Source organism: Triticum aestivum, chromosome 2A (genome assembly GCF_018294505.1).
Source record: "Triticum aestivum cultivar Chinese Spring chromosome 2A, IWGSC CS RefSeq v2.1, whole genome shotgun sequence".
In the NCBI taxonomy this organism is placed as follows: Eukaryota; Viridiplantae; Streptophyta; class Magnoliopsida; order Poales; family Poaceae; genus Triticum; species Triticum aestivum.
In genome coordinates, this window is record NC_057797.1 from 290,033,280 (window position 1) to 290,105,368 (window position 72,089).

General features: G+C 44.3%; 1 protein-coding gene across 1 annotated transcript; it reads right to left on the reverse strand.

The window, feature by feature from the left end:
• Positions 1 to 27,379: 27,379 nt before the first annotated feature.
• Positions 27,380 to 53,274, reverse strand: LOC123188554 (protein GRIP). Its single transcript, XM_044600717.1, has 21 exons — positions 52,557 to 53,274; positions 51,514 to 51,629; positions 51,039 to 51,208; positions 43,313 to 43,406; positions 42,782 to 42,868; positions 42,605 to 42,685; positions 42,245 to 42,370; positions 41,616 to 41,724; positions 41,464 to 41,543; positions 40,066 to 40,194; positions 39,881 to 39,981; positions 38,740 to 38,873; positions 38,554 to 38,651; positions 38,350 to 38,469; positions 34,511 to 34,538; positions 34,325 to 34,377; positions 32,432 to 32,503; positions 32,300 to 32,347; positions 28,612 to 28,717; positions 28,474 to 28,532; positions 27,380 to 27,735 (listed from the first exon to the last, which is right to left on the reverse strand). The coding sequence occupies exons 1-21, from the start codon at positions 53,068 to 53,070 to the stop codon at positions 27,625 to 27,627; spliced, it is 2,436 nt and encodes an 811-aa protein (XP_044456652.1). The 5' UTR covers positions 53,071 to 53,274; the 3' UTR covers positions 27,380 to 27,624.
• Positions 53,275 to 72,089: the final 18,815 nt, after the last annotated feature.

Here is a 72,089-nt window from a genome sequence, read left to right on the forward strand (position 1 = left end):
TAGAGCTATAAGTGTATGAAATCTCAAAAGAAAACTAAGTGGGTGTGCATCCAACTTGCTTGCTCATGAAGACCTAGGGAATTTGAGGAAGCCCATCATTGGAATATACAAGCCAAGTTCTATAAAGAAAAATTCCCATAGTAATATATGAAAGTGACAAAATAGGAGACTCTCTATTGTGAATAACATAGTGCTACTTTGAAGCACAAGGGTGGAAAAGGATAGTAACATTGTCCCTTCTCTCTTTTTCTCTCATTTTTCTTTTATTTTGGGCTCTTTGGCCTCTTTTTAATTTTATTTTAGTCCGGAGTCTCATCCCAACTTGTGAGGGAATCATAGTCTCCATCATCCTTTCCTCACATGGGACAATTCTCTAATAATGATGATCATCACACTTTTATTTACTTACAACTCAAGAATTACAACTTGATACTAGAACAAAAATATGACTCTATATGAATGCCTCTGGCGGTATACCGGGATGTGCAATAATCTAGCATGACATGTATAAAAAATATGAACGCTAGCCAAGCCACAAATACTATGCCAACTATATGATCATGCAAAGCAATATGACAATGATGGCATGTGTCATAATAAAACGAAATGGTGGAAGTTGCATGGCAATATATCTCGGAATGGCTATGGAAATGCCATAATAGGTAGGTATGGTGGCTATTTGGAGGAAGATATAAGGAGGCTTATGTGTGAAAGAGTGTATCATATCACGGGGTTTGGATGCACCGGCGAAGTTTGCAGCACAACTCAAGGTGAGAAAGGGCAATGCACGGTACCCAAGAGGCTAGCAAAATGCAGAAAGGTGAGAGTGTGTATAATCGACAGACTCACATTAGTCATAAATAACTCACATACTTATTGCAAAAGTTTATTAGCCCTCAAAGAAAAGTACTACTACACATGCTCCTAGGGGGGTAGATTGGTATGAAAGTACCATCGCTCGTCCCCGACCGCCACTCATAAGCAAGACAATTAATAATAAATCATACTCCAATTTCATCGCTCAATGAGAGACCATATGTGCATGCTTTGGGAATCACAAACCTTAACACAAAGATTCTTACTAAACCACAACTACTGACTAGCATGACTCTAATATCACCATCTTTATATCTCAAAACAAATGCAAAGAATCAAACTTCTCATATATTCAATGATCATCATGAAAGTTTCTATTATATCCCTCTTGAATACCCATCATATTAGGACTAAATTCATAACCCAAGCAAATTGCCATACTATTTATAAGACTCTAAAAATAATATAAGTGAAGCATGAGAGTTCATAAATTTCTTCAAAATAAAACCACCGTTGTGCTCTAAAAATATATAAATGAAGCACTAGAGCAACTACCTAGCTCAAAAAATATAAGTGAAGCACATAGAGTATTCTAATAAATTCACGATTAATGTGTGTCCCTCTCAAATGGTGTGTACAGCAAGGATGATTGTGGCAAACTAAAAAAGAAAAGACTCATATAGTACAAGCACTCCAAGCAAAACACATATCATGTGGTGAATAAAAATGTAGCCTCAAGTAATTTACCAATGGATTGTAGACAAAAGAGGGGATGCCTTCCAGGGCAGCCCCAAGCTTAGATGCTTGGTTTTCCTTGATTATTAACTTGGGGTGCCTTGGGCATCCCCAAGCTTAGGATCTTGTAACTCCTTATTCCTAAGCCCATTGAAACTTCACCCAAAACTTGAAAACTTCACAACAGAAAACTCAACAGAAAACACATGAGATCCGTTAGTGAAACAAAGCAAATAACCACTTTCAGGTACTATTGTAAACTCATTCCAGTTTTATATTTGTATTATATCTACTATATTCTAACTTACCCATGGTTCATACCCCCCCTGATACAACTCACAGATTCATCAAAATAAGCAAACAACACAATGAAAACGGAATCTGTCAAAAACAGAATAGACTGTAGTAAGCTGGACTTTATCCAAACTTCTGTAACTGAGAAAATTATGAAAATTTTGGGAAACATGGGAAATTGTATATCAATGAAGTGTAAAAAAATCAGAATTTTTCGATGCTCAAGTGATTTTTAACAACTCTGCTACTGGACATAAAAGTTTCTGTTTTTGCATAGAATCAAATCAACAATCTTCCAAACCATCCCAAAGGTCTTACTTGGCACAAACAGTAACTAAAACACTATAACACAATCATAATAGAAGTATAATTGCATATTTATTGAATAATAGAAACAAAACATAAAAATAAAATTGGGTTGCCTCCCAACGAGCGCTATTGTTTTACGCCCCTAGCTAGGCACATTGCATAGATCTAGGTATTGCCATCTTTGGTATTCAATCCATAAGTGGACCTCATAATAGATTCATATGGGAACTTAATTTTCTTTCTTGGAAAGTGTTCCATGCCCTTCCTTAATAAAAATTGAAATCTAATGTTTCTTTCTTTCATATCAATAATTGCACCAATCGTTCTAAGGAAAGGTCTACCAAGAATTATGGGGCATGCGGGATTGCAATATATATCAAGCACAATGAAATATGCTGGCACATAATTCCTATTTGGAATAATAAGAATATCATTAGTTCTTCCCATAGGTTTCTTAATAGTAGAATTCGCTAAGTGGAAATTTAAAGAACAATCATCAAGTTTATGGAAACCTAGAACATCACATGAAGTTTTTGGAATAGTGGAAACTCTAGCACCCAAATCACATAAAGCATTGCACTCATAATATTTAATATTAATTTTAATAGTAGGTTCCCATTCATCATATAGCTTTCTAGGGATTGAAACTTCTAACTCAAGTTTCTCTTTAAAAGATTTCATCATAGCATCAACGATATGTTTAGTAAAAGCCTTATTTTGATTATAAGCATGAGGTGAATTAAGCATAAATTGTAACAAGGAAAGACACTCAATCAAAGAAACAATATAATAATTAAATACCTTGAATTCCAAAAGAGTGGGCTCATCACTAGTTAAAGTTTTGACCTCGCCAAACCCACTTTTATCAATCTTTTCATTAAGGCCTCCACCCTCCAAATTATTGGGATGCATTCTATCTAAAGTTGACTCATATCCAGTCCCTTCTTTATCAAGTTTTATATTAGCAAACAAAGATTCAATAGGAGTCACACCAATCACTTTAAGATCTTCATCATGATTCTCACAAAAACTAGAAGAACATACTTTTTCTAGCCATTCTCTCTTAGCACGCATCCTAGCAGTTCTCTCCCTACTTTCATTAATAGAAATTTGAATAGATTTGAGTGACTCATTAATATCAAGCTTGGGTGGCATAGATCTAATCTTAAAAGAATCGACCTCATGAGAAATTCTATCAACGTTTCTACCCACATCATCAATCTTAAGCAATTTTTCTTGTACCATAACACTAAAAATATTTTGGGAGTTAATAAAATATTTAATATTGTTCTCAAGATAAGAGAGTATCTTATTACAATTTACATAATAATTGTTGTAAGAATTACCATAATTACTAGAGGAATTACTGGGAAACGGCCTATGATTAAAATTGCCTCTATACGCCTTATTACCAAAATTGTTCCTACCAACAAAATTCAAATCCATAGATTCATTATTAATCTTAATGAAAGTATATAAAGGCATGTCACTAGGATCAATAGGAGCACTCTTGCTAGCAATCAATTTCATAATTTCATCCATCTTTCCACTCACAGTATTAATTTCTTCAATAGCATGCACTTTTTACCAGTAGAAGATCTTTTGGTATGCCATTGAGAGTGCCATAATATTATCTAGGAGTTTAGTAGATTCTCCTAATGTGATTTCCATAAAAGTACCACCCGCAGCGGAATCTAAAGGAATTCAAGCTGCAAAATTTAATCCAACCTAAAAATTTGTATGATCATCCACAAACTTAAACCATGAGTAGGGCAAATTCTTATCATTAATTTCATCCTCTCCCATGATTGTGCAACATGTTCATGATCTAGTTGCTTAAAATTCATTATATCGTTCCTAAGAGAGATGATCTCAGTAGGAGGAAAATACTTGGAAATAAAAGCATCCTTACACTTATTCGAATCTATACTATTTTTAGGCAAGGATGAAAACTAAGTTTTAGCACGATCTCGTAGTGAGAATGTAAATAATTTCAATTTGACAATATCATTATCCACATATTTTTTCTTTTGCATATCATACAATTCAACGAAAGTATTTAGATGGGATGCGGCATCTTCATTAAATTGTTCTTTCATAACAAGATTCAACAAAGCGACATTAATTTCATAAGATTCCGCACTAGTGGTGGGAGCAATCAGCATACTAATAAAATCATTATTGTTAGTGTTAGAGAAGTCACACAACTTAGTTTTTTCTTGAGACATTATGACAATGCAAGCAATCTAGCACACAAGCAAACGAAAAAGCGAACGGAAAGAAGGCAAATATTTTTGTGATTTTCAGGAAACATTTTAGAAGTGGGGAAGAGGAAAATGAGAGGCAAATGGAAAATAATGTAAATTCAATAGATGAGAGTTTATGATGGGTACTTGGTAGGCTTGATGTAGATCCTCCCCGGCAACGGCGCCAGAAATTCTTCCTGCTACTTCTTGAGCTTGTGTTGGTTTTCCCCTTGAACTGGAAAGGGGTGATTCAACAAAGTAGAGATAAGTATTTCCCTCAGTTAAGAACGAAGGTATAAATCCATTAGGAGGAACACACAAGTCACCAATGGTTGCACCTACACAAACAAACAAATACTTGCACCCAACGCGATAAAGGGGCTTTCAATCCCTTCAGCGTTACTTGCAAGGATGAGATATGATAGAGATAGGTATAAAAGATAGGTAAAAGTGCAAAATAAAGCAAAGGTAAATAAACTGCAGCAAGGTATTTTTGGGTTTTTGTTTTTATAAATCTTAAAATAATATGGTAAAAATAGACCCGAGGGCCATAGTCTTAAGTAGAGGCTTCTCTCTTGAAAGAAAGCATACGGTGGGTAAACAAATTACTGCTGAGAAATTGATAGAAAAGCGAATAATTATGACAATAACTAAGGCAATGATCATGAATATAGGCATCACATCCATAAAAAGTAGACAGACTCCTGCCAGCATCTACTACTATTACTCCACACATCGACCGTTATCCAGCATGCATCTAGTGTATTAAGTTAACAAGAACGGAGTAACATCTCAAGCAAGATGACATGATGTATAGGGATAGATCCAATCAATATGAACAAACCCCATCTTTTTATCCTTAATGGCAACAGTACAAATGTGTGTCATGTCCCTTTTTGTCAGTGGAAATAAGCACCGCAAGATTGAACCCATTACAAAGCACCTCTCCCATTACAAGAAAAATCTATCTAGTTGGCCAAACCAAATCAATAAATCAGAGAGAAATACAAAGCTATCTTAGTCATGCATAAAAGAGTTCAGAGAAGACTCAAATAATATTCATAGATAATCTGATCATAAACCCACAATTCATCGGATCTCAGCAAACGCACCGCAAAGAAGATTACATCGAATAGATCTCCAAGAACATCGTGGAGAACATTGTATTGACAATCAAAGACAGACAAGAAGCCATCTACCTACTATCTATGGACCCGTAGGTCTATGGTAAACTACTTAGACATCATCGGAAGGGCGGCAAGGTTGATGTAGAAGCCCTCCGTAGTGGAATCCCCCTCCGGCAGAGTACCGGAAAAGGCCTCCAGATGGGATCGCACGAGGACAGAAACTTGCGGTAGGGGAAAAGTATTTTTGGTGTGCCCTCTCGTCTATGGGGAATATTTAGGTATTTACAGAAGAATAATTAGGGTAGGAAGAGCTATGAGGGGCCCACAAGCTTGGGGCGCCCTATGAGCTTGTGGCTCTCTCGTGGCCCTTCTGGCCTCCTCCCGAAGCTTCTAGGGTGTCTTGTGGTCCAAGAAAAATCATCAAAAAGTTTCGTTTTGTTTGGACTCCATTTGGTATTGATTTTCTATAAAGGCAAAAACAAGGAAAAAAACAGCAACTAGCACTTGGCACTAGGTTAATAGGTTAGTCCCAAAAATGATATAAATGGCATAATAATGCATATAAAACATCCAAGATCGATAATATAATAGCATGGAACAATCAAAAATTATAGATACGTTAGAGATGTCACAGTTGCCAAGGGAAATGATGATTGTGTGTGGTTTTTTGATCGAGTATCTTTATTACTGAATGTCATTGGAGTGTCTTGTAAGCGTCAATACATGCTTCGAGATGCTAGACTTCAGAATATCATGAAACTACTTGAATGTGGTGAGTTACAAACTGGGGGTGGTTGAATCAAGAGATGGGGTTACCTAGGTCTGGTGATACTCCGTGGAGCTCTCATTACAAAATTGTTCTCAACATTATTGCTATGTATCCCATCATCCGTGATGTGCTCATAAATCTTGGAAAAGATACTTCACAAAGAAGTGATTGGCCCAAAATTCATACTATTGTTGGAGTGTTTGAGTCATTTGACTTTATTTTGAAAGCACACTTGATGCTTGTCATTCTTGGATACACAAGTGATTTCTCTGATTGCTTGCAAAGAGGATACCAAGATATTCTTACTGCAATGGCGCTTGTTAGAACTACAAAAAGTAGAATACAATAACTTAGGTCTAATGGGTGGGATGCATTTCTGCAAAAGGTCACACTATTTTGTAACAAGCATGGCATTCAAGTTCTTATAATGGAAGATAATTATGTGCCTTATGGAAGATCTGCATGGTTTGCTCAACCTCAAACAAATGGTGATCACTTTAGAAGAGAAGTTTTTCTTGGAGTCATTGATAAAATTTGGCAGGGGCTTGAAAATCAGTTTGATGAGATCAATATGGAATTTCTATATTGTATGTCTGCTTTGGATCCCGCCAACTCATTTACTGCTTTTGATGCACAAAAGGTATGCAAACTTGCTTCTAAAATTTGTATTGCTTTCAAAATTGGTATTGAATCTCTTAAACTCATTTGTTTCTTTTGATGCACACAAGGTATGAAGACTTGCTGAGTTTTATACCAAATACTTTTCAAGTGCCGACTTGATACACCTTGAACTACAACTTGATAACTATATTGATGACATGAGAAATGATGAGAACATCCAAGGCCTTGGAAATCTGGTTGATCTCTCGGTTAAGCTTGTTCAAACAGGGAGGCACATAGTTCATCATTTGGTGTACATGCTTTTAAAATTGGTATTGATTCTACCGGTGGCTAGGAAAATGTTGAGAGAGCATTTTCTGCCATGAGTATAGTCAAGAGCAAGTTGAGAAATAAGATGGGTGATAGTCTTTTGGATGATTGCCTAGTTGCATACACTGAGAGGGATGCTTTCTCCGAGGTGAATGAAGATGATATATTTGATACCTTCATGGCAATGCAAAAGCATAGGCTAGAAACATAGCCTTTTTGAACTTCTTAAGGTATGTACTATGGTCCGTGTACTATTTATTATGTAGGCTTCTTTGTGCAAAACTCGGATTTAATTGAGAATTTTAGTGTGTTCGTTAGACCTATTGATATATTTCTTTGTGTTCTTAATAATTAGTTAGAACATTCACATGTCGTATGAGTTATCAATAACATTGGGGGTGAACCACTCTATTGTCAAATGCTAGCTCCGTCACTAACTAGTAGGGGGTTGCTGCGGTGGGTTGTTTGCTGGGACGCCTGGTTAGTTTCTCTCCCTCTCTTTATTTTATTGTTTCTATTTTCTATTTTTCTTTTTTTGTTTTGATTTGATTTAAAATACCAGATTATTTGTATAGATATTGAAAATATTTGTGGGCCCCTTTCCGAATTATTGCGGTGACCCTCAAATAGTTCTAGAATATTTGGAGCAACAAAACTATTTATAGGAACTGTTTGCTCCAACTCAAATATGATATGAATTAATTCAAAAATCCAAAAATGTCCTAGAAATATGTTCATCATCTTTGGCAGAGGTTTTCACCTTAATCAAAAATCATGAACTTTTCTAAAGGGCATTTTGCGTTCATTGAAAAGATTTAAATTTGAACATAGTTGAAAAGTTATCTTCTAGGGCTTTATCATCCCCATTTCAACTTTAAATAGAATTTGAACATGATGGATGGATGCAGATGCAACTATTTACAATCAATTTCTAGGGTTGTGACAGCCCTGGGATGCACCAACGAATTGTTGGCATAAATCTGACCACGACGAAACCGATCCCTCCAGCAAGTTCATCAGTCAGGACCTGACATTAGGGTTGAGCACCAACGGAAACTAATTGGGGAGGACCTTCTCGTCTCCACCAGCAGCTTGGACAGACACGGTTTAGATGTTGAGGAATTTGGCAGGGTTGACCTCGTCGTTGTACTTGTCAGAGAGGTCTAGCTTGAAATGAGGGGGGCAACGAACCTGTTGCAGCTCGGGAGTAAACGCAAAACAACCCGTATCAGAATGTAGGGCTCTAGCGTTTCCCAGCGCGGGCATGGTTGTTGTCGGCCCAGCATGGGCATCAAATTGCTGGCGAATCTCCCTGCATCATTCAATGCGCGTGCAGGCGTCTTCCCCTTACCGATCCCGCAAAACTTGGCATTGATCTTGATGGCTTAGTGGATTGGAAGAGGCCATGGATACCTCATCTAGAGCATCACCGCGCTGGCTCCATCATGATGGATCTTGCGGGGATTGTACTGTTGTTGCTGGCCCTCCGATCCGCTCTCTAGCTCCATGTGTCGGCTCCGCTTGTGGTCGCCGTGAAGACTTCCCTACTATGCTCTGTCATTATTAGTGAAGCTGAGCAGGCTCTGGATCATGCCACGCCACTCATCCATTTGGTGAGCCGGCAGAGGGAAGTTCGGTAGCAGCTAAGCTTGCGACATCGCTTCTGCCGGTGTATGTGCCATGATCGATGCCGAGGCATGGGACAGCTCGCGACTCCTAGTTGGGCCAGGTGGAGATCTGTTCCGTGCTTGTGGTGAGACTTGGTGGTCGCTAGAGGGATGATGCAATGGACGCCGTGAGCATCCTTGGAATAGAGTTCGGAGTTGTGGTCGGAGCGACGGCCTGAGCCTTCACCATCGCGACGCGGTAGGTCGCGCTCATCGTCGGAATGCTACAGGTCGTCTTCCTCCTGTGATGGTCTTGGCGCATCTTTCGTCGGGCTGTCCTTGGATGTGGTCTTATTGCACAAGCTCGTCATGCTTCACTCAACACCGCTGGGGTGACTGCGGTTGCCAGAGCGGCGAGAAGCTTGGCTGCCTCCGGTTCCATCTTCCGTACATGGGTGGAACAACACCTTGGAGGTGGAGGCGATGCTGGCGCTCTTAGACTTCTTAGGCGCCATGGATGATGAAGATGTCGCTGAAGAAGTTGGTGCAGATTTGCATGCGTGAGCCCCCTACCTGGCGCGCCAAAGATGCAGCGTACGACAATCTATGGGGCCATGGTTATGTATGAATAAACCTCATCTTGTTACCCTTAATAACAATGATATGTTCTGTCATGTCTCTTTCTGTCACTGAGATTGAGCACCGCAAGATCGAACCCATCACAAAGCACCTCTTCCCATGGCATGATAAATCAATCTAGTTAGCCAAACCAAACCAATAAATCAAAGAAGAAATACGAGGCTATAAAAATCATGCATAAAATAGTTCAGAGAAGACTCAAATAATATTTATGGATAGATCTGATCATAAACTCACAATTCATCGGATCCCAACAAACACACCGCAAAAAAGAGTTACATCAAATAGATCTCCAAGAACATCAAGGAGAACATTGTATTGAAGATCAAAAGAGATAAGAAGTCATCTAGCTAGTAACTATGGACCCGTAGGTCTGTGGTAAAATACTCACGCATCATTGGAGGGGCAACAAGGATGATGAAGAACCCCTCCGTGATCGTTGCCCCCTCCGGTAGAGTGCCGGAAAAGGCCTCTAGATTGGATCTCATGGTTCAGGAAGCTTCTAGGGTCTCTTCTTGCCAGAAAAAATCTCAAAAAAGTTTTGTTGCATTTGGACTTTGTTTGGTATTGATATTCTACAAAGTAAAAAACAAGCAAAAAACAGCAATTGGCACTGGGCACTAGGTTAATAGGTTAGTCCCAAAAAGTGATATAAAGTTGCTAGTAAATGTATATAAAACATCCAAGATTGATAATATAATGGCATGGAATAATAAAATGTTATAGATACGTTGGAGATGTATCAGATACCACGAGCCTCCTTTTATAGCTTAAAGGGGTCACCAACAGTTGCAAAAAGGTAATTACATGTTGATGATAGCCACAATACTATCATACCTAACCCTGACGGTATAGGACAAACACATTTAATATGTTGTTAGGTGTCTTGCTCTGCTAGATGTCAGGAAGGGGTCCTACTCCACCTGTGTCGTCGGCCCAGCTACCTTTTATTACCATGACATGCGTGTGGACGGGTATCAATAAAGGCAATCTTCATGTGGTGGTTAACCACGCGGCCACACAGCCTCTACCTAATCACCTGCGCGCCGGCCACTTTTCCGCAGATCTCTGCATGCTCACCACCTGTCGGTGAATTGCTGACGGGTAGGTGTGTGGCGTGGCAAGAAGCTTGGAGCTTGTCAGGTCTTGAGCTTGCCGGCGGCGTGAGGGGCTCGCTCCCAGGAAGGCCTACTTCCTGGTCATCTTGATCTTGATCAAGCCTTGATCTTGATATGATCTTTAATACTTCTCGTTGACCTCCCCGAAGGTCTTCTTCATGGTGTTTACTCATTGTGTCTTGAGTGTCTTGGGGTGGACCCATTCCTTGACATGTCTTTCTCGGCATAGAGGCTGCAACTTGCATGTGCGTGGTAGGGGTATGAACACCCACTATTCACTACACCGACAATCACTAAAGGGACTAATCGGCACTCTCCAAGCCTTGGTGAACGGCGAAGTAAAGGAAGTTGCACCAGGTACTGTCGTTGCACCAAAAAGAAAAATAGTGCACAACTAGTGATGTTGGCCAATTTGGCTAGGGTGTTAATGTGTAGTGTGTTTGAAGGTTTCGACAATTTGGACCCTCCTGAACAACCTCAAGGTGCAGATGAGGGAATACACTATAGACTCATATAGTTCCCAGGTTGGCACCTTAGGTAGCCTAAGAAGCATATCAGGTTGGATACACAATCCCCAATGCAAATACCATCGTCGTTGATGCCCCGGATTAACAGCCCTGCACTGGGATCATTTCCTTCGGGTCAAAGCCCACTTGAAGGTCCCAAGGACTTAGTACCTAACTAAAGAGAGACAACTGAGAGAGATGGGTACATCAAGTACTTTGAGCATGCTCTCAATGACATCAATATGTATTTGAACAATATGCCTCCTACTGCAGGTAACCCTGATACGTCTCCAACGTATCTACTTTTCCAAACTCTTTTGCCCTTGTTTTGGACTAATTTGCATGATTTGAATGGACCTAACCCGGACTGACGCTATTTTCAGCAGAATTGCCATGGTGTTATTTTGTGTAGAAATAAAAGTTCTCGGAATGACCTCAAACTTCACAGAGATGGTTTTTGGACTTAATAAAAAAATATTGGCGAAATAATCAAGTGAAGGGAGCCCACATCCTGGCCACAAGGGTAGGGGCACACCCACCCCCCTGGGGCGCGCCATCCGTCCTTGTGGGCCCCCTAGACCTCCACCGACCTCAACTCCAACTCCTTATATTCACATTCAGGGAGAAAAAATCAAAGAGAAGGATTCATCGTGTTTTACGATACGGAGCCGCCGCCAAGCCTTGTTCTTCCTCGGAAGGGCAGATCTAGAGTCTGTTCGAGGCTCCGGAGAGGGGAATCCGTCGCCATCGTCATCATCAACCATCCTCCATCACCAATTTCATTATGATCACCGCCGTGCATGAGTAATCCATCATAGGCTTGCTGGATGGTGATGGGTTGGATGAGATTTACCATGTAATCAAGTTAGTTTTGTTAGGGTTTGATCCCTAGTATCCACTATGTTCTAAGATTGATGTTGCTATGACTTTGCTATGCTTAATGCTTGTCACTAGGGCCCGGGTGCCATGATTTCAGATCTGAACCTATTATGTTTTCATGAATATATTTGTGTTCTTGATCCTATCTTGCAAGTCAATAGTCACCTACTACGTGTTATGATCCGACAACCCCGGAGTGACAATAGTCAGGACACTTCCTCATGATGACCATAGTTTGAGGAGTTCGTGTATTCACTAAGTGCTAATGCTTTGGTCCGGTACTCTATTAAAAGAAGGCATTAATATCCCTTAGTTTCCAATAGGACCCCGCTGCCACGGGAGGGTAGGACAAAAGATGCCATGCAAGTTCTTTTCCATAAGCACGTATGACTATATTCGGAATACATGCCTACATTATATTGATGAATTGGAGCTAGTTATGTGTCACCCGACGTTATAACCGTTGCATGATGAATGCCATCCGACATAATTATCCATCATTGATCCATTGCCTACGAGCTCGTTTCATATTGATCATTCCTAAGTTACTTTTCCGTTGCCACTGTTACGATTGCTACAAAACTGCTAATGTTACTTTTGCCACCATTATCGCTACTTCCATACTACTTTCCTACTAAATATTTTGCTATAGATATTAAGTCTTTCAGGTGTGGTTGAATTGACAACTCAACTGATAATACTTGAGAATATTCTTTGGCTCCCCTTTTGTTGAATCAATAAATTTGGGTTGAATACTCTACCCTCGAAAACTGTTGCGATCCCTTATACTTGTGGGTTATCAAGACCTTTTTCTGGTGTCGTTGCCAGGGAGCATAGCTCTATTCTCTGAGTCACTTGGGATTTATATCTGTTGATCACTATGAAGAATCTAAAAGATCAAAGAACTAAGATTTTTCCCTCAACTATGAGGGGAGGTAAGGAACTACCATCTAGCTCTGCACTTGATTCTCCTTTTGTTTTAAGTAAACTTGTGACACCTACACCTGCTATTGATTCTAATATGTCACATGTGTTATTGATGATGCCACTTCTGCTATGAATGATGCTTATGATGAAACTGCTTCTATGCTTAATAATACTGTGCCACTTGGTGAATTTCTTGATGAACAACTTGCTAGGGTTAGAGAGAATGAAATTGCTAAAACTGATGATATTACTGAAACTGAAGATTATGATTCTCCCCCTAGATATGAATTGCCTGTTGTACCTGAGGGTTATGTTATGGATGAAGAAACTGCTAGAGACTTCTTTGCTTGCAATGATAGAGAGGATCTTAAGAAATTGTTAGCTAAGCTGAAAGAAAAATCCTTGAATGCTAGAATGAAATATGATCCTACTTTTGCTACTTCACCTTTTGTTACTAATAAGGATTATGAATTCTCTGTCAATCCTGAGTTAATTACTTTAGTTGAATCTGATCCTTTCTATGGTTATGAATCTGAAACTGTTGTGGCACGCCTTACTAAATTGAATGATATAGCCACCCTATTTGCTCATGAGGAAAAAAATCGCTATTACTATATTCTTAAGTTGTTTCATTTCTCGTTAAAGGGTGATGCTAAGTTATGGTTTAATTCTCTTGCTCCTGGTTGTGTGCATAGTCCCCAGGATATGATTTACTACTTCTCTGCAAAATATTTCCCCGCTCATAAGAAACAAGCTGCTTTAAGGGAAATATTTAATTTTGTGCAAATTGAAGAAGAGAGTCTCCCACGAGCTTGGGGGAGGCTTCTCCAATTACTTAATGCTTTTCCTGATCATCCTCTCAAGAAAAATGAAATACTTGATATCTTTCATAATGGACTAACCGATGCTTCCAGAGACCACCTGGATAGTTGTGTTGGTTGTGTTTTCATGGAAAGAACCATTGAGCAAGCTGAATTGCTATTGAATAATATACTGAGTAATGATAATGATTGGACACTTCCTAAACCAACTCCTAAGACAACTCCGAAGAAAAGGGGTATTCTATTTCTCAGTCCTAAAGATATGCAAGAGGCAAAGAAATCTATGAAAGAAAAAGTATTAAAGCTGAACATGTTAAGAATCTACCGCCTATTGAGGAAATACATGGTCTTGATAACCTGACACGGGTAGTAGAGGTAAACTCTCTCCATAGATTTGATGAAGGTGATATTCCTCATAATAAGTCTGCTAGTCAATGCTTGGATGAGTTTGATAATTTTATTGTTAAACAAGAAAATTTCAATGCTTATGTTAGTAGACAATTGAACCGTAATGCTTACATGCTTGACCACTTGGGTGATTATATGAGTAGAACCGTTAATGATCTTAAGCTTAGTAGTAAACATGCTTCCACGGTTACAACTCAAGTAGAACAAGTACTTAAGGCACAGGATGATTTGCTTAATGAGTTGAATAATAAGAATAATGATAATGTTGTTAGGGTTATGACTAGAGGTGGTAAAATTACCCAGGAACCTTTGTATCCTGAGGGCCATCCTAAGAGAGTTGAGAAAGATTCTCAGAGAACTAATACGGATGCACCTAGTCCTAGTAGTAAAAAGAAAAAGAAAACTGATAGGACTTTGCATGCTGGTGAACCTGCTATAGACACATCTGAGAATCCCAATGATATTTCTATTTCTGATGCTGAGACACAATCTGGTGATGAACATGAACCTAGTGATAATGTTAATATGCAAATTTTTGCTGCTGTGGTGACCTTGTTCTTAAGCTTGCATGTCAAAATTATATGGTACAAAGTAGTTTTGATGCATGATATAGCCTCTAGGCACTTGTAGGAGTAGTTTCTATCGATTTTGTTGAGTTTGATTTACTTTTATTTTGAGTCACTAAAAATTTCAGAAATTTTCAAAGGAAGAAAATGTTGAGGAGATTGTTGAGAGGCTCCTCGAGCAGGGGTTCGAAGGATAAGGAAAATGAGGAGAAGGAGAAGGAGAAGCCCAAGTACAATCTTCCTCGCACCACAGAGATTCGGCCGTGTGAATGGCCATGTGATGCGTTTTTACAGGCGGACAGAATTTATGATGATTTCTATTATTTGGCTGGGAATGCGGGCATCACCGACTTCCTGCACGACCAGTGTGATCAGTATCTCCTACTCACTAATACTTTCATGCAAAATTTTCATTTTCATGCTAGGAGATCACCACCCATGGTAGATTTTTACTTATATGATGAGTACATGGAAATGACGCTCTATGACTTTTGTGAGGTTTGTAAATTGCCTTATGAGCGTAGCATTGAGGAACCGCATCCTAGTGATGTGGAAGGTTTTATTAATGAAGTTACCGTAGGGGAAAGGAGAAGGGTGTCCGAAGCAAGAGTGGCTAGTTTACATTTTCCTGTTTTGCGCTATTACTCACTATTTGTTGGGAGATGTTTAATTGGTCGTGGTGAGAGTGGAGGCCTTAGTGCTCCCGACCTTGCCATTTTGGGCCATGCTTTACTTCGTGATAAAACTTCCAGTTTAGGCGCTATGGTTGCTAAATGGTTGAGTCTCAACCGAACAAAGGGTCCTATTTTTGGAGGTATTTTCGCCTCTTGTCTTGCTAGACGCTTCGAGTTACCCATTAGGCATTATGAGAAAGAGGAGAAATTTCTACCCACTATATACTTAGATTATGAAAGCATGGTAGTACATAAGTTTATTCACTATGATGAGGAAAAGAGACTCATTTATAACTTGATATTTAGCGAGGATACTTTTCAGATTATTACCTTGCCTACACCTACTTTGTTCGATATTCATTCAGGCAGGTACTTCGTTTTGCCCGCGGACATTCATGCATACTGGGAGGGGACACGATCCCCAGCTCCTGAGCCGGAGCCATCACCTGATCCATATCAGAAGTCTATTTATCAATGGGAGCCGCAGGAGCTCGCTAACCAGTGGAACCCCCAGGATCCTCCTCAGTACACCGGAGAGGGCTACTTTGATCCATGGGCGTAGACCAACTTAGGCCAAAAGCCTAAGCTTGGGGGAGTATGTATTTCTCACCAACATTACATTCATGTTCACACACTCATTTTAGTTGTCGGTATTCATACTCTTTCATTGTATTATCCATGTTAGTTCATTTGTTTTTCCCGCTTTCTTCTTGTGTGTTTGAAAAACCTTAAGAAAAACCAAAAAAATTAGTTGTAGTTAGTTTACTTTCTATGCATGCTTAGTTGTAGTATTAAACGAAAACCCAAAAAGATTTCTCGTTCTTCTCTTGCTTGTTGGGAGCTTTCCCGTATAAATTGTTTTTCTCGTTCTTGTTTTACCTTTCTTCAGAAAAACATAAACTCCAAAAATATTTCAGTTTGTTTCTTTGAAATTCTTTTTCTTTTCTTTGGGGGTCGAGAGAAGAAGACCACGATGAAAACGTTGAGTGGCTCTCATATGCATTATTGTTGATCTAACAAAGAGCCCACATTACCTTGTATTCTCCTTTGAATAAATGATTGCAGATTCCAGCTTAGTCCAATGCACATGCACTATTATTATTATCCACTTTGTTCGGTCGTGCAAGTGAAAGGCAATAATGACGATATATGATGAAATGATTGAGATGAGTAAAAGTTGGTATGAACTCGACCTATCTTGTTTTTGTAAATATGATTAATTCATCGTTCTTGATTCAGCCCATTATGAATGAAACATGTTTGCAATGACAATTAGAGATTATAGTTACTCATGCCATGCTTAATTAGCTAGGAGTTTATAATGGTTTACCTTGTGTGCCAACATGGAAATTAAAATGGTTGTGATGTAGTATGATAGGATGGTATCCTCCTTTGAATGATTCCAGTGGCTTGACTTGGCACATGTTCATGCATGTAGTTGAAACAAAATAAACATAGCATCCATGATATTTATGTTCATGGTGATTTATATCCTACTCATGCTTGCACTCAATGTTGGTTACTCTCAATGCATGTTTATGACTGTCGTCGCTCTCTAGTTGGTCGCTTCCCAGTCTCTTTCTAGCCTTCACTTGTACTAAGCGGGAATACTGCTTGTGCATCCACTTCCATAAACCCAAAGTTGTTCCATATGAGTCCGCCATACCTACCTATATGCGGTATTTACCTGCCGTTCCAAGTAAATTTGCAAGTGCCAAACTCTAAACCTTCAAAGGATAATCTGTTTTGTATGCTCGAATCGCTCATGTACCAACTAGGGTTGTCTATATCTTCCATGCTAGGTGGGTTATTCTCATAATGAGTGGACTCCGCTCATCATTCACGAGAAAATGGCTGGTAACCGGGATGCCCAGTCCCATGCTCAAATCAAATCAAAATAATTGCAAACAAAACTCCCCCAGGACTGTTGTTAGTTGGACGGTACCCGTTGTTTCGGACCAGCCGTGGAGTGTGCTTGTTGGTGGTGAGGGAGTATAAACTTTACCATTTTGTTTGGGAACCGCCTATAATGTATGTAGCATCGAAGATACCGAGACCTCTTGGTTGTTATGTTGACAATGAAAGCATGCCGCTCAAAATATTATTTATCTCTATTTCAAAACTCGAGCTCCGGCACCTCTGTAAATCCCTGCTTCCCTCTGCGAAGGGCCTATCTATTTACTTTTATTGCTAAGTCATCATCCTCTTATAAAAAGCACCAGTTAGAGAGCACCACTGTCATCTGTATGCATTGTTACTAATTTATATTGAGTATGATTGTGACTGGATCTCTTTTATCATGAATTACAATGTCTAGTCAGTCCTTGATCTTCAAGGATGCTCTGCATTTATGTTTTGCGATCTCAAAAAGGGCTAGTGAGATACCATCTTGTTATATCATATCATGATTGTTTTGAGAAAGTGTTGTCATCCAAGATTTATTATTATTGCTCGCTAGTTGATTATGCCATTGATATGAGTAAATGTGAGACCTAAACGTCATTGTGAATATGGTTAGTTCATAATCTTTGCTGAAAACTTGAATGCTGGCTTTACATATTTGCAACAACAAGATCAAACAAAGTTTGTAAAAGTTTTTCTTTATCACTTTCAGTTTATCAACCGAATTGCTTGAGGACAAGAAATGGGTTAAACTTGGGGGAGTTGGTACGTCTCCGTCGTATCTACTTTTCCAAACTCTTTTGCCCTTGTTTTGGACTCTAATTTGCATGATTTGAATGGAACTAACCCGGACTGGCGCTATTTTCAGCAGAAATGCCATGGTCTTATTTTTGTGCAGAAATAGAAGTTCTCGGAATGACCTGAAACTTCACGGAGATGATTTTTGGAACTAATAAAAAATATTGGCAAAAGAATCAAGTGAAGGGGGCCCACACCCTGGCCACAAGGGTGGGGGTGCGCCCACCCCCGTAGGGCGCGCCATCCGTCCTTGTGGGCCCCTGGACCTCCACCGACCTCAACTCCAACTCCATATATTCACGTTCAGGGAGAAAAAAATCAGAGAGAAGGATTCGTCGCGTTTTACGATACGAAGCCGCCACGAAGCCATGTTCTTCCTCGGGAGGGCAGATCTAGAGTCCGTTCGGGGCTCCGGAGAGGGGAATCTGTCGCCATCGTCATCATCAACCATCCTCCATCACCAATTTCATGATGCTCACCGCCGTGCGTGAGTAATCTCGTCGTAGGCTTGCTGTACGGTGATGGGTTGGATGAGATTTACCATGTAATCGAGTTATTTTTGTTAGGGTTTGATCCCTAGTATCCACTATGTTCTAAGATTGATGTTGCTATGACTTTGCTATGCTTAATGCTTGTCACTAGGGCCCGAGTGCCATGATTTCAGATCTGAACCTATTATGTTTTCATGAATATATTTGTGTTCTTGATCATATCTTGCAAGTCAATAGTCACCTACTACATGTTATGATCTAGCAAACCCGGAGTGGCAATAGTTGGGACACTTCCTGGTGATGACCGTAGTTTGAGGAGTTCATGTATTCACTAAGTGCTAATGCTTTGGTCTGGTAGTCTATTAAAAGGAGGCCTTAATATCCCTTAGTTTCCAATAGGACCCCGCTGCCACGGGAGGGTAGGACAAAAGATGGCATGCAAGTTCTTTTCCATAAGCACGTATGACTATATTCGGAATACATGCCTACATTATATTGATGAATTGGAGCTAGTTATGTGTCACCCTATGTTATAACCATTGCATGATGTATGCCATCCGACATAATTATCCATCATTGATAGATTGCCTACGAGCTCATTTCATATTGATCTTTGCTAAGTTACTTTTCCGTTGCCACTTACGATTGCTACAAAACTGCTACTGTTACTTTTGCCACCGTTACCGCTACTGCCATACTACTTTGCTACTAAATATTTTGCTACAGATATTACGTCTTTCAGGTGTGGTTGAATTGACAACTCAGCTGCTAATACTTGAGAATATTCTTTGGCTCCCCTTGTGTCGAATCAATAAATTTGGGTTGAATACTCTACCCTCGAAAAATGTTGCGACCCCCTATACTTGTGGGTTATCAAACCCTAGTGTTGCTAAGAGTCTTTTTAATATGCCGCAGACCGATGACGCTCAAATACAATGTCAAAATACCTTCAAAGCTAACTCTGAGGACCATGAATGGTGTAGTATGAGAAACTTTGCCAGGTTCCCCAGCCGATGTTGTACCAAAGAAGAGGAAGACGTGGCCAAAAAATGGATCACCTAGGCACGACCAATTACATACAGAAATAGGCTGAGAACAAGATGGCGGGTCATCCTCCACCATTCCAAGGGCCCATTTCCCTGGTGAATCCATCGCACCGCATTACATGTACGAGAGCATGGTGTCTGACATGAAGCTTCTTCATCACGACATCCTGGAGAGAGAGTCGGCGACTAATGTCGACTTTCGTAGTCCATTTGAAAATCTTCTGGCATGCACGGTGAAGGTTACTAAGGATCTTGTCTTCGTCGATGAATTCCCACTGACAAGTTCTATTTACATCTCTACCAAATCTTCAACAAGATCAACCTCAGGCAGCTTGAGGGAAGCTTCTTAGTCAGGCTATGTGTGCTTGCTCTAGCCAATAAGGTCAAGGTCGACAACGTGACGGCAGTCGCGGTGACTAGGCGAACCACCGCACCCAGGCAATTGAGTTGTGGTGACGGGACAGCCAACCACCCATCCATTAATCGCCTCCATCGTTCCCCTTGATTCCCAAGACAGCCATTTGGATGGCCATCGGCTTCATCCCGACTATAAAAGCTCGACGCAAGACATCCTCATCACCAAATCCCTAGCCGCCTGATACTAACCTATTAACTCAATGCCTAGTACGAGTTGTTGTTTTTTGCTTGTTTTTGGCTATTCAGAAAATCAGTACCAAACGAAGTCCAAACACGATGAAACTTTATAGTAATTTTCTCTAGACCAGAAGGGACCCTAGAACATTCGGGAGGAGGCCAGACGATCTATGTGAGAGCGACGAGCTCACACGGCGCGCCCCTAGGGGGTGCCACCTGAGCTCGTGGGTCCCACACATCTCTATTTGGCCTAATTCCAACTCCATAAATTCCCAACTATTCCCGAACCAACAAAGAGCTACTCTAAACACTTTCTCCGCCGTCGCAAGCTTCTGTTCCTCCGTGATCCCATCTGGAGGCCTTTTTTGATACTCTACCGGAGGGGGAATCGATCACGGAGGGCTTCTACATCATCCTTGCCACCCATCCAATGACGTGTGATTAGTTTACCATAGACCTACGGGTCCATAGCTAGTAGCTAGATGGCTTCTTCTTCCTCTCTGATCTTCAATACAAATTTCTCCATGATCTCCATGGAGTTCTATTTGATGTAATCTTATTTTGCGATGTATTTGTTGGGATCCGATGAATTGTGGGTTTATGATCAGATTATTCATTGAAAGTAATTGAGTCTTTTCTGGACTTTATTATGCATGGTCGTTATAGCTTTGTATTTCTCTCCGATCTATCCATTTAGTTTGGCCAACTAGATTGATTTATCTTGAGCGGGAGAGGTGCTTTGTAATGGGTTCAATCTCGGTATCCTCACCTCGTGATAGAAGGGGTAGCGAGGCACGTATTTGTATTGTTGCCATTAAGGGTAAAAGGATGGGGTTCAATCAGATTGCTTGGTTTTATTCTGTCTATATTATGTCATCATACTTCATGCATTACTCTGTTTGTTATGAACTTAATACGTAGAGAGGCAATCATAGAAGCGCTCTCGAAGTGGAGTAATAGTAGTAGATGCGGAACTGCTTTGGTCTACTTGTCATGGACGTAATGCCTATATACACGATCATTTCCATGAATAACATCATAATTATGTGCTTTTCTATCAGTCGCCCAACATTAATTTTTCTACCCACCGTATGCTATTAATTCGAAAGAGAAGCCTCTAGTGAAAACTATGGGCCCGGGTCTATTTTTATCATATTATAGAAACTAAAAATATATTTGTTGTAATTTATTATCTTTTATTTTACTTTGTAATTTATATATCTACCACTACTAGATTTGATCCTTGCAAGTAACGAGTTCAAGGGGATTGACAACCCTCTTGCCCACATTGGGTGCAAGTATTTTCTCTTGCATGTGCAGATATTGTTCACTAGGATTTGCGTGATTCTCCTATATGTTCGATAACCTTGGTTCTCACTGAGGGAAATACTTATCAACTACTATATTGCTTCACTCTTCCTCTTCGGGGAAAATCCCAATGCAGCTCACGTGTAGCAGAAAGAATTTATGGCGCCGTTGATGGGTAGACATCTTCAAATACCTACAAGTACCTTCATTTACATTGTCATTTACTTGATCTGATTTTTATTTTTTGTATTTTCTTTTATTAGTCTCTTTACAAAAAAATATCAAAACACAAAAAGATTACTTGTTAGTTTTCTTGTTTGCTTGCTTGAAGTTGATATCATGTCTGAGTTTGAGAAAATTATTGTTGAAAGTGCTAGTGAAGGTAGTGCTAGTGAGACGCATGAGGAAGAACCTAAAATTGATCTTAACAATGATCCTTTCGAGAGTAAAGTTCATCATAATGAAGCTCCACAATATTAAAAACTAAAACCTATCATGTGGGTAGTGGGAATATAATTGGAAAAACATCATCCCAAGAACTCTTTAATTACACGGGAGTCATACCATTGATTAATGGATCTATTCTTGATAAAACCAATTGTTATGTGGATGCTATTTCCATGCTTGTGGTTAAACTGAAAGGAAATTTGTGCATATTCATCCCATCCTACAAAAGATGTTCCTTGAACTTTCAAATATACATGACCCAAGAACTAAAAAGATTGCTACTATCATCCTTATGCATGAATCTGATTACATAATCCGTGAAGCTAGGGAAATTTTTTCCTTCTATAAAATAGATTCTGACCATCCACCAATGGAAGAAATTCTTCATGATAAAGACACTATGCTTAGGTTGGAGTCTAATGATTATCATGCTTATGGTGAAAATATTAGGAGAGAAGTTCCTCAACCCGAGTTAATCAAAGCCTTGTACCACAACACTTGTGATAAATTGAATGGATCACCAATAGAGTTGATGAAGGATTTAGTGAATAATGGTTTAAAAGTACTGCTAGAGATCCTATTGATGATGAAATCCATGTTTTATATGAGGACCTCTATGGTGATGATTTGGAGTTTGAAGTTATGAATGTTAAAGTTACCAAACAAAGTCCCCTCAACTATTTAATCTCACCTACTAGAAAAGTAGAATTTGAAAGTAGAGAGTTAATGAGGAAGGTTTTTGATGATTTGATTAAAAAGGATTCAGAAGATGACAATACTTGTGAACAATGCATTATGCCTATCTAGGGGCATAAAACAATAGCGCTTGTTGGGAGGCAACCCAATAGTTATCTTAAAAAAAATTCTTTTACTTTCTGTTCTTATGTGATGACGTGATTACTTCTACTATAATGATTGTGTTTTTATCTTTTAGTTAGTGTTTGTGCCAAGTAAAGCCTTTGGGATGATTTGGTTGATATTGACTTGATTATGTGAAAAAAAACAGAAACTTTTGCTGCTAGTCCAAGAATTACTATAATTCACAGGAACGTGATAAAATTTTGAAATTTTTACACATGATTTATATACAAACTACCCATGTCGTCCTAATCTTTCTGATTTTTTGGAGTTAAAGAAGTGTAGTTTATGTAGATCATTACAAACTGTTCTATTTTAGACAGATTATGTTTTTAGTTGCATAGTATGTTTGTTTTAATGATGCTCTGGATTATATCGGGGGGTATAAGTCACGGAGAAGTTAGAATACAATAGGTATTATGAAAGAATAATTATGAATGAGTTTACAACAGTACCTAAAGTTTATGATTTGTCTATTATACTAACGGATCTCGCGAGGTTTCTGTTGAATTTTGTGTGCTAAAGTTTTCAAGTTTTGGGTGAGATCACGATGGATGAACGAATAAGGAGCAGCAAAACCTTGGGGGCATCCCAAGGTAATATTCAAGGAATACCCAAGCGTCAAAACTTGGGGATGCCCCGGATGGCATCCCCTCTTTTGTCTATAATTCATCGGTATGTTACTTGGAGCTACATTTTTATTCATCACATTATATAAGTTTTACTTGGAGCATCTCATCCATAGATGTATTTTATTTGCTTTTTAGTTTGCCACAATCATTGTTTGTTGGACACCTTTTTGAAAGAGACACACATTCATTTGATTTGTTAGTGTACTCTATGAGCTTCACTCATATCTTTTGAGCTATGCAGTTGCTCTAGTGCTTCACATATACTGTTAGAGCACGCTAGTGGCTATATTTTATAGAAATTATTGCACTCGTGCTCCACTTAAATCTTTTTGAGAGTCTATTAAATAGGAGGTGGTAATGTGCATGGGTTATAAGGCTAATCCAAGAAGGATAGGTATTTAAGAGTGGTATAATAAAAACTTTCATGTAGATCACTAAATATGAAACGTATGTTCTAATTATATTGATGTCGTAATATGAAAGGGTATGAGTCTATGATCATTGGTAGTAAGAATATTGATATTAAAGCTTGTTATTGACTACTCATTTAAGTGTCCGATGTGGCATGGTGGGGATGTTTGAGCATTTTAATGTCTGATTGAAATCCTTGAATGTTGTCATAACCGAGGATGCGCAATGGTTAAATCCTACCGACCTCCTCCCTATGGGCATGCGAGTAGTACTTTGCTTCGAGGACTAACAAAATTCCGCAATAAGTATATGAGTTCTTTATGACTAATGTGAGTCCATGGATAATTATTCACTTCTATCTTTTCACGATTTTCTAGCCTCTTCAGTACCGTGCGTTGCCCTTTCTCACCTCAAGAGTTGATGCAAACCTCGCCCGTGCATCCATACCTAGCGATATGATACGCTCTATCACACATAAGCCTCCTTATATCTTCCTCAAAACAGCCATCATACCTACCTATCATGGCATTTCCATAGTCATTCCAAGAAATAATGCCATGCAACCTCCACCGTTCCATGTTATGACATGAGTTTTCATCATCATATTGCTTTGCATGATCATATAGAGATGACATGATATTTGTGGAAAAGCCACCGTTCATCATTGTTATACATGTTATGCTAGATCATTTCACATCCTGATACACCGCTAAAGACATTCATATAGAGTCATATTGTTTCGGTTTGTTTGAGTTGTAATATCGAGTTGAATGAGACAAGATCTGGCTCAAAGGTGAAGACATCATTCTTTGAACCCTCTCGGGCAGTTCCTGTTCTAACTTCTCTATCTCTAGCAAGTGATACAAACAACACAGCATCAAGTAAATAAAAGTGTAATGATCATCATTATTAGAGCATTGTCCCAGTGAGGAAAGAATGATGGAGACAATGAACCCCCCACAAGTCAGGATGAGACTCCGGACTAAATAAAAAAAGGAGGCCAAAAGAACCCAACAAAAAAATGAGAAAGAGAGAAAGGGCAATTCTACTACTCCCTCTGTTCACTTTTATAAGACATTGAAGACATTTCAGACAATGTACAAAACAGCCCATTTTGAGTTGTCTGAAATGACTTACAAAAGTGAACAAAGGGAGTATCTTTTACCACACTCAGGGCCGGTCCTGAGAATTCGGGGGCCCGGGGCGAGGCTATAATCTGGGGCCCTTAATATAGAAAACAAAGTGATGGCTTATGAAGGAAGTAGACAATGGTCTCTGTTCCTATCAAGTTATTTTTGTAAATGCATATCCATGTTTAATGTGAGCCTTGTACGATAACTATAGGACTACATTATATGTATGAGGTCTCAGAAGGTTGGAACAACTTCAACGCGGTAAAGAATTGGTGGCACTCCGTGATAAATGTCAACGACGACGTCTGTAAGGAACTTACTTCCTTTTTCATGCTTACATTTGGGAGATTTGGTGTGAGCGAAATGCCCAGATTTTTAGAAATTTATTCATCCGTGCCGGACACCATGTTTGGTAAGATCAAAAGAAAGGCTCTCTTTTTTTTTGCAGGTGAAAACAGAGGCTCTTTTGTGGGAAAAGGCAGGGGCCAAACGCTTAGGTTCTTTGATGCCACTAGAGCAGTTCATTGTAGCACCAGCCTTGTGGTCAAGTATTATATGTAAAAACTCTTCTTAATTAATATGATGAGGCAAAGCTCTTGTCTCCTTTTTGGAAAAAAAAAGTTCAGAGAGACATGTGACTCCATGAATGGTCCTGAAAGAAGTTTGCATCGAAAATGCAGAGTAGGGATGCAAAATTTTCAGTTCATGGCATGTGTTACTCCAAATAGAAATTAAGATAGATGAGCCAATCCATATTCCAACTAGATTCACGGGAGGGATCACCATCCAGAGCCTTGCTCTCGTCATGATCTGTTTGAGATCTGCACCACAATTATATCACAACTAAACCGCCGAAACAGTGGAAGGCGCTGACTTACCTGAAACACTCACGCCTCCGTAGACGAACGTAGCACCAGTCCGCCGCCGAGCTCCGCAGCCAGCCGCATCGATCCCTTGCGATCCGGGCTTCCTTCCTTATTCATCTGCCGCAGTTTGGTCACGAGGCGAAAGGCGGCGTAATGTGCGCACGATGGCTCGCTCAAGTTCCTCCTTTTTTTTTACGATGCATGGGATGTATCGCTCCAGCTAGCTACTAATTGGGCCGTCCAATAAACTTTATTAGTGTGCTAAAAAAATAAAGGCCTAATTAAACAGAGATATACATATACACATACGGGGGGGCCTCCCCATTGGGGGCCGGGGCGGCCGCCCCCCCCCCCCCCCCCCCCCCCCCCCCCCCCTCAGGACCGGCCCTGACCACACTTGTGCTTCCAAGAAAAAAGCGCATCATCGTTGACTCTAGCCATTGTCGTCGTCTACCGTAGCATGTGTAGCCCCATGGCTCGCCGCGCGTCTGCCATAGCCTGCACCGCCGGTGGCTTGCCACGTGCGTCCCACACCTAATGGCAATGCGTTGTGTTGCGCCCCCGCAATTGCAGCACCTCCGGCCAGCGCATCGGCGGCCTCATTGCGCAACGCACCCGGTGGCTAGAACATCGCCGCCTCGCAGCTCCAGTTGGACCGCAGTTGCAGCATCTCACGTCACTGGTTCCAGCTCCATGCCCAAATGGTTGCAACATGGTGCAGGTCTCATGCCGACGGTCGCAGCACCTGGCGGCACCGGTTTGGACATGGATGGTTGGAGCCGGTTGAAGCATTTTTCATCTATGGTTGAAGCTATTTTTGTCAACGGTTGTACCAACACGGCGACTCCGACTCTGCTATAGTGACACTTGCCTCCTGAATCCATTGCCATCGCCAACGCAACCCTAGGAGCTAAACACCGTCTTCCTGTTTGGTTTTGAACCAAGTTTTGTTGATAGTGGATGAAATTATAAGCCCATGAACGCAACTCTGGAATGGTGGAAGTGTTAGAACAGAACCAAGTTTCCCTCATCATATAATTGTATGTTCAATATTAAACAGGTCGGTCGTAGACTAATCATAAAGATGATAATACTGCAATTTTACTAGTATTCAGTGCTCATTCTAGAAAACACACATAGACCACTAAATCTAAAATTTCCAAATTAGCATGATTCTAGAATGCTCATACATGTACGACAGTTTGTACGAAAACCATGACCTGCGGATCCCACTAATTCTTTTCCTTTTTTGACTACCTTCCCTTTTTTGAATGGTCACCGGAAGAGAGAGCTTCCGCACCTGAATATATTACCGCTCATAGTTGTTACTCCCTCCGGCCCATAATATAAAACGTTTTTGTAAGGAAGTATTCCCTCCGTCCCATAATGTAAGACGTCTTACATTGGGACAGAGGGAGTACATTACAAGAGGGGATCAAGACTAGAGGAGAGACAATTAAGCCAGGATCTGTCGGCGTCTCGTAGTGCAATGTCTTTGAATCTAAATATCCAGAGCGAGAAATCAAAAATAATGTTCCCTTTGAGAATGAATGCTTGTATTGAAAGTACATATATAGATAGTTATGGTTTTCTATTTATATAATATACACTACTTTACGAAAGGTAAGAAGAGATGAGACGCATGCAAACAAAAGAATGTCACCTTTCACAATCAGTAAAATCGCTGGGATTTTGGATCACCCCATGAATGTAAATATCTACCTCTGCTAAAATATGGATAATCAAAACCAACATCTTGCACCGGTATTAGAATGTGAATCTTCCAAAGAATGAATTTGGTGTCGATCCACCATCTGACAATGCTGTAGCTGGTAAGGAAGCGACATTTGAGAGGACGCCATGTTGGCATTTATTGAGCTGCCAAGGTTAAGAATGTCAACTTGGCATAATTGGTATTTTAATATCAGTCTTATAACAGTCATTCCTGTTGCAGAGAATTTCCAACCCATAACAATATCATTGAAAACCTTATACCGGGCATGGAAGCAAGATAAATTCTTAGTACTTCTTGTAACAACAACAAAAAAAAACACTCCCAAAACTGAACCCATGACAGCAGGATGGAAGCAGAAATCCATAGATGATAGACCCAGGTCCTTGTTCAAGGTGATTAGATGAACAACTCTACCATAATCATAATGACAGTTAGTTAATGCTTATATGCTGAGTACAAGTTTGAGAAGGATGGGGTTTTCCTAAGTGTGGCTTTTAATATCTATATTATGCTATAGGAATTATAACTGTCCAGTCTAGAATGTACTCTCCAATTCTACACTATAGACATGTCACATGATGTTTAACAGTGTTATCCGAATAAAACACTTCCCTGTGACCTTAATATTTGAGTAACTTAACCATGTGCTAGAATAATATAGGATCGATTCTCAAAAAAAAGAATAATATAGGATCTAAGGCCTTCTAGAGCTAATTTGTACTCCATCTGTCCCAAAATAGGTGTCTTGTAGTTAGTACAAAGTTGTACTAAAGTTGAGACACTTATTTTGGGACGGAAGGAGTACTAATTAAACACCATATCAGAGGTTACAAGCTAGGACACTAAGATAAAACATTTTATATATACTAGTACACAAGTACCTCGTCAGGGCTGAACTGTAGTAGCATCGCAACCACAGGCAGCAAGGCCCCCACCTCCCCTGTGTAAAAGATACCAAGTCGATGTTTCATATCATCTGCCAATCAACAGCAAAATAAGCAATAAAAAGTTCCAGATACCTGTTTCAAGAAGCTTTAAGATCACATTTTTTAGGTATGTCATATCTACTCCTTCTCGCTTTTGTGATCTCTCCATATTCCGAAGCTCAGCCTTCAACATTGCTTCCTGAAATACAGAATTTCAATAGATCAGGCATCCAACTGAAGGCCTCGCACCAATAACAAGTCATGTAAAGATTACAAATTTCATCGGAACACAAAAAGGGTGAAAGATATTTTTGATAAATATAAGGTCTTAGTTCTGTATTTTATTCAACTCATCACTGCATTGACCGAATAGCAAAAGGGGAAGGGGGCACAAACTATATGAATATAATTTTGTGAAATGCAGGAAGCATGTGTCTAGTTCAATCAATTATAAATGATTAAACAGTACACAATACATGTACATAAACTGTTGTTACATATTCATGACTTCACTGACTCCCATCGCTGGATTCCACGAGAATCCCACAGAACAAGGAATATTGTGCAACTTAACGGCCTAGAGACAAAGCTTCTATTAGCCTACTGCACTCCAATGTTCACGTGATAAAATAAGAATAGGACATCTTTCATACTTCTAAGAATGTATCACAAAGAATAATGACCCGAAAATTAATCACAACACGAATAATGTGACAACAGTTAATACCAAAATTTTCACTATCAGTTTCAGCAAGGTTAGTTAGATAAATAAAATTTGACCAGAACAGCATCAAGGAACAGATAATATAGGAGCATGACTTCCATATCACTTGAGTGCAGCACACTGAGTAATAGTTACTGCAGAACTACTGTTGGAGACAAATAGGCTTGAGTGGTACTTCAGAATTAGGAACAGCAGTATAAAAATATGATTCAATTCCACAAAAAACTACACATATAATGGAAAACTGTCACAAAAGTATACAATGAAGATTTTATTCAGAAAACTACTTATTGAAGGTCATATTCCACAGAACTAAAACCACTTGGCTTTTGCCTGCACCTGAGGCTAATTCATGCCAAGCTCAATTATGTTGATTGTGCTTTTTATTCTGCTTGTTTTATTATTGCAGTAATCAGAACTCCAGCTAACTAGGAGACAGGCAATGTTTGACAATTAAATCAAACTCGCAAAAAAGTTGTGACATGAATTGAAGAAACTTTGTTTATGAGACCATTATTTTCTATATCAACTGTGGTATGTTATGACATACAAACACCAAAGCCTTTCAATTCCGAACAAGTTGGAGTGGGCTAGAATTGAAACCCATGAGATCTCGAAACTTAGTTATGGTTCTGGCCTGTGGATAACTAACTTCCACTCACCCCTGTCCAAGGCTAGTTCTTTGGTGATATTTCAATCCCTCGAGTCTCTCGTAACGGATTCCCCCCATGTCTCTAACCTGATCTCTCCTCACATTTTCAGCACACTTTATCTTTCCTCTATGCACCGGCGCTTCTGGAGGCCTGTGTTGTACATGCCCAAACCACTCAGACAATGTTGGACAAATTCCTCTTCAATTGGTGCTACCCCAAGTCCCAACTCACATATATCATCATTCCAGATCAGGCCTTTCTTGTGAAGCCACATATCCATCTCAGGATACGCATATCTGCTACATCTAACTGTTGGACATGTCGCCTTTTAGTTGGCCAACATTCTGCGCCATAAAATTCACGGGTCGAATCACCATCCTATAGAACCTGCCCTTTAGCTTTTGTCGCGCTCTCTTGTCACAGAGGACGCCAGTAGCTCCATCTGGCTTTGATTCCATGGCTCACATCTTCATCGACATCACCGTCCTTCTGCAGCAATGACCCCAAATATCAAAAGGTGTCCTTTTGTGGTACCGCATGCCCATCAAGGCCAACCTCCTTCTCGTGCCTAGTAGTACTGAAACTGCACCTCATGTACTCAGTTTTAGTTCTACTAAGCCTAAAACTTTTCAATTCCAAAGTCTGTCTCCATAGCTCTAACTTTCTAATAACCCTTGTCCGACTATCGTCGACTAGCAACCACGTCATCCGCAAAGAGCATACACCATGGGGTATCTCCTTGTATATTCCTTGTGACCTCATCCATCACCAAAGCAATAAGATAAGGGCTCAAAGTTGACCGTTGGTGAAGTCCTATTCTAATTTGTAAGTATTAGTGTCGCCATCACTTGTTCGAACACTTGTCACAACATTATCATACATGTCCTTGATGAAGGTAATGCACTTTGTTGGGACTTCACCAACAAAGTATGCTCTTTGTAAGTATCACTGTCGCCATCACTTGCTCGAACACTTTGACGAGTGTTTGTCCAAGGCCCACCACATGACATTTCACTGTATCTTACCTTGGGCCTTCTCCATGTCAATGAACACCATATGCAGTCCTTCTTTTGCTCCTTGTATCTCCCAACAAAACGACTTTCATGTCAACCTCCCAGGCATGAAACCAAACAGATTTTTGGTCACTCCTCTTCTTAAGCGGTGCTCGACGACTCTCATAGCTTCATTGTATGGCTCAGCAGCTTAATTCCATGGTAATTAGCACAACTTTGAACACCCCCCTTATTCTTGAAGGTTGGTACTAATATACTCTGCCTCCATTCTTCGAGCATCTTGTTTGTCAAATGAGGTTGAAAAGCTTAGTTAGCCATATTAATTGTATTCAAGGCATCTCCACACCTCAATTGGCATACAATCATGACCCATCGCCTTGCCTCCTTTAATCCTTTTTCAAGCCTCCCTAGATTCGCCGCATGTTGGTATCATCAAAGGAGTAGTCCAGCTCAATGGCGGAGCTCTCAGTCTCTCCACTGAACAGTTTGTTAAAGTACTGTCGCCATCTATTCTTGATCTCCTCGTCCTTCACCAGAAGTCGATCTTCTCCATCCTCGATGCATTTGACTTGTTTGACATCCCTCGTCTTCCTTTCTCGGATCTTGGCCATCTTATAGATGTCCCTTTCGCCCTCCCTCGTGTTTAAATGTCGGTAGAGGTCCTCATATGCCCTACCCCTTAGCTTCACTCAGAGCTCGCTTTGTGGTCTTCTTTGCCGCCTTGTGCTTCTCTATGTTGTCTGCACTCCTATCCAGGTATATGTGTCTGAAACAATCTTTCTTCTCCTTAATAGCCTTCTGGACATCATTGTTCCACCTCCAGGTGTCTTTAGCTTCGCTTTGACTTCCCCTGGTTACCCCAAACTCCTCTGAAGCCACCTTCCAAACGCAAGTCGGCATCTTAATCGACATATTGTTTGTATCTCCTCCTTCCTCCCAAGAGTCCTCCATAGTAACCCTCTCCTTGAAAGCCTGAGCTGCCTCACACGTAAACTATATGGAAAGCCTGAGCTGCCTCCCCCTTAAACTATATGTTATAATATGGTCGTAGATAATTGATTTCAATTCCTGCCCTGCCCTGCCCACCCCGTGACTGATGACAATACACTCACTAGCAGGCACCATCCATGTGTAGTTTAGTGAAATGAAACCTTCAATGCGCAGTTTTGCGACAGTTCATTATACATGTAGTTTTGCTGATTTTACTCCATGAATAAAGTCAACACACATACCACACTATATTTGGAAAATACGGTACACAATTTGCAAAACTAAATCATATTTAACATACCATGACTAGAATGATCATCTTGTGTTTTTAAATTAATCAGCACATCCAATCAAAGCTACACAACTAATTTAGGTGTGAAAAGGGAAAGATTCAAAGTCACCTGTTGATCATGAAGACGGTTTTCACGCTCAAGATCTTCAACTTCTTGCTGAACAATGCAAAGAACAAATTTAGTTCACACCAAAAATGAAAGAACAGAACCACCGAAAATGTCTGCTAAGCTGAAACTGACTTGAAGCGCCAAGATATGCCTATGTGACTGACTCAATTCTTCTTCCCTTTGTGCTTGTTGCCGTGCAAGAAGCTGAAATGTACACAATTGTAAGCTGAAAACTGTGAGATGTCGTATCCCCGTTGTTACCCGTTTTCATCAAAGTATTGTTGATTAGCGAGGTGTTATAACTTGAATGTGTAACTGAAAAGAAAGAATGGGTAAAACACTAGGACATCATCACAAGGGTGCAAAATTACAGATCAAATGTCCAATTAAATACATGTAACTAGCTCGGACTTCGGTTTCTTGGGAGTTTGCTGGAGCTCGTGTGAGCCGGAGAGGAAGATGGCATCGGTGCTGCCTTTCAAGATTCACGTGGTCTGGTTCGGCCCATTGGCCCTGGTGAGCTGCACCTGGGTTTGTTACCAATAGGGTAACCTTCTGGCTCGCAAAACCAGTAGGTTCCAGTAGGGACTAACCCTTATGACCCAGCCACACACACACATCCGCAACACACAGCCGCCGCCGCCACCGTCGCAAGATGCAGATCGCAGGTAGCCGGCCGGCCACCGGAGTAAGCACACTGGCACACCCCCTGCAGGTTTTTTACCATCTGCCTCTTCTCTCTCCCATCGGCACGTCCCCGCTGGTTCCTCTACCATCTCTGCCTCTCCTCTCTCCCACCGACACGCCCACCTGCTGGTTCCTCTCCAATTCGCCTCTCCTCTCTCGCTGGTCTGCAAGTCTTTCCCATAGCTATTGACATCGACCGGCACGGGATGCAAATGGCAAGCCAAGAGCAGAAAGATGCCATTGACCATGAGGTGTTCGTTTTCTAAATTCAGCACAAGCCCCTTTTAGCCCTGTGGCCTTCTTTGTTTTGTCTTTCGCCCTTAATCCAGGTCATGATTTAGTTGTTGCACTCCCCTTTTTTAGCACAAAGCTGCTGTACTGGTGTATTGTGCTCCCAGCACAAGCTGCAGGTGGTAGGGCCGAACCTAGAACCTAAATGTTACCCTTTACCCTACCAGGGAGGTACGGGCCAAACCTTTAACCTGACATTTTCCAACAGGTTCTGAGGTCCAACACCAGGGGGGGACCGGATCAGACCACTTGAATATTGAGCTGCCATACAAAGCCAACGAGCTGCAGCCAACATCCGCCCAAGTCGAGAGAGTACGCGGCTCAAGCTTCCGTTAGATCGTAGATCGACGGCTGATAGGTGCTTGGACAAACTGAACCGGCACTAATATATCAGGCCCTTGTCGAGACAGGTACAGTCCTGACATGAGGCCCTGGTGAGTGAAGGCTCAGCAGCAGTCCTGGACTAGGGGGGCAGGGGCTGAGCTTGTGGAACCATGCTGGTAACCCTTGCGTGGCTGCTCCTGTGGATCTGGTTTGTGTTGAAATATATTGCCCGCCGTTCTCTATCAGTTTGGATTTTTGGAGTAATTGGATAGTGCATGAATTCAATATAGTTTTATTGGATTAGCTGTGTGTGAATATGTGATGGATTCTTCAGCCAATTTGATTAAGCTGTGTGATAGATTCTTGACAAAGTTTTATTCGACTATTTTTCCCTTGATGCCATTTTAGTTGATCGTTTTTATGCAAATTGCAGCTGATGACCAGCTATTCACAGTACCTATCTGCCCCACCTCTGTGGCCACGTGGCACACACACATGACCAATAACAAGACCTTGAAGTAGTTAGTTGCCAATGTGAGATGGAGAACATCCAATGATATAGAGGTCGTGCTTAGCTACCCACTGGGTAGAGAATCCACTCGTATAGCCAAGTACAGGAACAGTGGTTAGAAATTGATAATATCCACTAGATTTTTGCAACATTTTACTAACAATTTCCTACTGAACATTTAAGAGAATAGTTTATTTGAAACATAACATTACCAGAATTTGCTGCTCAGCCAATTCAATACTTAGTGCATCCTGTTTAACATATCCTGCAAATACAAATAGTGTTAACAGTGCCAAAACATCCGCAAAAAAAGTTAACAGTGCCAAATTTTAACCATTCAACTGATGGGGAAAACAAAGGAGATTAGAAAATGATATAGTATTGAGAAAACCAATTACCTGGGCTTTGATTGTCACGTTTGCTGACCTGTAGCATCAATACAGTACTCTCATCAGCAGTTTCAAAACATAACTCCATATATTCACAAGTAATTGCAATGTGAAATATGAGAAGGAAACTCTCACTGTTGTGAACTTGATTCACAATGGGATAACTACCATGCTGAAGATAGCCAGACGGCATGGCTGCGACGAATTGGGTAGACATAGGTTGGGACAAGAGAATAAACTGGAGAGATAAGATTGATTGTTCTTGCTTGCCTTAACCCTAGATACATGTCATCCTTTTATAGTGGATGCTTAGGCCACTGACCTTTCCTAACACAATATGACTTCTAATGAATTAGACTCCTAGTCCTAAACTTCCTAATACAATGTCATTCCCTAAAGGACTCTTCTCCTTTCCTTCCCCAGCACATGACCTGCTGTTGCTGCAATATCCCTGGCCCTCTTGCTGGCCGCATCCACCGTACTAGTGTCCACAACACTACACCCTTTCCAGACTAGCAGCTTGTCCTCAAGCTGCAGGATGGTGGCCATGGTTGAAGTTCAATCACATCACACTGAACTATTTGCTCGGCAGTATATTTTGTTAGATCAATCCCTTGGTCTTCCCTCGGCTCCTTTTCCTTTGTATGCACAATTCAACAGCAACCCCATACAAAATTCAAAGCACAACACCTCTGCAAGCTTTTTTTTTCAAAACTGAAACTGTTGAATGTGTGGCACATCACTGTTGGCCCAAGAGGCCCAGGTCCATACCCCAGAGAGGTATTCGAGCTAGAAGGAGAGGAACTCGATCCTGTCTGGAGCTAAACGCCGCTACACCACACTGAAGCCACGGGGTACGCCTCTCCTCCTCTCTTAACATGGTATCGGACCAGGAGGCGGCCTAGTCGCGGGCGACAGCAGGGCCCTACTGGAAGGGGGAAGGCGGTGGCGGACCTGCACGACGGCGGGGCAGCTGCGGCATGCAGCAGGCGAGCTCGGGCAGGCGGCTGGTGAGGAGCGCACGGCGTGGCTGCACGCGAGCTGTGGGGAACACTGGTGGCCGTGGCCCGACATCTTCCTCTTCTTCTCTTCTCCGGTGGCTTGAGTTTGACTCTTGTTGCTGGAGCGGTGGTGTGTGTGTGAGGAACTGCTGGAGCTGCTGAGAAGGGGAGAAGAAAACAGTGGAGAAGGAAAGATTGAGTGCGACTGGTTCTGCTGCTGCTGAGGGCATCTGCTAAGAGCTGCTGCTGCTGCTGTGCTGATTAGAGAAAAAGGAGGAGCTGCTGCTGTTTCTGTTGCTGCTGCTGCTGGTTTGCACTCCTGAGGGCTGAACTACTGCTGCTGCTGTCTTGAAGTGTAGAGTAGGAGCTGGTGGTGCCTGTGTTGCTGCTGCTTCTGTTGGAGGTGTTGCTGCTGCATGCAGTTATTCGAGGAGGGCTAGCTGCTGTGTGTGGCTGCCTGGGAGGAAGATGGCAGGTGGTGAGGTCATGGATTCGGTGCGGCTGGATGATGGATGTTCATGTGACGCAGAGGAGGAAAGAGGAAGGCGTGTAGGAGATGAAAGGCTAGGAAGAGACCATGACCTGAAGAGGACACATGTGCCAGGCGGGTGTGAGCTGCACGAGGCAGAGGAGGCGATGGCGAATGGCGTTGGTTTGCTGTGGACATGTGCAGCAAGTATGTGACAGCACACGTGTGCTTTGTTGTTTCCCCTCGGCAAAGCGATGCAGGAAGTAGAGGATACATGTGAGATCGAACAACATGATAGCCAGGAGGACGCTAGTCTTCCAAGTTTGGCTCATTTTATCTGTACAAATTAAGGCAACACTGAAAAGGCCACAATAGCTGCTCACAGAACTGATCCGGAGTGGGTGCTCGACTCTGGTGCATCTCAACATGTTGCTGGTGACTTCACGGAATTTGAGTCATATGATCACCTAGGTTGAAGATAGTGTTTCTTGGAAAAAGTGCACTGACATAGCCACAAGCCTTGCCCAAGCTCCAAAGACCAGCTGGCTCCGGCACTGCTGGAGCCCGCACCACCGGCACCATCTCCATCCCCATTGCAGATCTGGCGCCAGTGGTGAGTTGGCAGCCACATGCCAGATCTGCAACACTGGTTCAAACTTGCAGCCAGCCACCTCCTTCAATCCCAGGAAATATTAAGCCCAACATCAGAATCTCCATCGATTCCTCATTGATAAGACTCGACTAGACGACGAGTCGCTGGTTGGTCCGATCCTTCACGGTAGTGGCAAAACAACAAAGAACGGCGGCAACGACGGTCGGATAAAAAATAGATAGCAGACGTAGAAGAAGAATTGGCCTTTGGATCAAGGAGATAGCATGAAACCAAAGGATTAGACTTGCATCGAAATTAACCCAAGGTTAATCACGACAGCGCAGCAGCAACAATCCCTGATCAAGGATCGCAAAAACTCAGAATATTGACGCCCCCGACCCGGGACTTTTCTCTTGTAACTCTCGATAAGAAAATCAATCTTCCCAAACTAATCTGCATACAAAACTGACGACGCTGCCTTTTATATCCTAGTCACACCAGCCGTAAGGGCCTAAACTAGTAACCAACTCGATATCTCAAACAAACACGGCGATCCTCTCCTTCTACATCTCGGAGAGAGAGAAAAAAACAAACTAGCACGACTTGTATGTGGACCCTTGTATTCTAGTATTCTTTAATTAGGAAGCTAATTAATCATCCGGCCACGCTGATCACACATGACTAATTTAAAACAAAAAAACACCTTATTTGCTTGCACGCTGGAAGTACTTCACCGGACATGAAATACTACCAATATTAGTGCACTTTGGAGGGGTTCTAAAGTTTGGCTTCACCGCGTCCTTCTTCGGCTCCATCGGCGAAACCTCAAAGCAGAAAGAGCCAAGCCGTAGCACAGTCGAAAGTTTAGAATGTGAAGTCTCTGGAATACTTGTGTCAAAACAAATGGCTGTGCTTGTCTTTTGTTCAACACTTGGAGTCGCCCCAAGTAAACCTACGCCATTGGTGCGCACATCACTCATCCAACAGTGCACCTGAAACAGACACCTGCTGTGACTCCGGCGACGATGGCGTCAATCTCACTTCACAGTTACATGGTCACTCTCCTCCATGTGGCGGCTTCAGCTCCGTCAGAAAGGACACGGTCGAGTTGAGAGACTAGACCTCTTTGTGAGAACCTAGACCTGTTTGTGGAATGTGGGCATCAACCAGATTAGGTTCATGGGGAAGTTTCTCGATCGGAGGCAACAATGAAGGTGCGCAAGGCTCCGGTTTTCCTCAAACTCGAGATCAGAGAGCAGAATGTGGTTCCACTCGATCACAGAGAGAGAGAGAGAGAGAGAGAGTAAGAAAAATAAATCCAATTGCTAGGATCTCGTGTGGCATAATCTGATGGTTAATATGTTCATTTGTGTGATTTAGAGGAACTTCTGCCGTTGAGCTGCATGGACAAAAGACGGTGTTTGTAGGCTGAGCCTTGGATGGATACATGGACAAAAGACGGTGCCATGAAAAATACATGCAAAATGAGAGGTCAAGGGAACGGTATAAAACTTGGGACAAGGAAAGTGAACCAAAAAATGTTTGGGGTCATCCGAACAACATCGATACTCTGAAGGGAGTAAAAAGGACTTTTTATGAATGATGCAAATCACCAGCTAACAGTGGGTCCTTCTTAGCTGTTGCACATGAATTTCCAACAAGTACATAGAAACGAAAAAACATGTGAGAACAAACATAACAGGGAGTGCCCACCATTCATTCCCTTTTTCCTGCTTCAATATAGCAAACAAAGGTAGCAATGAATGGGCTTAATAGAATAACTCACTGCTGCTTTAGCCTCTAAAGAATGATGAAGATCCTTGTTTGCATTGAGAAGTTTAGCTATCTCCCGTTCCTTCTCTTCAATCATTCTATCAGAAATATCACGGAACGATTCATGCTCTTCCTAAAAAAATCAAGAATATATTAAAATACTGAATGGAAAGACCACATTCAGTCATACAAGTCATGCCACAGGGCAGGAAACAACCTTCAATTTCTCATACTTCAGTGTCCATTCCCCTAGGTTCTTCTGAAGGTGGTCTTCAACATGGCCATTGCTTTGACCCTTCATAGACTCACATTTTACTGCATTATCCATGTTCATACATTTGTTCAACGAACCTCATTAAAGAGAAAGGGAAAGAATTCTGAAAATACACTGAAGTCCTCTTACATCTCCAGCTTTCCTCTACACTTGCCAATTTTTTCTCCCATGATTCTTTTTCTGAGAGAAATTGAGAGGTAACATAATCTAATTTTTTCATGACATTCTTCAGTTTTTTGTCCAACTCCGCAAGACCCAAATCCCTGGAAGGAAATTAAGTAAAGGTAAAATGTTTCTCAAACTAAAAACTGCTTGCAGAAAATAAATTGATGGTATCACCGTGCATCAGCTTACAGGAGTAGTGCCAAGGCAGACAGGTCTAAGTGTCTAAAGTAGTCTCGACTCATGATGACTACTATGACCAATCTCAACTGGTCGACTGCCAGTCATAAGACCATACTTGATACAAATACCACACTGCTGGTCTTTTACAGTAAAAAACTGGAGGAGGGAACAACAGTATATGGCTACATACTGAACCAGAAGCACAACATCTTGCTATTTCCGTTAAAAAAACATCTTGCTATCAGATTATTAGAGGCACTTGTAAGAAAGTACATGCTCAAGCGGAACCCAGAAGCGAATCATAACTTCATAAGAAGCTGATATGAGTACATGTCGCACAGCTGATATGAGTACATGTACGCACTGCACATGCTAGATACTGCTCATCTCTACATACTGCTAGTCTGCTACTTACAAGATACTACTGAACGCATTAGGTTTGATCCCCTAGGCTCGATCGGAGGCGTATCCCCTTCGGAGTGGGCACGGACCGACATGAACACACTCTATCCGTGCACAGCACAATATGTCAAGCGACTACTTATACTTGACTAATCAGCAACAGCCAACAGGTCAACAACTCTCGACTAGTCCAATCAGTCGAGTCAGGATGTCCAGCTGAGACCCAAGTACTGACTCATAGATTAGTCAAGCGACTCTAGTAGTGCTCTGAATACCATTCGGATTTTTTTGTCACAATTAGTAGTATTACAAACAAGGTGGGCTACTACTATACACAGGCTAGGAAGTTAGTTCATTTTTTAAATAATACTCCCTCTGTAAACAAATATAAGACGTTTTAGATCACTAAAGAGTAATTCAGTAACCACCAAGTAGTATCTTGGAAGAATTTCCGGAAGCATAACCATTTTAGTTATGGACGTCATTTCAATTTAAGAACATCAACGAAGTTAAGCTGATATACCTTGCCTCAATCTCTTCACTATGCCTGCATTGAGCAACTTGAAGGTCCTGGATCGCTTCATCTCGTTCTTCTAAGGCAGCTGCCACCTCCTTTTCAGCTTCCTACATTACAGCACTGGTGATTGATTAAATAAGTTGTGACATATTTGGTTACATTACACATCTACCAAACAATTGATGACATACTCTTATTGCTTCTTCATGTGCTTTAAGAACATCTGAATTTTGAGCTGCGCTCAACTCAGCATCCTTCCTTTGCAAAAGTGCATGTGCACGGATCTTGTACGCGGAAAACTCACTTTCTAGTCGACTGATCTGCAAAGTTTAAAATGCTAAATTTTGAGTTCTTGTCATAAGTGCTAGTTACAGCATGTTTAAATGATGTCTTCGCATCTGCAAGTCAGTGAAGCTTTTAAACACAAGGCAGTGTCGTAATAACTGGGTCAATAATATATCCTATGCCATTTTAGGCTTAAAAAGAATCATCGCATAACCAGAACACTAAGGAAAATAGACACAGTGGTTCCTCACTAGTTCAATCTCTCATAGTAAAGGCACTGTCAGGTTTTGTTACCTATTAAAGTTATACTAGACAGACATTTCATCAACTTCTACTCACCTCTTTTCCGGCTACCTTTTTTTACCAGCCTATCTGTGAATAAACCCTTGTAAACACATATCCAAACATGCTTCTCCCTATACTCCGGCTAGCTCTGCTATTCTTGGCTGACCTCTTAACTGCAGAACTGGTACAGGTCGCCATCTTCGGTCCAAACAGAAATATTGCAGCTTATACTATTAATTAAGTACTTACCTGATGAGTTCAGAGGAACTCCATGTTTATTTTATTGTGTTACTGCCTCTGTACTCCATCCTAAACCGCAACCCTAGGAAAGTCCTCAGGTCCACCATTTGGAACACAACCAACTTGCAATGCATGAGGCAACAATGCATTATATTGTTATGGACTCATACTCTGGCTATCAGAGCTGTCAACTATGGAACATACCATCAAGAAAAATACCCAGACATGCAGAGCTAACTGGTGCAACCATCACGTGTTAGGAAGTGTTAACCAAGACGAGTCCGGTTGGAATATGAACAAAGTCAATTAGTTACAGTGTTATGAATCCATATCTTAGAAGTTTGAACGTGTTAAAGAGTCCAGTGTATTGGTTGCATCCTATATCCATACAAAAGAGTCAGCATTATAATTACAAGGCAAGCACCAAAAATCTCTTCTAAAGAAGTGAGCCTAGCTCACTTGGGTGGGGAATTTGGGTTCCTACTTATTATACTGCCAGGGTCTCCGCTACAGTAATCTCTTATATATTCCATCCCCAACTTATTATAAATATCGCCAAACTGGGTGTCTGTCTCCTCTACCAAACTACCCATACGACCTTCGCAGCAAATCCAAACCACAGCGGATAAAGTATTATGTTGTCACCGACTTAAGAACCAATGGTGGTGCCAGGAGGTAGGACCTGTGTTATCAGTACCTAACTTCTACGAAGTAGGGACAGAAAGCTTCCAGTGCAGGTACAAACTTTTGGATAAGATAAGATTTAAAATAAAATGCACCTCCTCCTTCGCAGAAATTAGATCCGAATCTTTGTTTTGAAGCAATTGATTTTGCGTTGACAACTCTGATTCCAATTGATCTGCAGAATATCCAAATATCTGTATAAATGTATTACTCCAAAATTAAAATAGAAAGTTTGGGGCAGACTTACTTCTAAATTTGGCAGATTCTATCTCAGATCTAAAGCGCGCACTTTCCAATGCTTCCAATTTTTCTCTAAGGGATTCACATTCGGCTTCCCAGCTTTGTCTTTCTTTTTCCTGAATGATTATCAGTTGGGACAATTTTGGTTAGTGCCTCCAACTCCAAGACATCATAAAAAAATGTGTTAACCATACAGCAGTAAAAGCTGTTTCAAGGGGAAGTTAACTAAAGTCTAAAATATTCTACTGATGCATGGTGACAAAAAATACTACCTACTCGACATTTTAATAAGTTGATTGAACAAACTCATAGGGTGAGTTAATCTACAAGACAGAAACTAAATCAAGCCAGGCAGGTAGGTATACTCAGAAACAAGGTTACATGGACAGAACATGAAGTAACATGGCAAGTTCTTGTGAACTATAGCTGTTTCAAAATTTGAACTTAGGCTAACCACTAAAAATGATCAGCATATGTGAATAAATAGTATTTTTACCACAATTTCTGGATGCTCACTGTTTCCACAAGATAATAATCAGCATATGTGCTATTGATATTGAAGATACCTACAAGTTTGGTGTCTAATATATTAAAAACTATCAATGGGAAGAGTTGGTACAAGATAGGCTGACATACATGTTGGTCCTTTAAATGAGTAAGCTCGCCTTTAATCTCCTCCAAGGTAGCTTTAAGCCGGGCAGCTTCACCGGTTGATGCTGCTTCAATTCCGGTTATTTTTGAATCTTTCTCCGCGAGTACCATCTGGAACAGTTTAACTATAAATCAAATATTCCAATAGACAATGGATGTTCTATTTAATCCACCTCTTATTCCCAGCATGTTGAGGCTTATCTTCTTCAGCTAGAGAATACTTTGACAACAACGTATCACATAAGAAAACAGTAATGTTTGAAAACACTCAAGTGGCAGACACAGGATATAACTTAGTCTATGATACAATGCTGCACAAAGATAACTTTTCACTCGAATTAATACCTGCAGTGATTGAATAGTTTTGGATGCCTTTGTCCTCTCTGCAGAAACCTCAGCTAGCTGTGCCTCCAAGCTCTCTAATTGCTTAAGAGAAGAAAGAAGCCAGATTGGATTACCCTAAATACTAATACTTTTGCATATTCACATTTACAAATGTCCTTCCTGCTTCTCTTTCCTTACCTTGCGATGCTTAGCAGAAAGCTCTGAAACTGATGCATGCCTCTTTTCTTCCGCAGACTGCATTGATCTTTGGATTTGTTCTAGCATCTTTATAGACATCACATTAGTCCACTTCAGATTATTTTAGCTCATCAGAATAACTATTGTTAACTCCGATCATGAGCATCAACCATACACATCCAAAGGTACGCATACATTAATATCTTGTTTGGTTATTTCAGCATACTCAGAGTATGAGAAATAACTAAACAAATCTCAGCAACACAACCAAACACGCAATTATTTTCACTCGATCAGCATTCAGCATCACCTATCCCCCATTTCCACCTTTGTAGGAGATCTTGGCAGTTGGCACTTACTCCTATGAAGTACTAATACGATTTTCAGAATTCGAAGTGTATACCCCTGCAACTCTTTTATCCTTCAAGATCATGTGACTGATTATGTTCGCTTCTGTTTTAAGAACATGATCACATTTCCCACAATTCAAACAACGAGAAATTATTAAGCCCTTTTTATACATGTACGTACCTGCTCTTTTTCAAGCATTGACTGTTGCAGTTTCTCAAGGGCATTATTCCTGGCCTCCAAAGCAAGCCGTGTCTCGTCAAAATTACATCTTAACCTATGATTTGCATATAGTAGTAAGACAAAGATATTGTTTAATTAGCATGCCTATTGCAGAAGATAAGCATGAGATTTGATGAGTTGGTTGCAACATTAAGGAGATCATTTACTGGTAACTGCTCGGTTGGCTGGCGAGTAGGGGATTAATAGGGGAATCGGACAGTTAGTCGGCTACTCAGTGACCCACCTGTTAGGAAAGCAACTTAACTTTATTGAAGGCCCAAGGGGCATATATATATTACACATGACTTGAGGTGCAAGAAAACTAAACATAGACTAATAAGGACTCCTAGACCAATACTAATACTCCTTAACACCACCACCACCCCCCCCCCCCCCCCCCTCGAATGCAAAGCGTATGCAATAGCTTGCATTTGAAGAAGTGTGATACTAAAAAAATGATAATCCAAATCCGCGTCTTGAGAGTGTCGTCGTAGCATGAAGAGTCTTCAAAACCTGTCGAGTCACCAAAGGGGATAACGAAGAGATGGCACATCAGAGGAAGACACCCCATCGATAGAAGATACAAGAGAAGTATCAAGAGAAGATGGGTTGATGAAAGAAGATGGCACATCAAGAGAATGAAGCATTGCTTAAAGAATCATGGCCCATGAAAACCGATAGCGAAAGAAGCACGGCGGCAAGAGAATGGGCTTAGATCAACAATGCAAAGAGAGGCCACAGAAATCCTAGAGAGGACAATGGCCAGAAAAAGGCTGACGGACATAGGTATGGTGGACTCACATGACATGAGAAACACAATATCAACGGATTTGATGGACGCAACAGAAAATAAACTAAAAACTAGAAAGCTAGGAAGCACACACTAGATGAAGACGACGAAGCCATTGTGTTAGCAAAAGAGATTATGAAGGAAGTCGTGCATGTAAGATGCCGACAAAGAGGAGCAAGCAGAGATGCATGAGTGCTACGAGGTTTAGCAGCAGCCAGCGCAGACAAGCATGCTGCAGCAGCAGCCAATATAGTAGGAGATAGCAGCAGCCACGCACACAGAAGCAAAAGCAGGAGAGGAACACCTGCACGGCTGCATGAGCGGACGCACGCGAGTGAGAAGCGGCTGCACACGGGAAAATGCGTGCAGAAAGCAGCGGCTGATGAATCGGGATGGTGGTCGTCACGCGGCGGCGACAGTCTTCGCGGGAGGGCCGATCGTCCCGGTGGCAGACTTGGAGAGCAGCCAGCGCGAGCACAGGAGCCCTGCACGGGGACGACGTTGACCGAGGTGGCGGCGATCTTTAGGGCGATGGGATCCTGCGCAACGGTATTGACTGATCCAACCCGATCTCTGGAGGGTGCCAAACCAGCCTGATCTGGAGGCAGCATTGACCAGGGAGGACCCGGGCAAGGCACGTGAAGGAGGAAGGGCAGCGCGAGATGTCCAGAGGAAGATGGCGGCATGGCGAGGGGAGGCAGCGTCCGGCCAAGAGGGGGTTGGTGGAGGCGCAAGATTAGATCGGATCAGCACGAGTTGCGCGTGCGGAAAAAAAAAACCTAAAGCTCTAATACCATGTTAGGAAAGCAACTTAACTTTATTGAAGGCCCAAGGGGCATATATATATTACACGTGACTTGAGGTGCAAGAAAACTAAACATAGACTAATAAGGACTCCTAGACCAATACTAATACTCCTTAACACCACCGAGTAGGGATTAATCGGCCAACATTTTGAACAATGGCTGATTGTGCAAGAGTACCAGATATGAACATGTGACACGTAATATACCCCCCCCCCCCTCCCCAAACGCACACACAAGAACAAAAGTGGAATGTGTTGTTAACTTTGCAAGATGGTATGTGCATAAATATTGCCAGCTGTGTGGGGTCCACTTTAGTCCCAAATATTCCACCCACGGTGCATCCTGCGCAGCATGCACTGCCACTGTTCTTCTCTCCCTGCCCTGACCATCTTATCACAGGACACGGTGCTTGTATTGTCGTACAGTTGCTCCGTGCAATCATCTCTACCTCCTGCTGTTCTCTCGATGATAACGAGGCCTGCTGGGCCAGGGTCAGGTGGCAAATGGCACCAGATATAGAGTGCATATTGACTATTCAGTTTTCTTGAAAACAGAGAGCAGAGCGTGGAGCCATGGGAAGTGATAGGGAGCTAGAGAAGAATGACGAGTAGTGGTGAGCTGGGCGAAATGGAATTGCGGAGGACAGGTGAAGCTAAGTGTTGTGTTTACATGGCGAAAGGAGAAGAAGGGTGGCCTCGTTGCAAGCGGTCATGCAGCGCGTACATGTCCCAGCAGAAGCTCTTTTGGGAGTAGACAGTGGCGTGCTTCAAGGACACGTAGAGCATGCATGCTGACTCACGCTGCAGCGCCGACGGCAAACAGAGTTACGAGGTGGCGGCAAGCTCATCCTGTTCGACATTCAGGCCATGCTCCCCCGCTTCATCGTCCTCTACATGCTAAGGCACTAGAAAGTTTTATTAGCTAGCTGTGGTTTCTGTTTGTTAAGAGTTATATATATTTACCAGTGTACCCCTTTGTATTTTCCCCGTTCTATATATACTGGCCTATGGCCACCTGGAAATACAAGTTGCTATTTCCCTAACATGGTATTAGAGCCTAGTTTTTTTCCCTTCCAGGTCACAACTCGTGTCTCTGGTCGATCTTGTACTGCTTACCCTCGATCCAAATTCTCACGCCACCGCCTTCTTGCCCATGCCTTCCCGTTTCCTTCTCCAAGACACAACCGTCGTACTGTCCTAAATCAGCTAGATTGACCACTTCTCTCCGCATACGTTTGCAGCCTCCGCATAGTCCTCCGCCGATGCGCCGATCTCAACCTCGTCCGCCGTCCCGCCCTTCGCCTATCTGCCGTCGCCTTCACCTGGTCCGCCAGCATCCTGTCGTCCATCGTCGGCTTCTCGTGTGTGAGGCTGTTGTTCCGTGCATTCGCCTCGTCCGCCGGCTTCCGCATGCATGCTACTGCCCCGTGTACGACGGCGCAGGCTGCTACTGCTCTATTGTGGCTTGCTGGCCATGCTACTGGTTGCTACAAGCCAATACCTGCTGCTACTAACTGTTGTTCATGGTATAGTGTCTGATTCGAAGTGCACGGATTGTTTCCTATTTCGGTTCAGCCAGCCGCCGCCTGTCCTCCTCCATCGAGCAGTCTGCCCAGGCTATTGTGTTCTGTTCGGTTGGATCGACTGATTACAAATAAAAGTAAGTAAAAAGAGAGAAGAGAGAAAAGGTGCAATGTCTTCATTGGGCACGGTTTCCCTCCTTGTTGCCCGCTGATTTTTGACGGTGTTCCCTACACTAATCATGTCTCGCACATGCGCCGCCTCTCAATGCTTGGTGCTTGTCCGCCTGTGACGTCGTCCCCTTTGGCGTCTTTCGTAGGTTGTGCTAGTCGCTCTACAGCGACTTCTACATAAGGTCATGGTGGTCGCTCTTTGCGACCTCCACACATGGTGATTGTCGCTCTACCTCGACTCCTCTCGCGACTTCAACGGCATTTTTGGTGCATCTCGCTCCATCGACTACGCCTCACACACGCGCCTTCCCTTGGCCCTTGGTGCTTGTCTACATGCGACCTCGTCTCATGCACTGGCTTCTGCATAAGATACTGGTCATGCTAAACCGCCTCCTCCAGCGGCCTCCACAGGAGGCGGTGGCCACTCCTTTGTTGATGTTGCTACGTTGACTACGCCGGTTCTGTCCTTCAGTGAGCAGAAGATTGTGCGACTTCGCGGCCAGCTGACTGCCTCCGGCTCTCCATTATCAAGTGCCTCTACGTCAACATCCTCATATGAGCCCCTGACTGAGCAGGAGGTTGCGCGACTTTGATGCATGCTAGTTGCATCTTCCGATTCTCCATTGACAAGTTCTGCTCGTTCTTCTAGCGACTCTTCTGGCATTATGAGACCACCTTGTACACAGGCAGGTACATATGTGTGGATTCTTGATATTAGAGCATCTTTCCATATGACTCAAGATTGTTATGTGGACCAGCCCATGTTAGGAAAGAGTCTTGTCAGTTTAGAGATTCTATTAGAGTTTGAATAGATTTCCGGCTTGTTGGCCAGAGTCTTGTCTATTATATTAAGGAGTCGACCCTTTGTTGTTTACTTTTATCTACTTTTCAGTAATTAGGGTTAGGTCAGTATTAGTTCTTCCAATTTGGTATCAGATCCATCTATGATGGCGGACAATGAAATTGAGATCGAGGTTGTGGAGCTGATGAACATCATCACAAAGCAATTGGAGGCCTTAGCAATCCAACGAGCGGAGGATCAGGCGCTCCTTGCCGACATGGTGCAGCTCTTGACGGGACTCAAGCAACGGCTGTCTGTCGTGCCCCCATCTCCAGATTCCACGACTGCAGCAGCCGCCCATGACGCCACCTCCGCAAGCCCGGCCCTCCTCCCCAATGATGACTCGACTATGGTGCTCCCCCTCACCAACACCTCTGGTGTCTCCTTCTCCAGCGGGAGAAATCGCCGCCATCGGACTTCCACCAGCCGGGCAGATTGTCCACCCCCACCACCCCCTCACTTTTGTTGCCAACCAACATCAGCCGCCAGCACCCTTTTCCCACCAACAGCAATCTCCTTACTCGCCACAGCCACCCCTAATATCAATCTGGGCCACCTGGCACCCTCACCCTACAGCCCAAATCCCACCCCCAATGTTGCCACCCACCTACCTGCAGCCGCCCTACCATCACCAGCGGCAGCAGATTTTCACCGCCACCTCTACCGCCTTCATGTCTCCACCCGTGAACCGATTTCATACGCCGCTATGGCCGCACCCCCCTACACAACCCATCTATGGATCCACCCCGCCCATCACCTCCCTTCCGCCTCTACCTAACAATCACCTCGGCTCAGGTTCCGGTTCTGGCGTTCGCTTCCACAAGCTCAACTTCCCTATGTATGATGGTTCGGTCGATCCTCTTGGTTGGATCTATATGTGTGAGCGGTTTTTCCGTGGACAGCGCACGGCCGAAGCTGACAAGGTCTATGCGCCATCTACTTCTAATGTGCCATCTTCCTCGAAGCGCTAACGTTGCTGTTCTTGAGCCGACTTCTTATCGTGATGTTGTTCTTCCTCGTCTCAGCCAACTTATCGCTTGTGTGCTCATCCGCTTCCGCATGTAGACCGCCTTAGTTTTCCAAGCGCTAACGTTGTTGTTCTTGAGCAGACTTCTTATCATGATGTTGTTCATCCCGAATGGCAGTTTGCGATGGCCAAGGAGATTGATGCTATTGAGCGCACCATTACATGGGATTTTGTTTCTCTTCTTTCACATGTTCATTCCATCACTTGTAAGTGGGCCTACAAGGTTAAGACTCGCTCTAATGATTCTCTTAAGTGTTCATTACATGTTCTTTCAGCGCGAGCATGGTCGTGATTGCACGAGACTTCTCATGTGGCCCATATGACCACTGTTCGCACACTTCTTGTTGTGGCCTCTATTCGCCATGGGTCTGTGACTCAGCTTGATGTTAAGAATGTCTTTCTTGTCGGCGTCGCCTCTCCTTGCAGCGCCGCTTCTTCTTCTACCTCAAGCTCTCTCTTCTATGGTTTGTCACAAGAACACATGTGACCAGGGAACACACGCACACACCTCACTTGGAGACTGCTAGCTTTGCTTATATCTCCCGATGAGAGCATAGGCGCTACATCTTTTCCCTCAGCCCACTCGGTCTCTCTTTCATTTACTCAATGCAACATATATACACAGGAGATGGCCACACGCACGCCTATCCCAACCGCCACACTCAGCCACCATACCACGTACGAGCATGTCCAGCTAACTAATCCCTGGATTCTCTCCTTTATCTAGTATGACCCAGCTGCCCAACAAACAGCTCATGCATGCACTAAGCCACTAACTAATCTATGCATGCAACTAACTAATAGTAGTAGCTTTGCATGTGTACCGTGAATCACATCTCAGACGTCGTACACAGCCACAGCTCCTAGCGGCATGACTCAACTATATGCATGAAACAAAATATGATGAAAACTAAATAACAAGGTTAACTCTAACAATCACCCCCTTAACCTGTTCCGCTATGAATTCCAAGGGGGGTTAGAGTTATATATATTTAGTCGTGTACCCTTTTGTATTTTCCCCGTTCTATAAAGGGTTTTTTGACTGTGAAGCTGTTGCCTTGTGACCATGAGGTCACAGGTTCGAGTCCTGGAAACAGCCTCTTACAGAAATGTAGGGAAAAGTTGCATGCTAAAGACCCCAAGTGGTCAGACTCTTCCCCAGACCCTGCGCAAGCAGGGTTAAGTGCGCCGGGTTGCCCTTTTTTGTAAGGGGTTTTCTGCATATTGTACCACACTTGTACGTGTATATATACTGGCCTAGGGCCACCCCGAAATACAAGTTGCTACTTCCCTAACACCGTTTATCTGAATCCAGATTGACTCAGTTTACCATCATGTCAATTACCACCACTAAACACTACTCCCTCCGTCCCATAATATAAGATCATTTTGCAAGCTAACATAGTTTGCAAAACAATCTTATATTGTCGGACGGAAGGAGTAACTGTAAGCTAGGCTGCTTGCTCCATCAGTCTAGCGTGTTCCTTTCTTGTTTTGCTGCGTGATGTAGGTGACAACCCAACCTCCCAAATCCAGGGTAGGAGAGGATATTGACTGCAGCAACCAAATTTGGAAGCACCAAAGGATCCAAGACTGTCATCAACAGAGGGGAGTAGCCCCGCTCATCGCCAATGACCAATTCTTCTCCAAATCCAGCCTGCCAGAAAACATCGCCACGCCACCTCCACAGATTAATGGACTCTCACCAGTGGCTTCTCTTTCCCTGGATCACCTCGTGTGCAGGCTTGCTTGGTGCCTGACATCGTGGCGGTGCGGAGAGCAGCAGATTTGGAAGGTGAGCTTATCGACCTCAAGTGCATTTTACTCTTTAAAAGATAGAATCTTATCTAACTACGCAAGCTGGGCGGGTTGGGCGCTAATTATTTCTTCACTGAGTTTGTTCACAAAGTAAAGTAAAAATTGGTGGCGACTGATCCACCAGTGTGGTGGCTGGGCCAGTAGGTCAACAAAGTTTCGTCGTGCCTATAACTAGCAGTTGAATGGCATCTCTAGTAGTTGGGAGGTTTTACTTGGTTTATGGTGGGGCAGCTCTATATAAGAAAGGTTGCAACATTATTAGTCTTGTTTACGGATGCAAGCTGGGCGTGTTGGGCTGATCCACCCATATTAGTTGCTTCACTAATTTAAGAGTTTTGTGCACAAAGTGAAGTAAAAATTGAGTGGGAACTGATCCCCCAGTTGAGTGAACTGGGCCAGTAGGTCAACTCGGTCTCATTCCTAACCTCATATCTAGAAGTTGAAAAGGCATTTACAGTAGTTAGGAGGTTCTAAGGCAGTGGGGCTCTGTATAAGAGGTTGCCATATTGTGACTGAGATTAAGCAAAAGATAGATCAAGTACATTACCCAAGTCCCTCAAATCCCTGCTACATCTCTGCCCTTTAGCTAGCTATATATTCTAAATTGTACATCATTAAATAGATGGCCCCCTCTCCATCTGGCGGCTAGCACCGTTGTACCTTAAGTCATGTACACGACAACATTGTACAGTGAGACCAGTACATTACTCACTTGTTGTTCACAGTCCGCAGTTGCTGTCTTTCAGCATCCATTGCCCGTAAAGCATCACTAGCCTGGTGACGAGCACGTTCCAGTTCCTGTTGTGCCGCTAGCTGTAGAGAAGCAGTTTCCATAGCCTTCTGATTAATCTCATTAAACCGAGCTTCCAGATCATCTTTTTCCTGTTAAGAAAGAAAACCGTGTCACGAATGAACAAGAAACAACAACTCATGGTTATATTATCTCGAAACCAACTCATAGTTCTAGCACGTGGATAGCTAACTTCCATGCCCCTGTCCATGGCGAGTTCTTTGGTGATATTCCAGTCCATATATCTCTTCAGGGGCGTCATTAAAAAAATCAAAAATTATAACTCGCGCAAATTCTTGAGCAGACATCGAGTGATTTCCAAACTGAATGCATAAATTTTAGAAAGTGATGCAACCACTATTCTCAAGTTAATGTACAGAAAGCTTGAAGTGGTTACCTTCTGTATATCTTGTATACGGTTTTTCGCACGCTTGTGAAGCCTCTGGAACTTAGTATCCAACTCAACATATTTGTCATCTCGTTCCTTTAGTTCTTTTTCAATCTTCAGTTGAGCTACATACATGGGAATGAATGATGATTTGGATTCTATAAAAAAGGGAAATGTGCAACGACAGGAAGCAAAAAAGCGCTGGCCACATTACACATAAAAAGGTGCATTCTGATCAAGCAAAAAAGGTCCAGAAGTCGATATTGCCATTATTCAGAGAAGCATAATAATCTCAAGCTAAATGGTTTAAACAAGTTTGGAAAACTGGAGCAGGAAAAACTAGCCTAAATGATAACGCCCACACGTGTGGCACTTATCAACATGGCCCAAACGCAGTCGATGCCGTTCGATCCATTTGCACGAATATTGAAGCAGTTGCCATCTGGGTCGAGAGCCACGTAAGCACCCAGCGTCATGTGGGCGTTATCATTTAGTGCCACGTGTGGGCGCTCCTCGCCCGAACGTGTAGGTGAAACTGCTCTTCGCCCACATGACACTCGCATGATAGATGGCAACTACAGTTGTGCACATTTGGCAAGTAGTTAATCACACACGGCAACTATGGTTGACCATACATGAAAACTATGGTTTAACCACACGTGGCAACTCCAATTAGTTACACAATGTGCATACGTGGCAACTAGTTAATCAAACACGACAACTATAGTTGACCATACATGGCAACTATGGTTTGACCACACGTGGCAACTCCAATTAGTTACACATGACAACTATATTTAATGATACATGGCAGACATGGCAACTATAGTTAATTACACATGGCAACTAAAGTTGATTACACACGCATTCCCGCTCACAGGGTGGGGGTGAGCAGTTGCCACAAGGTCGTGTGGGCCGCCATAGCTGCGCCGGAATGTGTGGGCAGTTTTAATGCTCGCCCACAGAACTAGAAGAATCGGGCCGATCAACCACGGCATTCCAAGTTCCGCAACCAGACCAATATCAAAGCGTCGGGGAGGGTAGCAACTAACCTTGGTTGAGCTTCGCCGTGAGCTCCTGAACCTTGTCGTCCGCCTCGGCGTAGGACATATTGACGTGCTCGAGGGCCGCCTCCGCAACCTTCTGCGTCTGTTTTTGCTCTTGAACCTCCTTGCTAAGCCTTTCGACCTGCTCCTTCAAGCTCCTAACGAGCTCGGAGTCATCCTCGTCTTCCCTCCCACTGCCTATTCCCACCTCGGCGCTATTCGCCAGCTGCTGAGCACCGGCGATCTGGGACTTGAGGTACTCGTTCTGGATGCTGAGCTCCGTGACCGTCCGCTCGAGCTCTTCGCGTGTCCGTTCCGCCTCGTTCTCACTCGCCCCTTGGTCTTCTCCCGCTACCGCGTCAGTGTCTGCCCTCTCTTCGACCACCGGCGCCGCACTCTCTTCTTGCGACGGATCACACGCCACCTGTTCCGGAGCCGGTGGTGTGGTGCCCTCTTCGGGATCCATCCTTTGCGAGCCGGATCTGGTTTTGCCCCGCCCGCGGGGTCGAGGTCGGGGCATCGGGTGGGATCGGAGAGGCTGACCGTCGAGGTACTGGACTGGATTGGCGAAAGGTGGACTAGATTAGGGTTTACGAGCGAAGCGAAACCCCGGTCTCCAATGGCCCGGTTGAGGCAGGGGAGATTGGCGGGTTCGCCGTTGGTGGCGAAGTGGGATTGTGGGAAGGAAAGTGTTGTCCTGGAACGGAGATGGGAGTCTCAGCCGCGCCACGGTGCTGACGTGTGGGGCCCCCCGGGGCCAGAAGAGAGTGGTGAATAAAAGGGCAATGACAGGCGCCACCGCGCCAGATGCACAACGGTGCCCTCGGAAACCGTCGGACTGGCTCACGCATAGGGGCGAGTTTGGTTGCCTGCATCGAGCCCAATCAAGTCTGTGTGATGCAACACTTTTTGAAGGTGGGTTATTTTTCTTTTTGAAAGTTGAAGATGGGTGTAACATCCATGATGTGGTTATATCTCTCACGTGTCGAGGCATGACTTATAGACATAACCGCATGATGATTTAGTCGCAAGTGGGGTAATCTTCACACAATTCCATGTATTGAATAAGAATGGGATAAAGAGTTGGCTTACAATCACCATTTCACACAAATAACAAGTTAAACATACATCATCGAGAATACAATTAAGGTCCGATTACGGAACCAAAATAAAAGAAGACAACCTCAAATGCTAGATTCTCGATCGTCCCAACTGGGGTCCACTACTGATCAACCGGAAAAGACACGGAATAACGACCAAAATCTTCATCGAGCTCCCACTTGAGCTTGGTAGCAACACCTGCACTGGTATCATCGGCACCTACAAACTGTTTGGAGGTATCCGTGAGTTACGAGGACTCAGCAATCTCACACCCGCGAGATCAAGACTATTTAAGCTTATGTATAGGAGAAGGTAGTGGGGTGGAGCTGCAGTAAGCACTAAGCATATATGGTGGCTAACATACACAAATAAGAGCGATAAAAGAAGCAACGCAACGGTCGAGAAGCTAGAAGTGATCAAAAAGTGATCCTGAAACTACTTACGTTCAAGCATAACACAAGACCGTGTTCACTTCCCGGACTCCGCCTAGAAGAGACCATCACGGTTACACACGCGGTTGATGCATTTTAATTAAGTTAAGTGTCAAGTTCTCTACAACGGACATTAATAAATTCTCATCTGCCACATAACCGCGGGCACGACTTTCGAAAGTTTTAACCCTGCAGGGGTGTCCCAGCTTAGCCCATCACAAGCTCTTACGGTCAACGAAGGATATTCCTTCTCCCGAGAAGACCCGGCCAGTCTCGGAATCCCGGTTATAAGACATTTCGACAATGGTAAAACAAGACCAGCAAAGCCATCCGATGTGCCGATAAATCCCGATAGGAGTCGCACGTATCTCGTTCTCAGGGCACACCGGATGGGCAAGACGTCGGGTTGGCATAGACCCTGGTTGCCCAGGGGCGCCGAACATCGCCCAGTTTGGACCAACACTCAGAGGAACACTGGCCTGGGGGTTTTAAAATAAAGATGACCCTTGAGTCTGCAGAACTCAAGGGAAAAAGGCTTAGGTGGCAAATGTTAAAACTAAGGTTGGGCCTTGCCGGAGGAGTTTTATCCAAAGCAAACTGTCAAGGGGTTCCCATAACACTCAACTGCGTAAGGAATACAAAATCAAGGAACATAACACCGGTATGACGGAAACTAAGGCGGCAAGAGTGAAACAAAACACCAGGCATAAGGCTGAGCCTTCCACCCTTTATCAAGTATATAGATGCATTAATTAAATAAGAGATATTATGATATCCCCACATAAACATGTTCCAATATGGAGCAATCTTCAACTTCACCTGCAACTAACAACGCTATAAGAGGGGCTGAGCAAAAGCGGTAACATAGCTAAACAACGGTTTGCTACAATGGTTGAAAAGGTTAGAGGCTATCATGGCAATTTGGGAGGCTTGATAAACAAGTGGTAGGTAGCGCGACATAGCGATAGAGCGAACAACTAGCAAACAAAGATAGAAATGATTTCGAGGGTATGGTCATCTTGCCTGTGATCCCGCAAGGAAGAAGAACGAGTCCATGAAGAAGACAAACGGACGTAGTCGAACGGATCCTCACAACTCCGAAACGAAACCGAAACTAACGAGAGAAGCAACTCGGAAAGAAGCAAGCAACATAGTAAATAACCATCACATAAACATGGCATGATGCACAATCAAATATGATGCATGCCCGGTTTAAAGAGGCATGGCAGGGCAAAGTGCAACAAACAATGCTACAAATTAAGTGGAGCTCAATATGCAACTCCGTTGCATATTGACGGAACACCACATGACTTATTTAGTTCTCTCTCGATTATGTACCCAACAATATTAAATGTTATAAAACATGACAAGGGGTGAAACATATGAAAACTACCTATCTAAGCAATTTAAATGGGACCGGAAACATCAAACAACAATTCCGATAAATCCCCATATGCATTTAGCAATTTAATGCAAACAACAATTTTAAACATTCTTGATGTTGTTAGCATGATGCGGATGACATGTGCAAGTTTTATGCAATTTTTATTAAAAGTTGACATGAGCATGATATGAAGCATTTGGTCGCCATGACGGAATGAAAGGGGTGCCATGGCGACGATAACGAAAATGATGCCAAGGCAACATTCTGGGTCCCAGTAACTCGTTGGAGTACCGGTGCAAAGAGCAAGTGTGTGGAGCGAGTCACGCAAGGATGGTGGGGTGATCCCGGATTCCGGGTGTCCCACGGGTTTGCGGCAAGGCTAACGGGGACGTGCATGAAACAAACGGGCACGGTGCAAACACGGACATCTCATACAACACACATGCATTCGTCCATGGGTCATCGTCTCGACGGTTATACCTTACAAAGGTGCGTTTACGGAGCGATTCGATTTCGGTAAAGGAAGTAGGTGTTCTCAGGACGGTCGTAGGAAGTAGTCGTTCTCGTGACGGTAGTGGTACATGGTCGTCATGGAAGTAGTTGTACACATTGTCTTGTCGAATCCACGGCGACGGTAGTTATTCACTCAATGGCCTTCGGCGGCGGTCATCGTACACGGTTCGTAGATGTTCGGGTCTTCCATAGAGGTACGCGACGCATCCCGGATGAGTAGTCGTACACGCACGTAGATGAACTTGACGGATCCCATGAGTAGTCGTACTCGGCGAACCCGCGTAGTTGTACATATCTTCATGTTGTAGTCGAACTTGATGAAAAACCCACGGCGACGGTAGACGTACACAGCCGGCTTGATGGAACTTGGTGAAACCAAAACGTGGCAGCACAAGACGGTCTTGGCGGTCAACGACAGGAGATGGGCGGCAAAGCAGCAGCAACGTTCGGGCACTGGCAGCGGCATCCGCGAGCAGAGGCACAACGTTGGTCGTGTGCACCGGTGGCAACCAGACACGGTGGCAGGGGGCGAGGTGCTTGGGGGCGCGGAGGCGGCATGGCTTCGGTGGTTGAGGCCGAACGGAGGGAGAAGGCGCCCGACCACGCAGTGGTGGAACGGGAGGCCAGGGAGGCCCTAGGCGGTCGAGGTTGCCGGCGGGCTGGATTGCCGGAGCGGCGCGGCGTGGTTCCTGTTCGTCTTGGTCGCTGGTCGTCGGCGCGTGGAGGAGCAAGGGCGAGGCAGTCGGGGACGGGGCAAGGGCGCTGTAACACCCCGAGTGTCATGCTACAGTAATCCCCTGTTAATGGTGCCATGTCATCATGTTACTGTTGTTAATCTTCACTTGATCCAAATCACAGTTCAAATTTAAATCCAATCTAAAGTCAATTCATATTTGTCAGACATGAAAGCTAAAATGTTCAAAGTGTGGCAAATAATCTCTGGTTATTTGTCATGTTGAAACCAACCTCATTTGAGTTCCCAAAATGCCCCTGGGATTTTATTTTGTGGTCCAACAATAATTACATTGGCCTTTCCAATTTCTAAAAATGGTTAGCCAACTCCTTCTGACCCCAAACTTTTTATGCAGCCTCACTTTGTTCCTATCTATTTTTTGTGCAAAGTGCCACATTTAACAAAATTATTTCAGTAGCTCTTTTAAATAGGAAACAGTGGTGGAATAAAAGAAAGGGAGAAAACAACAGGACTTTCCCCCTCACTGGGCCTCGGCCCAGCTGAACCAATGGCCAGCCCAACATCCCCGGTACCTCCCCTCTCCCCTGTTCACGCAACCGGGTCGCTACAGGGGCGGGTCGCCCCAGACCACCTCGCTGGCGCCGATGAATAGGTTTCTCGTCTCCTTGTTGATATCAACCCAATCTTTGATTTTGTTACTGGCAGGTTGTCACCTCATAATTTGAGATGTATTCCATAAGACCATAGCAAGTTTATCCTTTTTTGTTGCTGGTGTTCCAATAACTCCATTTGACCCTTCTCCTAAGGATGCCTTCTCAAACTCTTTTGTGGCAGAAGTTGGCATTTTCTTCTCCATTCTTTTATTTTAATCATCTATCTTCTATTTCTTTCTCCCGGAGGCATTGTGTTGCTGCTCTCTTCGAACCTTCTTCTTGTCCTTGTCATGCTTATCCTTTTAACCGGAGTGTTGTGCCCCTTTGCTCATGCTCTTTCATTTTATCAAGTCTTTCATCTCTTTTCAACCGGAGTGTTGTCCAAATTTGCTCTTCCTTGTTTTCCTCTTCCCTACCGGAGTGCTTTCAACTTCATTCATCTCCGTTGTATTCTTTTCTCGATATGGATTAACCTCTTCAAGGTTCCTTGGTTTCACTCGTTTGCCAAAGAAGCAATTTAGTTTTACCTCTTCTCTTTCTCTTCCGTTTGTCCCTCCGATGCCATTCTAGATCTCGGGACGAGATCCTCTCGTAGTGGTGGAGTGTTGTAATGCCCCAAGAATGATGTGCCAGGTGTCGTCCAGTTATTCGCTGTTGTTGCCTTGTCATTGCTTGCGTGTCTTGCATTGCATATCATGTCATCATGTGCATTTCATTTGCATACATGTTCGTCTCATGCATCCGAGCATTTTTCCCCGTTGTCCGTTTTGCATTCCGGCGCTCCGTTCTCCTCCGGTGGTCATTTCTACCTTCTTTTCATGTGTGGGGGTTAAACATTTCTGAATTGGACCGAGACTTGCCAAGCGGCCTTGGTTTACTACGGGTAGACCGCCTGCCAAGTTTTGTGTCATTTGGACTTCGTTTGATGCTCCAACGGTTATCTGAGGGACCGTAAAGGCCTCGTGTGTGTTGCAGCCCAACACCCTTCCAATTTGGCCCAAAACCCACCAAAATCCTCTCCATCTTCTAGAGCGTTCGATCATGATCGCGTGGCCGCAAACCGCACCTCATTTGGAGCTTCCTAGCTCCCTCTACCTCTATAAATAGACCCCTTCATTTTCGTTTTTGGATCTTTTCCCCGAAACCCTAGCCATCTCCCTCCTCGCGCCGCCGGACAAAGTCCGCCAGGCCGGACATGTCCACCGCCGCCGGCCACCTCGCTCCGGCCAATCGGAGGCTGCCACGTCGCCTTCCCCGCCGCCGCAGCCAACCAGGCGCCGCCACCTTAGCGCGCGGCAGGCTCCTCTCTCTCCTCCTCCGCCGCGGGCCCGCGCGACCCAGATCCGGCCCGCGGGTCCCGAACCACCGCCGCCCCGCGCCTGGGCGCCCTGTGCCGCCGCACCCGGCAGGCGCCGCGCCGCCCATGCTCCGTCGCACCTCGTCGCCCGAGGTCACCGGCGATCTCCACGGCGCCGCTCCACCGCCGCCCAGCGCCGGCAACCATCGTCGCCGCCTTCACGCACCTCCCCGCCGTCGCCGCGCCCGAATCGGGCAAGGTCCGGGCCGGATCTGCTCCTCCCTCGACCTCCTCCTTGTGTCCGGCCGCTCTCCGGCGAGTCCGTGCTGCATCGTAATCCGTGCCAAGAACCCTAGATCTGGAGGTCTAATTTCTACCAAGTCCCCGAGTTTTCCACGTTTCATATGCCCATGTTCATCATGTCGTATCTTTGCATCTGTAGCTCCGTTTTGCGCGTATAGCATATCAAAATGTTCGTCTCAGAGAGTACATCATTTCATCTCATTGCATCATTCTCATTTGAGTTCATCTTGATGCCCGAAATGCTGTTAGAAGAGTGCTACTTGAGTTAATTGTCGGATCTGCTGTTCCATTTAGATATTTGTCATTTTTGTCATGATTATTGTGTGCATGTTATGCCCATGAGCTCTACATATGTTTTGTTAAGGGTTTTGCCATCTTACCAGAGGTGCAACCCATGTATTTTTGTGATGTGTGTGGTGACTAGCACAAGCTTGCAAAGTGAGGCATTTGGTAATGCTGGTTTCAGGGACTTAGCATTTCCACTAAGTCCTTGAGCTGTTTATCTCATATGGCCATATGTTCATGTTGTTTCCTAGTGATCCGTGCCTCTTTTGAGGATGATCAGTAAGGATGTTTTGTTAATCTTGTAGTGCTCTATCCATCCATGTCCTTGTTTGCAATTATGGAGCACCCTAGCTTCAGTCAATCGAGCTCTACTTTTGCTATTTCGTGAATCTGGGCAGATTGTCTACTTGTTAGCGATTTTGCCGATGATTTTGTAGTTGATCCGTGCATGCTATGGTATTGTTCTTGCCATGTCTAACTTGTATTTTGTGCATTCTTGATGGGTGTATGCTTAGATTGTCATGCCTTGCTCTGTAGTGAGTGCATCGAGCTTGTTAACATGCCTACTTGATATCTGTTTTCAGCATGCTCCAGTTTTCACTAAGTCTGAGAACTGATTATGTTTTTGCCATGTTCATATGCTTGCAATTGTATTTTCTTATCCCTTTTGGCTCAAGGTCACTAAGGGACTTTTGTTAAGCTCTTTGAGTAGCTCCATGCCATGCTTGACTTCGCCATGATCAGGTCCTGTAGCATATAGTTTTCATGCTCTAAAGAGTGATATCTGATCTGAAATTCCAGACAAGTGTTAATTTCACTAAGTCTGAAATCTGTTTACCAAATGCATTTTTGCCATGCTTGTTTGAACCTGTTAATGGATGAATTGGCCGTAGCTCAGTGTTCATCTTTTGTTAAGCATTATGAATGGATCCCTGCCATGTATTTGTTTGCCATGTTTGAGTGATGTAGTATGTTTAACTTGTTGCATTTAGATGGCTACTTGATGTATATCGCAGACCGGTGCCATATTTGTTTTGCTCGCCATTTCCAAACCGTGACTCCGATTCCGGCGTTCTTTATATTGTTTTCAAGCGATTTCATCTCACCTTTCAAGTGGCACACTTGGATTTCCAAGTTGAGGCCAGGTTCATTCATTCCTTTGCAAATCATGCATGTGCATCGCATATCGCATCCCGCATATCATGCCATGTCCATGTGTTGTTTATTTACTATGTTGTGTGCTTCTTTCCGGTGTTGCTTCTTCGGGTTGGTTCCGTTAACGTCGCATTTGTGAGGAACCGTTCGACTACGTCCATTTGTCTTCTTCATGGACTCGCTCTTCTTCCTTGCGGGATCTCAGGCAAGATGACCATACCCTCGAAATCACTTCTATCTTTGCTTGCTAGTTGCTCGCTCTTTTGCTATGCCTATGCTGCGATACCTACCACTTGCTTATCATGCCTCCCATATTGTTGAACCAAGCCTCTAACCCACCTTGTCCTAGCAAACCATTGTTTGGCTATGTTACCGCTTTGCTCAGCCCCTCTTATAGCGTTGTTAGTTGCAGGTGAAGATTGAAGTTTGTTCCTTGTTAGAACATGGAGATGTTGTTCCTTGTTGGAACATGTTGACTTGTTGGGATATCACGATATATCTTATTTAATTAATGCATCTATATACTTGGTAAAGGGTGGAAGGCTCGGCCTTATGCCTGGTGTTTTGTTCCACTCTTGCCGCCCTAGTTTCCGTCATATCGGTGTTATGTTCCCGGATTTTGCGTTCCTTACGCGGTTGGGTTATAATGGGAACCCCTTGACAGTTCGCCTTGAATAAAACTCCTCCAGCAAGGCCCAACCTTGGTTTTACCTTTTGCCACCTAGGATTTTTCCCTAGGGAGTCGCGCATCCCGAGGGTCATCTTATTTTAACCCCCCCGGGCTAGTGCTTGTCTAAGTGTTGGTCCAAACTAGAGCCCCTTGCAGCGCCACCTCGGGGAAACTCGAGGGCTGATTTTAGTTGTACGGATTGCTTATCCGGTGTTGCCCTGAGAACAATATATGTGCAGCTCCTATCGGGATGTCGGCGCATCGGGTGGTCTTGCTGGACTTGTTTTACCATTGTCGAGGATGTCTTGTAGAACCCGGATACCGAGTCTGATCGGAATGTCTCGGGAGGAGGTTTATTCCTTCGTTGACCGTGAGAGCTTGTCATGGGCTAAGTTGGGACACCCCTGCAGGGATTTGAACTTTCGAAAGTCGTGCCCGCGGTTATGGGCAGATGGGAATTTGTTAATGTCCGGTTGTAGAAAACCTGAAGTTGACCTTAATTAAAATACATCAACTGCGTGTGTAACCGTGATGGTCTCTTTCCGGCGGAGTCCGGGAAGTGAACACGGTGTTGGAGTTATGCTTGACGTAGGTTGTTTTAGGATCACTTCTTGATCATACTTTTATCGACCGTGCTTTGCCTTCTCTTCTCGCTCTCATTTGCGTATGTTAGTCACCATATATGCTAGTCGCTTGCTGCAGCTCCACCTCATACCTTTACCTTACCCATAAGCTTAAATAGTCTTGATCGCGAGGGTGTGAGATTGCTGAGTCCCCATGACTCACATATACTTCCAAAACCAATTTGCAGGTACCGATGTTACCGAGCAGGTGACGCAACCAAGCTCAAGTAGGAGCTCGATGAAGATCTTGCCCTTTGTGTTGTTTCATTCTAGTTGACCAGTAGTGGAGCCCAGTTGGGGTCGATCGGGGACCTTGTCGCATTTGGGGTTCTTCTTTTATTTTGGTTCCGTAGTCGGACCTTGATTGTATTTGGATGTTGTAATGCTTTATTCATGTAATTGTGTGAAGTGGCGATTGTAAGTCAACTATGTATCTCTTTCCCTTATGTATTACATGGGTTGTGTGAAGATTACCTCACTTGCGACAGTGCTTTTAATGCGGTTATGCCTCTAAGTCGTGCTTCGACACGTGGGAGATATAGCCGCATCGAGGGCGTTACATTGCCGCTCTCCCCTCTTCCCTCCTTAGATCCACCTCACCCGCACCTCACCGTCGACGTTCAACGGGCGCCACCATGGCCACCCACCACCTCTCAAAGCCACACCGTGTCGAGGAGCTGTGCAGCGGTCCACTACTTCGACTAGGCCAACGGAATCGACCGGAGAAGCCCTGCATTGTCGCCATTTGGTCGTCTTCTCCGCGCACGGTCTCCGCCTCTTGCCGTTGATTTCATCGCTGACAAGCCATCCCCAACCTCCTCAAGTTCACCTACGGCACCGCTGTGAGAACCCCGTCCGATTCCGTCCTTTTCCCCCTTGTTCCATCACCGTTTAGTCGCGTCCCGCGCTCCGGTCGCCATGGATGAAGGTCGCGCGCTCCGTGCCTCCCTACTGCGCTCCCTCGCGCCCGTGTACCACCGTCCCTAGCCGCGCTCGGCTGCGCCGGGGTCCTGTTTGCCTCTTCCCGGCCGTGTCAGCGCCGCCCCGTGCCATCTGCTGTTGCGCTCGCCGCCTGCGGCCGGGCTTCCCACCCGTGAGCCCACGGCCCCTGCTGCTATGTTGCGTAGCTGCCGCTACTACTTCTTGTGCTAATATCGCGTCGCTGCCTAACCCTGCTGTCGCCACATCCTAGCGTCGCCGCTCCTGCGCCACTGCTTGCCCCGCTCGCCCCTTGCTTCTCGCCCCGCGCCGCTGCCGCTGGTGACCGCAGCCCCCCGCCGCCCCTGCGCTCCAGGCCAAGGCCGCGTGCGCGCGTGTCCGCGCTGGAGGCTGCGTCCCCGCCCTACTGCTCCGGCCGGTCGCGGATGGTCATGGCCTCGCCCTCGCCGCCCCTGGCCAGCACTGCCGCTGCTGCCGGCCGGCTGCGCCATGGCCTCGTGCGTGAGCACGGCCAGCCATGGCCTTGTGTCGCTGCTAACTGCGCCAGCCACCTAGTTTAATTAGGGGTAATCCCCTTTAGCACTAACCCCCCTTCTATAGACTATGACGTGTGGGCCTTCTTAGTTAACTAAATGCTTAAAATAAGTCTAACTCATATTCTGTCAATGGCAGTGGGGCCCCACCACTATTTAGATATTGTTAATTAAACTTTTAAACACATGTGCCTATGACATGTGGGTCCCAGAACCCAGTTGACCAGCCAAACATTGACTGGTCAACTTGTTGACTGGACCCCCCTGACCCCACCAGTCAGCCTCTCTCGCTAGCACCTGGCTGGGTACACTTAGTATTTTGTATTTATTTTCGAATTAGAATAATTCCAGTATATTGCTAAAACTTTAAAAAAATCATAGAAAATAATCCGTAACTCGGGTGAAAAGGTTTTATACATGAAAGTTGCTCAGAACGACGAGACGAATCCGGATACGCGGTCCTTTTATCTCTCATATGCCTCTAACTATCTGAACATGGAACGTTCCCCCTCCGGTCGTCTATCTGACACAGGTCCGGAACCGGGAATACCTTCCCAGTTGAATCCCCCCTTTACCTATATAGTGTAGCCATACGTTAGATCACATCCGACACACCATATTGCCATGTTATGCTTTGTGATGCTATGTTTGCTTGATATTTACTGTTTCTTCCCCCCTTCTCTTCGGTACACCCCGAGACCGATGTTGCCCCTGTGATCGACTACATCGACGACAACACTTCTTCCTTTTCAGCAGAGCTTCCAGGCAAGCCCCCCCCCCTTTGATCATCACGATATCGCCCCTTCCATTCTCTCATGCTTGCATTAGAACTGCTACTGCTTTCTATATGACCCTACTCAGATGCATAGCCTATTTTTGTTACCTGCTTAATGTTACCTTACCTACTTATCCTAAACTTCTTAGTATAGGTTGGTTAGTGATCCATCAGTGACCCCTCCTTGTCCAAGTTGCCCCGCTTTATGTTCGATGACTCGATCAACATGATCGACGTCCAGGCCCCGTCACCGCACATCGTCCCCCCTAGTTGTACGACTCTGCAGAGTTACCATCGAGTGCCGAGGGTGGAACCTCTTACATCACTCTTGATGAGATCTTTGTAGTGTAGCTATTCGGTCGTGGTCATCGAGGGTGATTTCCTCCTTAACCACTTTCGATACGGCTCTGTCGTGCAACCCCTCAAGTGTGAACCTCGAGGGTGGATCCTCTTACGTTCACCTTGATGATTACATCGAGGGGAATTCACCGGGGGTGATTCCTCAGGTTTTCCCCTTGATGTTTGGACACACGGATACTTGGTATTTACAACTGTTACTTGGAAAGGCGGGTCAACCCTGAGGGGTACCTGCGAATGATGTAGAGATGGGTTGACCTGGAAGGTGCCCGCGAGATACTTACGAGGCATGGCCGGACATTCTTAGCCCTTGCCGCAAGTACTCGAGACGGGGCGACGGGGTCACATCTTTCGTGAGTCTCTGGTCGTGACCGCACTGCCAACACACTAACGGTTTGGATATTTGATCCAAGGGGCCTCTGGCCTGATAGCACTAACCATCACGTGGGCATTGTATGGGCGTTCTGCGTCGTATGCATCAGCCGAAGCTTATTAAACGTCAGTGACTGAGCGGCGCGTGCCAGGTTGGACTGGTAAGCTCCTGCCTTTTTAAGGAGGTAGCTAGGTCTGCTCACCGGCCGCCCACGCAACGTACATGAGTTCCCGGGGTGATGGCCCAAGACCCCTGGGGGCATAGGTTTAGTCCGGCGTGCTGACCTCTCTATTAATCCTAGGTCGGGTTGCGGCGTATTGTTTGGCCGAGGCCGGGCATGACCTAGGAAAGTGTGTCCGGTTGGAGTTAATCGAGTGTGGTGGGTAAGTTGGTGCACCCCTGCAGGGAAGAAAACATCTATCGATAGCCTGTCCTACGGTAACGGACACTTGGAGTTGTATCCCGATTGATACAACTAGAACTGGTTACTTGAGATAAGAAATGGTTATGAGAAATCGATAGTATGGCTCTGGGATTGCTTTCTCGCAGGGAGTCGAGAAAGGATCTCTAGCCGAGGTTGATAACATTACTACTTTACATTATGTTGATCTGTACTCTTCTAAATGCTGCAAGATGCTTGAAGATGCTAGTCTTTGATAGGCCAGGCTTTCCCCTTCTCTTCTGGCATTTTGCAGTCTAGTCCACAGATACAACCCATTTCGTTGACACCAATGCATATGTAGTGTAGATCCTTGCTTGCGAGTACTTTGGATGAGTACTCACGATTGCTTTGCTCCCTCTTTTCCCCCCTTTCCATTATTTCCGGATGTCGCAACTAGATGGTGGAGCTCAGGAGCCAGATGACACCATCGACGATTACTACTACACCGAGGGTTCCTACTACTACGTGGAGGTCGCCGACGACCAGGAGTAGTTAGGAGGCTCCCAGGCAGGAGGCCTTGCCTATTCGATCGTTGTTGCTTTTGTGCTAGCCTTCTTAAGGCAAACTTGTCTAACTTATGTCTGTACTCAGATATTGTTGCTTCCGTTGAATCTTGTGTATTCGAGCTTATGTATTCGAGCCCTCGAGGCCCATGGCGTGTAATATAAATCTTGTATTATTTTAATCTGTGTCTAGAGTTGTGTTGTGATATCTTCCCGTGAGTCCTTGATCTTGATCATACACATTTGCGTGTATGATTGGTGTATAATTGAATCGAGGGCGTCACAGGTGCGAGGAAGAGGAGCCTGGTGCGGCTCGCGCTAGAGGTGTCCTTCCTGGAGGAGCTCGGCAGCGGCGGTCGCAGGCCGGCGCGGCGGAGGCATGGGAGGTGAGGAGGCGGCGGAGCAGGCTCGTGGCGAGGAAGGAGGCACATGCGTGCGGGCATGAGCGCGGGGCAGTGGCACCATGGCAGGGCCCGAGGTCGCGATGAACGCGGGGACGTGGGGTGGAGGCGAGATGGCGTGGCGGCGGCCTGGTTCTGCGGTGGCTAGCTACGACTTGCGAGACAGCGATGAGGATCGAGCAGGGGGGTCGGGGAGATGGCCGCGCCCGCGTGCGTGTTTCTCTAGCGGCGTAGGAGGAGAACGAAGGGAGAGACGGGGATCGGGCAAAGGGTGCGGGCTAGGGTTGTAGGAGGGTTAGGAGGGAGTGGGCCTTGGCTGCAGATGGCTTGGGTGGGCCGGCGTGGGAGGTTGCGGTAGTTGGGAGGCCCAACTGGCTCATGGGCTTCCTTCTCTTTCTCTCTTATTTTTTTTAAATCAGAAAAGAAAGAGAAAGAAAGGGGAAGAAAAGAAAAGGTTAGAGAAAGAGTTTGGGCACAGGGATAATTTTCCCGGACTCACGAAATGTGCACGACCCAAGAAAATTGGAGTGGGAAAGATTGCAAGGTTTCAATCCAAAAGCATTTGAATTTAATTCAAATGGTTTGGACAAGGGGTAGGATTTTGAAGTGCCCAAATATGTTCGGATTTTTGGAGGAACCTTGGTAAATGGGAAGAGAATTTTGGGCAAGGTTTTGAAGTCAAGATTGATCTAGAAAAGACATGGGGAATATTTGCAAGTGTGTTTATGGGTGATTCCGAAAAATGGAATATTTTATAATAGCTCCCTAAATATTGGGATGCTATGTTTTAAAGAGAAACCACCATGTGAGTTCCCTCAATTTAAATGGATCAGGAATTCATGCAATTTATTTAAGTGAGTTTTAGTTAGCTTTCAGAAAATAATGGCATGATGACATGATGTAATGCACATGATGCAAAGATGAATGCAACGAACCAAACGAAACACACGACGAATCTCGGAAAACAAGGAAGGCATCTGGAGCGCCGGTCTTGGGGCGTCACAGTGGGCTGTTTGGTTACATGCATATACTGTTGGGTCTGCATAGCATGGTTCTTAAAACAATTCTCGGCCTGACTCACTGGAAATGGCCGATTCGGGCCTAGCTCACTGGAAACGGCCGAATCGGCAGTTTCCTGCGAGCCAGGCCCAAGCGATGCTCTCGAACGCACGTGGGTGGCTTGGCTCGTACGTATTTATAGATAATCACCTCCCTAACCTTCCTCAATCCCTCTCTCTTTGAGCACCTCATCTCTGAGCACACCCTCGTCTACTTCGCTCGCCGCCCGCCGACGGTGCAGGCGCGGGCGTCCCATCGCCCGACCTCCGCTGAACTCGCCCTCGCCGAATCCGTCCGCCGGGCCCGCCTCGCCGTGATGGTCGTAGCGCTCAAGCAGGTCGGACTGTCGGAGCTCAGCCGGCGGCCCGGACGGGAGTCTCGGGCGAAGCAATGGACATCACGGTTGGAGCTGGTGCGCGGGCTCAACATTAGGACCGTCTCGACGACGTCCGACACTGTCGCGCCGCTGTGCACATGAAAATGCAACTATCCCTGGGTGGTTTTGGTAATTCCTAACAACATATAGCTCATTGAACTAATGCTCTTTCAAGATGATCATTTCAGAAAGTTCAATGATTGGTATGGCATGGACTAGGAATGTGGACCCCTCAAAATGCTAAGGACACATATTGGCAAAAAACTCAAGACTCTACATTTTTATTTTAGTGATCCAAGATCACACTGAGTCCATAGGAAAAGCCAATACTATTAAAAGGGGATGAGGTGTTGTGTAATGGCTTGCTTGCTCAAAATGCTTAGTGATATGCTTCAAAAACCATCAATCACTTTCTCATATCCACATATGTCCTAAACCAAAACTCAAACGCGGCCCCACCGATTTGATCTATCTGACGCCACCGAGTTTATTTGACATAGCCATAGCCAGAAACCCTAATCACTTCGATCTCACTGATAGGGATCTTGGTCTCACCGAGATGGGATTGCAAACTCTCTATTTCCCTTCGTAACGTTTTGGTCTAACCGAGATGAGCGATCAGTCCCATCGAGTTGACAATACAAACTCTTTGTTTTCTTTTCGTAACGTTTTGGTCTCACTGAAATGAGCGATCGGTCCCACCTAGTTTGCCCGACCAATTCTCTATTTGCCTATGACAGAAATCAGTTCCATCGAGTTCATGTGATCGGTCTCACCGGGATTACGTTATGCCCTAACCCTAATGAAATCGGTCCCACCGAGTTGATCATATCGGTCCCACCGAAAAGCCTAACGTTCACATTTTGAACTGAATCGGTCTGACCACGTTTATGTATTCGGTCTCACCGAGTTTGGTAAATTGTGTGTGACGGTTAGATTTTATGTGGAGGCTATATATACCCCTCCACCCTTCCTCCATTCGAGGAGAGAGCCATCAGAACGTGCCTACACTTCCAACATACATTTTCTTAGAGAGAACCACCTACTCATGTGTTGAGACCAAGATATTCCATTCCAACCACAAGAATCTTGATCTCTAGCCATCCCAAGTTTCTTTCCACTCAAATCATCTTTCCATCAAATCCGAATCTGTGTGAGAGAGTTGAGTGTTGGGGAGACTATCATTTGAAGCACAAGAGCAAGGAGTTCATCATCAACACACTATCTATTACCTTTTAGAGAGTGGTGTCTCCTAGATTGGTTAGGTGTCACTTGGGAGCCTCCGTCAAGATTGTGGAGTTGAACCATGGAGTTTGTAAGGGCAAGGAGATCGCCTACTTCGTGAAGTTCTACCCAAGTGAGGCAAGTCCTTCATGGGCGATGGCCATGGTGAGATAAACAAGGTTTCTTCTTCGTGGACCCTTCATGGGTGGAGCCCTCTATGGACTCGCGTAGCCATTACCCTTCGTGGATTGAAGTCTCCATCAACGTGGATGTACGATAGCACCACCTATCGGAACCACACAAAAAATCTCTGCGTCTACATTGTGTTTGCTCCCTCTAAACTCCTCCCCTTTACCTTCATATTTAATGATTTACATTTTGTTGCTATACTCTTATACTTGCATGTGTAGGTTGATTGCTTGACTTGTGCTAAGTTGTTAAAACCCTGCCAAGACTTAAAAATTGGGAAAAGGCTAGGTTTTATTTGGTCAAGTAGTCTAATCACCCCCTCTAGACATACTTTCGATCATGCAAGTGGTATCAGAGCTTTGGTCTTCATTTCCATAGCTTTGATGATCATAGCCTTGGTTTCACAACCTAGGAGAGATGGCGTCTAGCGAGGGAAATTACCATGGTAGAGGTCCTTACTTTGATGGTACTAATTTTGCTAGTTGGAAGCATACGATGAAAATGCATATTCTTGGACATAACCCTGCCGTTTGGGCTATTGTGTGTATTGGCTTGCAAGGTGAATTCTTTGATGGGAGAGAACCGAATCATGAAGCTACCACGGAAGAATTGAGAATGCTGCAATACAATACTCAAGCTTGCGATATCCTCTTCAACGAATTGTGCCCCAAAGAATTCAACGAAATCAGTCGTCTTGAGAATGCAAAGGAAATTTGGCATAATTTGATTGATACGCACGAAGGTACCGACTCCATCAAGGAATCCAGATTGGATGTGCTTCAAAGTTAGCTTGACAAGTTCAAAATGAAGGATGGTGAAGATGTCGCTGAAATGTACTCTATGATTGCTCTCATCACAAATGAGATTGCTGGCTTAGGAAGTGAAGAGATGACCGACAGATTCATCATCAAGAAGATCCTAAGAGTCTTTGATGAAAAATATGATACCGTGTGCACATTGATCCAAATGATGCCCAACTACAAAGATCTCAAGCCAATGGAAGTCATTGGAAGAATTGTTGCTCATGAGATGTCACTCAAGGATAAAGAAGAGCTTCACAACAAGTCAAGTGGTGCTTACAAAGCCTCGTGTGATGCTCCAACATCATCAAGTGAGAAACAAGTCTTCAATGAGGAATTGAGCCTACTGGTGAAGAATTTCAACAAGTTCTACAAGAGTGGAAGCAAAGAAAGGAGTTCCAAGTCAAGGTCCTACACTGACAAAAGATCTTCTAGTCGTGAGCGAAATTGCTATAATTGTGGAAGACCCGTACACTATTCCAATGAGTGTAAGGCTCCCTACAAAAGAAGAGAAGACTCACTGTCGGAGTAATTGGACACGGATACCCCGAAGACGGCGAGACAAGAATTCAAGACATCGGGGCTAGCAAAGCCCCTCAGTCCAACTACCTGGCCAGCAGCTGACTGCTGGCTGCTGACTGCTCCACCAGGCTGACTGCTGGCTGCCGACTGCTCCACCAGGCCGACTACTGGCTGCCGACTGCTCCACCAGGCCGACTGCTGGCTGCCGACTACTGGCTATCGATTGCTAACTGCTCCACCAGGCCGACTGCTGGCTGCCGACTCCTCCACCAGGCCGACTGCTGGCTGCCGACTACTCCACCAGGCCGATTACTGGCTGCCGACTCCTCCGCCAGGCCGACTGCCCAAAGTCAACTGCAGCCTGATGAGACACCGACGGGACAACCATACCGCGACTTCATCTACAGTGTACCGTGTCCCCTGGGTACTGATTTATAAAGTACCCCAGGGGACAAGCATGACATGCACCATGCCACTAGCCATGCCTACATAGCGTGGCTTGAAAGCTACCCAAGGTAGCTTACAACCAAAGCCACTACCACCCATGCCAACTCCTATATATATAGGCACACATCCATCCATCAGGGGATGAACTCACTCACGCACACACACAAGCAAGCTAGCTAGCAAGAGAGCTAGCTAGCAAGCCATCCACACACACGCATGAGCATACACATGCTCACGGCCATGAGCCATGAGCATGGCCGGCCACTAGAGCATGCCACATACATGCATATATGAAACCAGATGCCTGTGACACTGCTTTCAGATACAGCTCCAGGAGCAACTCTGTACTACAGATATATCACATATACTCAGACATGCGGGAGTAGGGGTGTTATGTAACGCCCCGAGACCGATGTGCTAGGTGTCTTCCAGTTATTCGCTGTCGTTGCCATGTCATTTGCTTGCGTGTTGCATCTTATCATGTCATCATGTGCATTGCATCATCATGTTTTAAAACTTGCATGCGTCTCGGCCTCCTCGTTCTCTCCGTTGTCCGTTCTGAGCCCACGCACACTTGCACGCGCCCGCGGCATGTCCGAAATAGCATTTTATAAGTGGCTGGAAAAATGTTCTCGGAATGGGTCAAAAGTTGGCGTGTGGTCTTATTATAGTGTAGATAGACCGCCTGTCAAGTTTCATCGCATTCAGAGTTCGTTTGATAGCCCAACCGTTAAACTATAGCGAGAATATAGTCGGTCTAACGTCGGACGTTTTCGGTCTGCGGAAACAGTTGCCGGGCTGCACTCCTCTCCTCTCACCTCAGCCCAACCTCTCTTCACAGCCCACTAGCCCACCTATCTAACCCCTCTCCACTCCGGGTCGTCCGATCGAGATCGAACGGCTCTGGAACGGACTAAAACCCCCAACCCTAGCTCCTCCTGCTATATATAGCAGCCCCCCTTGCCAGTTTTGGCCTTCTCCTTCCTCCTCCTCGAAATCCGCACCCCCAATCATCAGCCAGCCGCCTCCCACCTCCTCTCCTCTATTTCCACCGCCGGCCACCTCGTCCCTGCCACTTGGCACCATCCTGGTGGCCAGCCGCCACCACGCAGGACGCCCGCAGCCAACGGGAAGCCGCCACGTCGCCTCCCCGCGCCCCACACCGCCCCGCGCCTCTAGGCCCACTCCAGGCCCGCCCGGGCCCCGATCTGGGCTCTGAGGCCCGCACAGCGCCGCCCCTGCTCCCCGAGCTCCAGATCGGGAGAGGAGATCCCGATCCGAGCTCCTCCGCCACGTTGCCCCGTCGTCCGCGCTCGCCGGCGACGAGCGCCGCCCATCATCGGAGACCTCTAGAAAGACAGCCTCGCCGCCCCGCCTCTCTACTTCCTTCTCCTCCCTTCTTCGGCCTCTCCCTCTAAATTCTCCCTCTCTCTCGCAGGTGCCTGCCGCCGCCGCCCAGGGAGCTCGTCGTTGGCCCCGTCTTCGCCAGA

What these genes read in the sequence shown, in the direction of transcription:
- LOC123188554 (XM_044600717.1), bottom strand. Translation starts at nt 53,070, where the DNA reads ATGCCCCGACCTCGACCCCGCGGGCGGGGCAAAACCAGATCCGGCTCG. An exon ending in TTTCTGCTAAGCATCGCAAG is followed by an intron (nt 42,686 to 42,781) that starts GTAAGGAAAGAG and finishes TCTTCTCTTAAG; the next exon opens with CAATTAGAGAGCTTGGAGGC. An exon ending in CTCATTTAAAGGACCAACAT is followed by an intron (nt 41,725 to 42,244) that starts GTATGTCAGCCT and finishes ATAATCATTCAG; the next exon opens with GAAAAAGAAAGACAAAGCTG.